This window comes from Dromiciops gliroides, chromosome 1, assembly GCF_019393635.1.
Source record: "Dromiciops gliroides isolate mDroGli1 chromosome 1, mDroGli1.pri, whole genome shotgun sequence".
NCBI lineage: Eukaryota > Metazoa > Chordata > Mammalia > Microbiotheria > Microbiotheriidae > Dromiciops > Dromiciops gliroides.
Window position 1 is genome coordinate 699,949,949 of NC_057861.1, and position 72,089 is coordinate 700,022,037.

The 72,089-nt window shown below is 40.7% G+C and overlaps 1 protein-coding gene and 1 long non-coding RNA gene across 2 annotated transcripts; both read right to left on the reverse strand.

Moving 5' to 3' along the window:
- Nucleotides 1–6,835: 6,835 nt before the first annotated feature.
- LOC122753737 (pre-mRNA-splicing factor ISY1 homolog) lies at nt 6,836–37,044 on the reverse strand. Its single transcript, XM_044001386.1, is given in 17 exon segments — nt 6,836–7,453; nt 7,455–7,502; nt 10,721–10,807; nt 11,916–12,020; nt 12,023–12,027; nt 17,203–17,325; nt 18,854–18,971; nt 21,737–21,849; nt 22,943–22,952; nt 23,142–23,183; nt 24,214–24,279; nt 24,869–24,920; nt 25,591–25,613; nt 30,328–30,442; nt 30,444–30,572; nt 30,574–30,659; nt 37,009–37,044. Coding segments are annotated over 17 exon segments (1,293 nt in total). The 3' UTR covers nt 6,836–7,318.
- A 9,230-nt stretch (nt 37,045–46,274) lies between these two features.
- LOC122736516 lies at nt 46,275–54,798 on the reverse strand. The gene is made up of 3 exons (XR_006354206.1): nt 54,705–54,798; nt 54,349–54,547; nt 46,275–47,308 (listed from the first exon to the last, which is right to left on the reverse strand). It is a non-coding gene; the product is annotated as an uncharacterized LOC122736516 (long non-coding RNA).
- Between the last annotated feature and the right edge of the window lie 17,291 nt (nt 54,799–72,089).

Genomic DNA, 72,089 nt, shown 5'->3' on the forward strand with positions numbered 1-72,089 from the left:
ATGTTTACTGAAGACCTGGGTTCAAATCCTACCTTTGACACTCTGTAATGCTAAGTGTATCATAGCCTCTCCCAGTCTCACTTTCTCTCCTTTATAAAATGGGATAATTGTAAACTTGACAATACCACATAAATGTCGAAAAAAGCAGCATGGCATGGCCTTGATTCAGGGAAACTGGGTTCAAGTCTTGTTTCTGACTATTAAGCGTGTGATCTTAGGTAAGTCACCTCGATTTTTGGTGCCTCCATGTTCTTGTGGTATCGAGAGGCTGTCAACGCTGTTGGTTCTACAAAAGGGATGACAGGAAGCCACCAATGAAGCCTTTATGGCCTTGAGAAGTCATCAATATAAAGAGGGCTATGGGAAAACAAGGCTACAACCCACCTGTGCAGGACTGACCAAAAAACAAAAAGCGGTAGCAACAATAACACCTCTTCTTTTGAGTTGTACATCCCTGTGATCTCCTTGCTAAAGGGAACACGCGTTGAGGAAATTCTCCACTAATACAGAGTAGTGCTCTCTGATCTATAGCTTATAGTCCTAGAGAGCTGTCTGGGGCATGGAGAAATTAAGCCAGGATGTGTCTGAGGTGGGACTTGAACCCAGATCTTCCTGACTCCAAAACCAGCTCTTTAGTGGCTATACTAATTTTATTTTTATTTATTTATTTATTTGGGGGGGGCAGGGCAATGAGGGTTGTGACTTGCCCAAGGTCACATGGCTAGTAAATGTCAAGTGTCTGAGGTCAGATTTGAACTCAGGTCCTCCCAAATCCATGGCCAGTGTTCTATCCACTGTGCCACTTAGGTGCCCCTATACTAATATTATTTAGATGAAGCACTGTCCCTTAAGACAGCTTAAGTGGCAAAGCAGAGAGAGCGCCAGGCCTGGAGTCAGGAAGACTCTTCCTGGGTTCAAATCCAGCCTCAAACACTTACTAGCTGTAGGACCCTGGGCAAGTCACTTAACCCTTTTGGCCTTAGTTTCCTTATCTGTAAAATGAGCTGGAGAAGGAAATGACAAATGCCAAGAAAACCCCAAATGGGGTCATGAAGAGTCAGACACAACTGAACAATACTGTCCCTTAGTATTTTGGTTGTTGTTCTTAGCAGGTCAGGGGTGGGATGAGGCAGGAGGGAGCAATTTTATAAGGAGCAGTGATACAACTGGATGGAGGGGAAATATAGCAAGAGTCTGAAATACAGTTCAATGGATCTGTCATCCCATTGATGTGAGTACACCCTTCAAAGATGCACGTAGCAGCCCATTCCCACCCTCTCAATCCTCTTGCTCACATCCTCCTATGAATCCCCCAGTGGGTCCTTTCACCAAGAGGTCTGCTGGGGGCAGACCTCTTGAGCCCTTGACACTCACTGTGTGAACAGTGCATGGGCTGCCCACCAATATATATTGTTCCTCTCTGTTGCACAGCCTTCTTTCCTTTCTGGTCAGAAGTCCCTCGGGTAATGTCCTGCCTTCTCTTACACAATTCCTTGGTCAGCTTTGTGGTCCAGCCTACTCATGCCCATCCTGCATTTCTCCACTGCCTGCTGGCTGACCCTCAACGTGGATTCATCTGCGACAATGGCATTCCCACTTGGAAAAATACAACAATCCAATTTTTAACTTGCTGACATGTTCTGTAAGTTTTATTTTTACAACTTTTTCCCAAAAATATCAAAAGAGAAGGTTCTTTGATAAAACCAAACGGTAAGAGCTGACCTATCTCTTTTTTCTTTGTTAACAATTTTGATCTGGCTCATCTCACTTTGTACTGGGGGCAGATATGCTTTTTTGGGGGGTGGGGGAGGGTGGGACAGTGAGGGTTAAGTGACTTGCCCAGGGTCACATAGCTAGTGTCAAGTGTCTGAGACCAGATTTGAACTCAGCTCCTTCTAAATCCAGGGCCAGGGCTTTATCTACTGGGGCACCTAACTGCCCCAGATACGTTTGTTTTTTTTTTAAAGTGAGGCAATTGGGGTTAAGTGACTTGCCCAGGGTCACACAGCTAGTAAGTGTTAAGTGTCTGAGGCCGGATTTGAACTCAGGTACTCCTGACTCCAGGGCCGGTGCTCTATCCACTGCACCACCTAGCTGCCCCTCCAAAATATGCTTTTTTTTTTTTTTAAATAGATTTTTTTTTATTTTTTTAGTGAGGCAATTGGGGTTAAGTGACTTGCCCAGGGTCACACAGCCAGTAAGTGTTAAGTGTCTGAGGTCAGATTTGAACTCAGGTACTCCTGAGTCCATGGCTGGTGCTCTATCCACTGCGCCACCTAGCTGCCCCCAGATATGCTTTTAATCTGAAAAACTCAATACAAAAGTTTCTGTAGAAAAAAGTCCAGCACAGGGATCCTGACCAGCTCCTTCTCCTCAGTAAATGAGTGTCCATGATATTGTTTCATATGTTAAAAACAGAATTGTTTCTGATTGTACAGTCTCAGCATTAACACAAGAATCAGAGGGGCAGCTAGGTGGCGCAGTGGATAGAGCATGGGTCCTAGAGTCAGGAGTACCTGAGTTCAAATCCGGCCTCAGACACTTAACACTTACTAGCTGTGTGACCCTGGGCAAGTCACTTAACCCCAATTGCCTCACTAAAAAAATAAAAAACACAAGAATCAGAAAGGGACACAAAACTTATAAATAAAGCAGTCTTCCAGATCTGCTCTAAGTTCTGGGAAAAGAGTTGAAAAGGAACAAGAGGTCAGAATAGCTGTCTGTTCAGTTCATGTCCCCCCCAAATTAGTTGGTAGTCAGATGAAAATCTATTGTGAATAGATTCTTCATGCATCTCTACCAATGAGTTTTGAGGATTTGGTCTTATGAGAATGGGCAACTTAGGAAAACTGTTCATGAAGCCCCCATGAGAAGAGCCCTCCAACAGGGAGACTGTTGATGTGCTATCCTTGGGGCAGAACGCTCACCCCAACAGGAAATGAGAAGCAACATGTAATCTTAGGAGGGGAAATCCAGCTCACAAGATTCACTTCAGTCATTAGTCATCCAGACAAGCCGGCATGAGCCAGTGGAATTCAGAGGACACTAAGGAAAGTTATAACCAGAGATTGGCAGACTCTCATAAAATAGCCAATGTAGATATAGCCCTCTGAGTTTTAAAGTGTTTTACATACAATCTCATTTAACCATAAGTTTATAGGGGCAGGGGGCAACTAGGTGGCGCAGTGGATAAAGCACCAGCCCTGATTCAGGAGGACCTGAGTTCAAATCTTGCCTCAGACACTTGACACTTACTAGCTGTGTGACCCTGGGCAAGTCACTTAACCCACATTGCCCTGCAAAAAAACAAAAAAAAGATTGTAGGGGCAGCTAGGTGGTTCAGCATATAGAGTGATGGACCTGGAATCTGGAAGATCTGAGTTCAATATGGCCTTGGACACTCACCAGCTTTGTGACCCTGGGTAAGTCACTTAACCTCTGTTTGCCTCAGTTTCCTGAACTGTGAAATGGAGATCATAACAACACCCATTTCCCAGGGTTGAAGTTTTTCATTTTGTCCCAATCTCAAACCTAAACTACCAGGGGCAATGGCCTTGGTTGGCCCTGGCTTGAGACATGCTGCATCATGCCCTCACAACTACCTTGTGAAAGACAATCGAGGTATCGCCACTCCATGTTTACAAATGGGGAAACTGAGGAACAGGGAGATTTATCTGGGATCAGACAGTTAAAGTGGAGAGACAGGATCCAAACCCAGATTTCCTGACTCTAAGCCCAGCCCTCTTTTTCCTGCTCCATGGTGAAGCTTCAGGATAAAGCAAGGAAGGGTGTTTAGTGGTCCAGGAAACCAGGACCAGTGAGGTGTATGATGCCTGTCCTCCAGGTTGGGGGATGGTCAGAGTGGGCACACGAGGTGGCAATACTGGGGCAAACTACTCAAGAATAAAAAAAGGAATGAAGAGACCATGCCCAGCATGCTCAGCACATATGTACTTTACAGTTCAGCTCTTTTATGTAAAAATGAAGGGAGTGAGGGGCAGCTAGGTTACACAGTGGATAGAGCACCAGCCCTGGAGTCAGGAGGACCTGAGTTCAAATCCAGCTTTAGACACTTACTAGCTATGCGACCCTGGGCGAGTCACTTAACCTAGATTTCTGCACACACCCCCTCCCAAAAAAAGGAATTGGTTACAATTTCTAAGGTGCCTTCTCACTCTACTAGTATATAATTCTATGAATGAATGGCAACTTGTAGAGCTCGTTCCAAATAAGGGAAATCAAGAAAATGTTTGTAAAAGCCTTATCTCAGACATGTTAAGGTTAAGTAACCTCATAATGTAAATATATATATTTTACATTATAAATATCCATATATTACATTATATAGACACATCTTGCATTATGTATTATATATAATATAGAAATATACACACTCATACACATACATATTACATAGCTGAGAAGAGAGAAAAATAGAACACTTTCCTCCAATAAAGCCCTTATCTCTGATGCATGTCGGAGTCTCCAAGAAGTTCAGATACCATTGCTCACTCAGGAACATACACTTAAAACCATAAGAGCTCAAATACTTGTTAAAGAGGATGGACTTGATTGAACAAAGAAAACGTTACACATTGCTGGGTCTCAGAATCACTGTGTGCACCAGGCCGGGAGATGTTGAATAGACTGAATAAAGGAAAAGTAGGAATTTGAAATGGATTCAAAGATGCCCAAGCCTCAGAATTTTATCCTGTGATTTAAAGCAAGTGAGGCTAGCAGTCAGAGCACCCATGTCTAGTGGGAAAAAGCCCCCCTCCCCCCCCAACAAGGAGGGAACATTGTCTCTGGGGACATGTTCACCATCTAGAGACAAATAGCTATGGAAATAGGCAATAATTTATTTAGCAAAGGGTCAAACGTACTCTGTTCCCATAGGAAGGTTAGATACCTACTGGCAGTCAGGGTTTCCTGGGGGGCAAACACCCTACTCATTACAGTGACCTTATAAGGCCCGATGTGGATAGGGTGGGGGCTTATGAGGTGGATGAAAGGCTAAGCTCCTTATGTAACTCCACAAAAGAACACAAATACACAATTCCCCCTGTTCTCAATTCTGATTGCTTGTGACACATCTTAACAACCCAGATGGTCATCACTTTAAATCACATAATCCCCAATTTACTTAATGTTCTGGCTGGTCTAACTAACAAGATACTTTGTTCTCTTTTCCACATTTGAAATAAACCTCAACATGGGGAGGGAATGAAATCCAAGAGTTGATGTCCACGCTGACTAAATTAAAGGGCACATCATACCTTTCTGTTAATAATAAACAAGCCCAACGTGGAAATTATTTGCATGAATTCACATGTACAATTGATGGGGGAGGGGCAGGGGGTGGTAAAGAATTTAGAAACTCAAAAAATTTTAAATGATTGTTAGAATTCTTTTATGCATGCACGTAATTGGGAAAAACTTAATATTTAAATATATAAACACATATTTAAATATATAAAAAATAAACAAGCTACTGGTCTGGGAATGTATTCCATAAGGGGGTTCCTGGGGCAGGATCTATTATGTCAAAACAAAACATTTCATTATGTTTAATTTTTTTAAATATTTTTATTATGTTTGAATTTTAAAGAATGTTTCCATATTTAAGAGAATTGGGATTTACAATCAGATTGATGAGAACTAATATACCCTGGTTTTTATTTTAAATAAAACTGGTAAGCATTTATAAAATGCTTGCCCGTGTAAGTCCGGGGAAGACCAAAGTGAACCAGCTCCTGTAATCAGGGATCTACACATTAAGTAGATACAATATTGGAAATGAAGACAAGGTAGCTTGAGGAGGAAGGACACCTGCAGCTGGGGGGCGGGTGGGCATCAGAAAATGCTTTATGTTGAAGGTTACAACTGAGTAGAATTTTGAAAGAAATGAGAGATTTTTTTTTTTTGGTGAAGCAATTGGGGTTAAGTGACTTGCCCAGGATCACACAGCTAGTAAGTGTTAAGTGTCTGAGGCCGGATATGAACTCAGGGCCTCCTGACTCCAGGGCCGGTGCTTTATCCACTGCGCCACCCAGCTGCCCCAGAAACGAGAGATTCTAAGAGGCAGATGTGAGGAGAAAGGCATGGATGGGGGGAAGCAGGTGCAAAGGTAAAGAAATTAAGAGATAGTCCATCATGTGTGAAGAACAGCAAGACCCACAGAGGGCATGGGTGGGAGTAATAAGCAGGAAGACCAGAAAGGTAGGAATGGGCCAGATTGAGAAGAGTTTTAAATGCCACACAATTTATCCTGGAGCTAATAAGAAACCATTGGAGTTTACTGAATAGGAGTGACATGCATGGTTAGAGCTACACTTCAGGGAAAAAAATCTCAAGCTGCATGGAGAATGGAGGGCAGTGGGACTAGCTGGATATGTGGGATGATTGAAAGAAGAGTTGAGGATGACCCTGAGGTTTCATAGCTGGGTGACTGGAAGGATGGTGACTCCCTCAACAGTAATGGGAAACTAAGAGGAGGGGTCAGTTCTGAGGAAAAGATAACCAGTTCTGATTTGGAGTGACAAGGCTGAGATGCCTACGTGACAACCAGTCTGAGATGTCCAACAGGCAGGGGGTGAGACAGGACTTGGGATCTGGAGGGGGATTACACAGATAATGAGAGTCAGCAACAGAGATCGTTTAGCCCATGGGCGCTTGGGAAGTTCACCAAGCAAGAATGTAGAGAGAAAAGAAAAAGGTCCAGCAGAAGAGACTGAGAAAGAGTAAATAAATATGTGAATCAAGAAATACCAATGTCAAGATACAAAGCTTCAATAAAATCAGACCAATGAAGACACAGCAAATTTTCTTTCCTACAAAAGTATTTAATAAAATATCTTCACAGTGATCAGATATTACAAACTTCAAAAGCAAAATCATTTATACAGTAATAAAAATATCTATACAAAATAAATTGCTGAAATGTTCAAGGCACGTGAACAACCCAACCAGGAAACATTCAGGGACAGCATACCCAAACAGTTGCAGACCATCTTTTGGGTTTTGTTGGGGTTTTTTTTGGTGAGGCAATTGGGGTTAAGTGACTTGCCCAGAGTCACACAGCTAGTGTCAAGTGTCTGAGGCCAGATTTGAACTCAGGTACTCTTGCTCCAGGGCTGGTGCTCTAGCCACTGTGCCACCTAGCTGCCCCTACAGACCACCTTTTGGATGAAAAAAAAAAAACATTTTTATGACTCAAGGATGGAACTACATGAAAAATACGAATACAGCAAATCCCCAAAGCTAACAGGAAAGTTACTGGCAAGGACCATCTTTAACCAGCTGTGATGGCTCATAGCTGTTAGTGAACAAAAACTGGGTGGATGATGAGTGTATTTTGAACCTCCGAGGAACTCAGTCCAGGCGATGCTGGGCTCCTAAATCCAAGAAGCCTCTTCGCCTCCTCGCTCTGGGCCAGGAGTGTTTCACTGGCATACCTTCTGCAGGAGTTCCATCTTCTTTATTCGTACAAGAGCCTCCTCGATCTACACATACAAATAAGAAGAGTCTCACTCTTTGTCCAATGGGCACCTCAAGGCCTCTTCTGCATAAGAGTTTAGTGCTAAAAGCTATGTCTACACAAAACCAAACATCCAAGTGGAAACTGGGAAATTACATCAATGGTCAAAATGGCCCCCTACTTCACCTTTCTGCCTCAATTTTCTCATCTGTAAAATGAGGGACTGGACGATCTCTAAGTTCCCTTCTAGCTCTGAAATCTTTTGATCTTTTTTTTTTTTGGTGAGGCAATTGGGGTTAAGTGACTTGCCCAGGGTCACACAGCTAGTGTCAAGTGTCTGAGGTTGAATTTGAACTCAGGTCCTCCTGAATCCAAGGCCCGTGCTATATCCACTGCACCACCTAGCTGCCCCCTAATTTTTTTAAATATAAATGAAAGTATTTTATTATTTCCAGTTACATATAAAGATAGTTTTCACATTTGTTTTCATAGGATTTTTAGTTCCAAATTTTTCTCCAACCCCTCCCTCCTCCCCAAAACGGAAAGCAGTCTGATATAGGTTATATATGTACAATCACATTAAACCATAATTCTGCATTAGTCTCTTGTGAAAGAAGAATCAGAGCACAACTCTTCGATCTATTATCTCTACTTAATAACAATAAGAGCTAACCTTTGTGTAGCATTTTAAGGTTTGCCAAAGTACTTTACAAATACCATCTCACTTGCTCCTCACAACCCCTGGAGGTAGGTGCTCATATTATTACCATTTTAGAGGAATGTGAGGCAGACAGGTTGATTTGCCCAGTATTACACACTAGTACATAACTGAAGCCACATTAGAACTGTCTTCCTGATGACATACAAGTCCAGCTATTTACCCGCTGTCCCACCTAGCTGTCTCAGAAATATGCGAATTATTAAATGCCAATTTTCATTCATAAGTTTAATGTCCTGTAGAATCCAATTTTCTGGGCCAGCCCATAATGCCCCCAAATGCCTAGAAATGACTGTGATGCACTTCCTTAGTTTGAATAGGAATTAAAATCTCAACCAACTGCCTCCATGGAACCCCGAGGATTAGGACTGGTTCCTTCCCTCAGCCAGTACTTGCCTCCGAGGTAGATATTCTCCTCCAGATGTTCTCAGGCCAGCTCTGCCTGAGTCCTTGAAGCCTCATCAATCCTTACTCAGAAATAAAGGCTTCCTCTTTCAGCCCTCTCCTTTCCCATGGGAAAAGCACCCCCTTTTACTGCCCAATTCTACCTGAAATGGTTCCTTCTCCATCACTCCAGCTATCTAGACGCCCTGCCTTGGGATGGGCTCATTTAGGGGTGTTGGCACAGGTAGGGGTCAGGAGGTTAAAAAGGACCCGAAACCACTCTTTGCTCTCCCTCATCCCCTCTGTCCAAGTGGTCGCCAAATCTTGTGATCCTACCTTTGCTACTCTCCTGCTCCTTCCTCTCCCTTTCTCTTCACTCACACAGTCCCCAAAGTATTTTAAGCCTTAAAATGGTCTGGTCTATACTCTCTTTAATTCATCTCCAAGGGGCAACCACAATAACCTTCCAGAGGCAGGTGACTTCTCTGCAGCCCTTCACTGATGCAGCATAAAGTCCCGACTTTATAAGAGTATCCTTCCACTCCTGCATTTAGTCAGTCCCCTGTACTCTCCATGTGATCTAGCCCCAACCCCATGAGGAGCATGAAAGGAGGGGCTAGCTTCTTCTTTGGCTTTGTAGTCCAGAGCCAGCACAAAGAAAGCCCTTAATAAAGGTTTGCTTAATTGAGTGAACTAGAATAAATCAGATTCTGTTCATTTGAACAAGGGAAAATATTTCTCTCCGAGTAATTTCCTAGTTACTTCTTAGTATTTCACAAGATAAAATGCTATCCTGACAAGAAACAAGCGCCCCCTATTATAGGAAGAAAATGAAAACCAGGCGAGCCAAATGAAAAAGGCAAGTCTGGATCCTCTGTGCAGAAATGCACCCCGAGAAAGGCTCACACCACAGGCTGCACGGAAACTTGGGCACTCACATTTCAACCCAGGCAAAGCACTTAGGATTCCCTAAGCAATCACTGCTGAGCATCTGAACACATTCTACACCAGAACCAAGGCAAACTGTCTTCTCTTTACAGCGAGCTTGGCAAAAGGACGGTGAAAAGAAGAAGGTTCTTCCTTGTTCTGATGGCAGCTGGGAAGACCCGAGTTCAAATGAACTTCAGACACTAGCTAAGCCGTTGTGACCCTGGGCAAGTCACTTCAACACTATTTACCTCCATTTTTCATCTGTAAATTGGGAATAACAGCAACACCTACCTCCTAGGTTGCTGTGAGGAAACAAATGAGAAAATAACTGTAAAATGTCCAGCACAAAGTAAGCACCATATAAATGTTAGCAGCAGCTGCTGTCACTACTACTGTTTGATGATTGCTTTCTGTAAAATCTGTATTTCGGGATATGTTTCTTTTTAAATAGGCCTCATTCAGTGGAGAGATGAATGATGTTGCTGACAGGTGACTCATTTGCAGGTTATCCCTGCTGAGAGCACCATGGAGTGAAAAGGGCACTGAATTCTGAGTCAGAGGCCCTTGTTCTTGGTCTTGCTCTGTCACTAGCCATGAAAACGGAGGCAAATCCCCTCCTCTGTGCTTCCTCATGTGTAAGATGAGGACAACAGTTATAATGAACACTACCTCCAGAATGATCATTTCTCACACTTCTATGGCATGGTACTTCTCTCATACCCACCCTATGAGGAAGACAGCTGACATATCATGATTTTACAGATGAGAAAACTGAGGTTGGAGGGGGGCAGCAACTTGCCCTTGGTCACCAATCGAGGAAGTGTCAGAGCCAGGACCTGCACCAAAAATCTCCCAACTCCCGGTCCAAAGGTCCTTCCACTACGCAGCAGAACCACTCACTTGTGGGCACCAAAGCAAGAAGGAAACCTGCTCTGGCTAAGCAGTGACTTAGCCACCCCCTCCTCTGAAGAGGGCCGGTGGGAGGAAAGCATAAACAGACGCCATCATCATCCTTAGAAAGTAGCTGATGATAAAGGGGCAGAAATCAGGGTCCTTGGAGCATATGGAAGAAAGGAAAACAGAGACTGAACTGTGTGCATTCGGGTGATAAACTTGGCTCCAGGGATTGGTGACAACGTTTTTAAAGAAAAATCCTCCCTCTGAGGCCCGTTATAAGCCTGCCACAAACATACATACAGGTCTGTTCTTACCTCTTGCTGGGAGGGCACTGGGACGTGAGCAATAAACTTCTGCTGCCCTTCTTCTCCTTCTTTCTCCTTGGCACTCTCCTCATCAGACTAGAAAAAAGAAATGCGCTTCACAAACCACCCAAAAGAACCTGTTTTCAAATCTGTTAGCTCCAGATAGCACACAGCACTGATGAACCACAATTCTCGTCTCACCATACAAATGCTGTGCCAAGAACTCAAGAAGCCCAAGTTTTGCTCGCTGTTGGGAACTATATTTCTTGATTCAATCCATCCTCTAGCAGGAGGACTGAATGTCAGTTTGCCCAGGCCTTTTGAGGCCTCCCACCTTCCTTGTATCAAGGCAGCCAATGGCAACAGAAGAGGCTTCCCTCCATAAAAGAGGCTTGAGCCAGAGCAGAGGTTGGTTGGGCTTGTTGTGTTCTCTGGCTGTTAATCTCTAGGTCTGCCGCTTCCTACCCTGGTTTAGGACTCTTTGCCTTCTGTTTCTACCGTGTGCCACCTATCCTGTGTAACATAAGTATGATATTCCTCAAAGACTTTATATGATCTCATTCTCCTTGTTTGGAAGAAATCTCAGTTTCCAATCTATGAGAGAGATGGACTGAATGACTTCCAAGGTTCTTTCCAGTTTAACATCTGGACTCATATCAACATCTTTGGTGATGAGCTGAGCTTGATATATATATATATATATATATATATTTTGCAGGGCAATGAGGGTTGACTTGCCCAGGGTCACACAGCTAGTAAGTGACAAGTGTCAGAGGCCAGATTTGAACTCAGGTCCTCCTGAATCCAGGGCCTGTGCCTTATCCACTGCTCCACCCAGCTGCACCCCCCCACACACACACCCCTTTTTTTTGCTGAGCTTGATTTAATAAAAAGGCTTCACGTCATACAGGGCCCAAATGTTCTCATGCAAAGAAAAAAAATGCAGCTTTTCTAAAATGATAGTGACCTCAAGAGGGCAGCTAGGTGGCGCAGTGGATAAAGCACAAGCCCTGGATTCAGGAGGGGACCTGAGTTCAAATCTGGTCTCAGACACTTGCCACTTACTAGCTGTGTGACCCTGGGCAAGTCACTTAACCCTCACTGCCTGGCCAAAAAAAAAAAAAAGATAGGGACCTCAAAGGGACCAAACAGAAGAAACTGAAGGAACTGAAGATGATCAGCTCATCCCCCAGCCATGAGATACCTCATCGTCGTTCACAGCATAGATGTTTATTTCTTCCTCCTCCTCTTCTTTGTCTCCTCGGGCAAGTCGGGCCTCCCTCTCAGCCTTCCACTTTTCTACTGCTCTGCTATGACTGATTTAACACAAGAAGAACAAGTGTTATTCACTCCCCTTTCTGGTTTAAGTTTATTCAAAATCAAAAGGAATGGCATTGTCTAGTGTGTAAGGAGGGAGAGAGAAGTGAATAAATGTTAGCTGCTGCTGCTACTACTGTTTCATGATTGCTTTCTTTAAAATCCATATTTCAGGATTTTTCCTTACCTAGGCCAATGACAACTTTTGTTCTGACCTACAAAAACATTGCAAAGCAATTTAATTCTACCTAGCTCAATGATGCAGTAACTATCAAATTGCTTGTGGGAAAACAGCCTTGAACAAGTGTATAAGGGAGCCCCAATCACTAAGTGAACTGGCACTTTTTTTCATCACCATTACTTATCTATGAAGTATGTATTACCACAGATCTTGAATGTCTGCCGAATGAATACAGAGGCTCCCAGTTTCTGTGACGTTTCAAATGTTTATGTTTCTAAGATAAAAATTTTAAAGATATGCTTAAGTTTACCTTTTTTTCTTGATTCACCCTTTATGTGAACAATTTGAACATATAAACAGATCTGGAAGCGAAGTGACTGATCACCTTTTTGTACTCTCAAAAAAATATCAGGTCCAGAATAAAAAAAAGTGCAGTCAGCACAGAGCTCAATTTCCTTTTGCTCATTTCATTCTAGGATCTGATTTTTTTTAACTACAAAGGGAGGTCATCTGATAGTCCAAGTTTCTTCACTTTATGTTTTTATAAATAGACAAAATGAAGCCTAGAGATATTTAGTGACTTGTTCAAGGTTTGATCTAGGATGCAAGCCCAGATCCCTTTGATTCCAAATCCAAGGCTGCCAAGTGAATTTGGTAAAACTGCCTCATGTACTGGATGGGGTAAATTCTGATGGGGACAGAAAAGGAGAATTAGGTACTAGTGGGTCACCCCAAATATCAGGGAGCAGAAAGAATGGCCTGGGTGCCAGAAGTGGAGAGGCATCTGAAACAAACCATGCAAGTAACAACATGGTAAAGACAAAGAGCTTTGAAGGATCTAAGCACTCTGAGGCAATGACCAAGTCTAACTCCAGCAACCAGTGATGAGCCATGCTCCCCACCTCCTGATACAGAGGTGATGGGGCCAGACACAGGTGAGCAAAGCATCTAACTTCTCTCTGAATGTCATTTTTGTCATTTAGATAATGAGCATGATACCTGTGGGACCCAGCTCATAGGACCTGTATTATAAAGTCAGATCAAATGAGCCAATATTTGGGAAACTCTTAGCAGAGTGCATGGCATATAGTAGGTACTTAATAAGTGCTTCTTCCAAAAGAAGTCATAGGGTTTGAATGCAGATTGAAACATACTTTTTCATCGTTTTTATTCTTCTGGTTTTTGCTCTGCATTTTCTTTTGCAACAAGGCTAATATGTAAATGTTCTGCAGATATAAAATGGCCTGCCTTCTGAAGGAGGGGGGAGAGAATATGTAACTCAATTTTTTTTTAAATGAACGTTAAAAATTTTTTTACATGTAATAGAGAAAATAAATGCTTATTCCCTTCCCCTGAAATGATTCATAAATTTTAAGATACTACATAAATATCAGTTATTAATATTACAATCAGTTATTATTAGAATTATAATCCTATCTTAATGAATCAGGTAAATCCTCTAACTCCTGGGTGGAGAAATATTTTTTGAAACAAAAGGCATCAGAAAACTGAGATGCTATTTGTAAAGGGCTCAGCACCATGCCTGACACATTAGGCACATAATAGATACTTGTTCCCCTTCTCTTCCCTTCCTTGATTTTAAACAAATACCTCTGGACCTCAATTTCCTTAATCTGTGCTTCTATGAGGATCAAATGGGAATATGAGCTAATGTATGTCAAAGAACTTTAAGAAGTACAGAGCGCTTGACAATGTAGGACACGATTTAGCCTACTATGGGTTTCCTTATCGGTAAAATGGGGATTAGCTAGCTAATTTACAGGCTTATTCTAAAGATCATAAGATTTTTTAAAAACCCTACTATCTTAGGAGGCATTAACAGAAGTACCATGTTATTGTAGGGTCTATTAAACCGTGACTGGCAAGACTGAGCTTTCTTATAATGAATGTGCATCAGGCTATGTAGGTTTTTTGGAACTTTAGAGCTAGATATTCCTTCCTTCTGGGAATGCAAATGAACTTATATTATTTGTTTAAGAATTGAGAAATGCGGGGCAGCTAGGTGGCACAGTGGATAGGGCACTGGCCCTGGATTCAGGAGTACCTGAGTTCAATCCAGCCTCAGACACTTGACACTTATAACTGTGTGACCCTGGGCAAGTCACTTAACCCTCATTGCCCCACCCAAAAAAAAAAAAAAACAGGAAGAAAAAAAAAGAATGAGAAATGCATACATGCCTTTATACAAAGCTATATTGATCAATGAGGGGGGCGGCTAGGTGGTGCAGTGGATAAAGCACCGGCCCTGGATTCAGGAGTATCTGAGTTCAAATCCAGTCTCAGACACTTGACACTTACTAGCTGTGTGACCCTGGGCAAGTCACTTAACCACCACTGCCCCACAACAAAACAAAACAAAACAAAACAAAATATTGATCAATGAGCACTGAAGTCTTCCTAGTCTTGTTAAGATCTCTGTCCCATTAGAAAGTTCTCTCTCCACCCTTGACAGAATATGAGTTAATACTCAGAAGTAAAATTTCAAAGGAAAAAGTTGAAAGAATCTCTCTGAGGGCCTTTGACACTCACTTGAGAGAATAAGCTATCATTATATGATTCCTGGCACTGGCCAAGCAACATAGAAGCTAAGAAGATGCACACCTAAAATAATAATAACTGTTCACTATGCTACACACCCATTTAGTTTGCATCATTTCTCACTTTCTTTTACCTTTATCCCTAAAACAAGTCAGGAAGGTATCTGACTCCCTACTCAATTATAACTTCATGGATAAGTATCCTACCTGTTTTCAATCTCCTCAATCTGATTTGGGAGCCTCAGATCCTTCCATGCCCCTTGTTAGCCAACATCAAGTAGATGGGAAACATATCCAATCCCCATCCATCGTCTCCTCAACACAATTACAGTAGATCTCAATTTCATAAGCTCTCTCCAAGGGGAGGTAACAGGTGATATCTGGCCTCCCCATCAATCACATTTTGGATCTCCTGAAACTGAAGGAGCATCCCAACCTATTTCAGAGATGGAACTTTTGCTGTACAAAAAGGGAAAACTGGGAAACCATTTTGTAAGTGCTGCCACATGTCCTGTTTCTATCACCTACCCCAATCTCCAGCCAGCTATAGAGAATCTCCTCTAATAAATCATGTTTGGATCTTGTGTGTGGGTATTCTTCCTTTTCTGTAAATATCAGGGCTACTAAGTGACCACCTAATCAGTTATTTGGAAAGGCCTTTACCCCTAACAGAGGAACTAAAATAAGTAAGGACAATTGACTAAATCCTTGAATTTACACAAAACCTTAACAAACCACGGTAGTGAATGGCCCTAATTCAAGTGTCCAGAAAGGGAGGGACAGCTAGTCTATGCTTTTGCTCAGACAACAGGTAGGTGGGTCACTATAGTAGGCTGTCTGGGACAAATTCAGGAGCCTCAATTGCCAAAGAAACTGAAAACCACTTCATACAAGGGGGAGTCAAAAGAAAAGCCCCAGATTTAGGATGAAGAAGACTAGATGGGCACAGGACAGGTGTCTTCACATACATGACTTGAAGTAATCCAGAGAAGGGATTAGATGTATTTATATTAGTCCCATGAAGTCAAGATTAAGTTACAGGGGCAGATTTCATCTCAACATAAAAAAGTACAGGCATGCAGTGTGTTCCCCATCACAGGAGATTTTCAGACACAGTCTGGTTAATGACGATGATGAAAACAACAACTAATATTTATGTAACATGGAGCATGCACTGGCTACTATGCGAGGCATTTTACAAATTTTATCTCAGCTGATTTTCACACCAACCCTTTTTTTTTGTTTTTGTTTTGTTTTTTTTAAGTGAGGCAATTGGGGTTAAGTGACTTCCCCAGGGTCACATAGCTAGTGAGTGTTAAGTGTCTGAGGCTGGATTTGAACTCAGGTCCTCCTGACTCCAGGGCTGGTGCTCTATCCACTGCGCCACCTAGCTGCCCCACACCAAGCCTTTTGAGGTAGGTGCTATCAGTATCCTCATTTTAGAGATGAGGAACCTGAGGCAAATGAAGGTGAAATAAATTGCCCAGGGTCAATTGTATGAACAGCTGGTAAGGGACTAAAGTCCTATTTATTATTTTTTTTTTCGGAGCAAGGAGGGTTAAGTGACTTGCCCAGGGTCACACAGCTAGTAAGTGTCAAGTGTCTAAGGCCAAATTTGAACTCAGGTGCTCCTGAATCCAGGGCCTGTGCCACCTAGCTGTCCTTTAAGTCCTATTTAAACTCAAGGCTTCCTATCTCCACTTATAGCTGCCATGGAAAGGGTCGGTCAAGATAACCACAGAAGGCATCTGCTATGATTTCATATGTATGCAAAATGTTTTTCAAGTGTCACATAAATAGAAATAATTATTAATATTTTGACTTCAAAAACAAGAAATTTATCCTAAGGTACAAGTAATATTTTATGATATGTTTCAGTTTGGAACGCAAATCAAACTCAGAAGCTATTCAGCTGGGGAATGGCTGAACAAGCTGTGGTGTATGAGTGGGATGGAATACTACTGTGTTATAAGAAATGATGAGGGAGATGGCTTCAGAAAAACTTGGGAAGACCTATATAAACTAATGCAAAGTAAAGCGATCATTGTCCACAGTAATAGCAATATTGCAGGGATGATCAACTGTGAAAGACTTAGCTGCTCTGATCAAGACAATTAAAAAGGACCCAAGATGAAAACTGCTATCCACCTGCAGAAAAAACTGATTAGCTCTGAATGCAGAATCAAACATTCTTTTCATTTACTTTATTTTTCTTGCTTTGGGGGGGGGGGGGCAACAAGGCTAATATGGAAATGTATTTTGTATGACTTCATGTGCATAACTGATCTCATACTGCTTATTTTCTCAATGGGTAAGGGGAGAGCTGGAGGGAGAAAATTTGGAACTCAAAAATTGTTTTAAATTAATGTTAAAATAAAGTACTTTTTTTTTAAAGAAAAGAAAGATGCCATTCAAATGGCCATCTAGCTATTTACCTTTCTTTTCATGCTCCTGCTCTAAAGGTTCCAAAATGCCATCATCTTCATCTCGGTAACCGTAGTATTCAGCATCAATAGCTTTCATGAGCTCAGCTCGAGTCTTTCTTGGAGGCGGAAGGGCTAAAAGAACCAATAGCCAAGAAGTCACCTTGTTATGCACAAAGAAAACCTTTAACTGGTAAGAAATACCAACCCTTCGTTCACACTGAATTTTTAGAATGGAATGGAATGTAAACTGGGTTCTTCCAGCGCCCGACTCTCTAACTGATCCTTAGGTAATTTCAGATAGATGTAGAAAGACAGTCCCCAACACAGGTCAAGGCCCACAGCAGGTACTTAATCAATGCTATACTGATTTTGAACTTCTCTTCAGTCAAAGCAGACACTGTAGTGGAAATTTCATACTGTGACAAATCCTTTAACTAATTTGGGATGAATTTTCCTCATCTGATACAAGAGGGCTTGGACCAGATAATATTCAAGGTCATTTCCAGTATGATCCACACTGCAGGAGAGAACTCAAGTATTTACCAACAAACTAAGATTCATCGCCATGCCCTTCCTTGGAGGCGCATGGTTTCTACAACAGCTTAATAGGAAGCCAGCACTCAGGCCTTCATCTCACACCCCCAGCATGGCAGGGAAGGAAAGCTGGCTTCTCAAAAGCTATGCCAGTAAAGCCCTTGCTCAGATCGTTTTACCAAAGCTGGAAAGGCAAATCCAGAGCTGATGATGGACCAGCTAGCAAGCTAGATCATCAAAGAGAAGCTTAACTTGGAAAGTCTCAACACTAGGTCAAGCGAAAGAGGAATGAATTTTTTTAGTTACAACTTTTGAAGGCCAACTGTTCAATGATTATGTTTCAGTAAGTAGGGCACTAGATCCATAAAATATCTGAGGCCCTGCTGGTCAATAAGCATTTAATCATCGACTACGATATGCCAGGCCTAAGGACTAAGCACTGGGGATACAATACAAGGAGCTGCTCTTGAGGAGCTCCCACCTAATGGAATATGAATTACACGAGGTTTAATTATCTCCCCACTGTTACACACACGCTCGCTTTCTCCTCTTCTCCCTCTCTCCAATAACCTATAGAAAAAAATTCAAAGCTATAAAAGGGAATTTAGGAAACGAGTAACCACAAAGTGACTTATAAGGTCCTGGCTCCATTATTTTTGTGGTTTGGTTTTTTTTTTTGGTGGGGCAACGAGGGTTAAGTGACATGTCCAGGGTCACACAGCTAGTATCCATTATTTTTCAGATGGAGACACTGTTGTCCAGAAAGAGAAAGAATGATGTTCTCCAAGTCACAGGGGAACGAGCCAGGCCTTCAGGCTTCTAAGTGCTAAGCCAGACTCCCAAGTTGGCCTCCCAAGCTCTTCCCATTACAGCAGGCTGCTTTCTCAATTCAATTCACAACTTAAAAACAATGATGTATCAAGATACGCCTATCCTTTTTTCCTTAATTTTTGCTTTTAAAGTCACATAACTCTACAAACTGCAGCACAAAGTACAGAAGCTAGATACACAATGCTGAGAAGGTAAAAGAAAACCAGACCCTATTTTAAGTCCTCTATTGGAACCAAAGAACTCCAAACATTGAGTTATCAATAAAATTGTATAAAGTACGTATGCAGTTACTTACGTTCTTTTTCAAAAAGCTCTCTGACACCAGGTAGATCTTTAGCTGCTCCAAAATATTTATAACCTCGATTTCCTGGAACCTCTTTCCCTTCATGGTCTAGCATTTTAGGGCCAACTTTCTTATATTAAAAAAGAAAAGAAAAAGTCTCATTTTTAAAAGTTCTTCTCCAAGAAGGCCCTTTTGCCCTAATTTTTATGAAGTACTCAAATGTATCATAACAGATAAACTTCTATACTGCCATGGCCAGACCATTCAGCAAAACTAATACATCTCCGTCTTTGTATCTTAAGCAGCCCACACAGGGTCAGTCATATAAAAAGTGATTAATGCAGGTTCATGAAACTTACAGTACCAGACTCCTAAAAAAACGAACAAACAAAAAAAAACAGCTGTATGCTAAGACAAAGATATTATTTATAGGGCCATAGCAAATTCTTTTCCACTTACTCTCCTTAAAATAATGGATAGTTACTTTTTCAAAACACCACATTTGTTCAAGAAAATGCCAAGACTTTGAAATGGCAAATTACTGTGTAAATCTCTTAGCCTTACAAATATCATGGAATAAAAACACTTTTAACTGCTGGCTTCTATGGGAGATAACGTGATAATTTCGTCCTTCAAAAGATGGAGGAACGAAAATGGGAGAATTCTATTCTCAACCTGATTTTTACCAACAAGAAGCTACTGGCTTGGGAGGAGGAGTGACTATTCCATTCTAGAGTTTGTGACAGAGGAAAGAAAATGTGGGCAGTGTGATGTGTATCTTAGATTTAGGGAAAGCAGATTTCAAAGAGTTCAAAAGAAAGATAGGCAAAATGCTTTGGTGAAGTTAGCACCAAGGGATGGCAGATGCTCAAGAATGAAATTCTGAAACTATTCATAAAGGGTATCAATTCTAATCAAAAGGAAAAATGGGATTTATCTGAAGAGCTCAATGTGGATACAAAGAGAACTAAACAGCCAACTTATGTTTAAAAAAGAAATATCCAGAGGATAAAAGCAAGGGCAAGGAACATAAGATGAATATAAGAACATGATATGGTCCTATAAAAATGGTGTCAGGTATTCTAAGGCTAAGAATGGGCCAAGGCTGGGAGGGAAGCTAATGATAGAAAAAAAGGGGAGGGAGGGTTGGATTTGGGGGTTTTTATCTATATGGGAGGAAAAAAGAGTCAAAGAAAGGATAGGACATTTGCTGGGAGTGATTGAGATGATGATGACTGATAACAAAGAAAAGGGAAAGGTACTTAATTTTCATTTTGTTTCTAAAATGTTCTCTTTCTTTACAATAGAAATAATAGAACCAAAAACAAACAAACAAAACCTAACAGGGAGCCACTGCCCAAAAATCAGTCAGGAGATAGTAGTAAGAGAATGCCCAACTGCCGTTAATGAATTCAGGTAATCTAGCCCAAATGGAAGATGTCTTCTGGTCCTCAAAGTTGAGTCAGTCAGTGATAACTGAAAGATCATGGAAAACACTAAGGTTGGAGATTGTTTTAAAATGAAAAGAGAGGGGCAGTTAAGTGGTGCAGTGGATAGAGCACCGGCCCTGGATTCAGGAGGACCTGAGTTCAAATCCTGCCTCAGACACTTGACACTTACTAGCTGTGTGACCCTAGGCGAGTCTCTTAACCCCAATTGCCTCACCCCCCCAAAAAAAATAATAATAATAAAATGAAAAAAGAACAGAATCGGCAAAGGATAGGACAGTAAATTTGACTTTGATTCCTGGGAAAATTCTGGAATGGATCATTGAAAAGATAGCTGGTAAATATCTACCTACAAAGGGTGACTGTGATTACAAAGAACCAATGAAGTTTTATCAAGAAGAGATCAGGTCAAAAAAAAAAAAAAAACAGAAGAGATCAGGTGAGACTAACCTCATTTCCTTTTTTGACAGGATTCTACTAAACCGAAGATGAGGGGAATGCCACATACTATAGTTTACCTAGATTTCCAGTAGACTTTTCAATAACATCTTAGGGAGAAGAAGGAGAGATATGGAATAGACAAAAGGCAAAAGATTTATTAGAAATGAAACAGAAACCTGAGACTGGATTAGAAAAGCATACAATCAGAGGGATTCAGAGCTCCCTGGATGGCCCAATTCAAAGAGTGATTGTTAATGGTTCAATGTCAACATGGCAGGATGTCTACAGTGCAATACCCCTAGAGAGCCGTGATGGCCTTATTGCCTGTTTTTAACATTTCTATCAATGACTAGACAAAGGCACAGATGGTGTCTTCACCAAATTTGCAGATGATCCAATCTGTGAAGAATAGCCAATACTGAATGGCCAGTTAGCTCCAAAATCTTGAGACGCTATAAAAGGGGGGTGAACCTAGTAAGCTAGCATTAAAAAACGAAAAATATAAAGATACTTGGGTACAAAAAAAAATCAGAGAGGGGAGGCCTGATAGACAGGAGGTATCCTGCAAAAGATCTTGGGGGTCTTTAATGGACCCTGCCAAGCTCAATGAATCAGCAGTTTGTACTGGCTGAGATACCTTTTGGCTGCCTTAGGAGAGGGATGGCTTCCAGAAACAATGGAGGGGACAGCTCCACTGTACTCTGCTTTTGTCAGGTCCTCTGACAACTCCTGTTGCCTTTTTGGGACAGGGAATAGGGAGAGGGCCCAGACCCTTGAAGTACTGAGCTTGGTAAGCATCCTGATGAAATATGGAAACCTGTCACTTTTCTTGGGTTGTGTGAATTCAGTGCATTTCAAACGCTGAATGGGGACTTTAAAAAATATTACATTCAAAGGTCAGTATATGTAACAATTTAAAAAGTTATTCTTTTCATCCTTTTTGTGAATTTCCTTTATCCAAGATATGCTTTTTCAACAAATTCTATTAAAGTTTCATTTCACTTACTCCATAATCAGGACCTCCCAGTTCCTTTATCCGAACCTCCCAGTGTCCTTTCTCTCTTAGGAGTTTATTTATTTCATCATTCAAGTCTCGAATTCTGAATTCACCTAAACCAGCTAAAAATAAAAACATTTAAGAATTTTAGTTCTATTATAAATAAGAAAAAAAAGTTTCCCCCATTTAGGTCTTACTAAGACGGAAAGAACACCTCTTATCTCAAAAATCTATAATCTCAAGAACTTTTCCCTAATGTTGCTTCCCCTTTAACTCTATCAACTACCAGAGTAAATCACTACAGTAAACACTGGGGGAACTGCCCAAAGGAAGGGAAGTGTATAAAACAAAGCTTCTTAAATTGTGGGTCGAGCTCCCATATGGGGACAAGTAACTGAATGTGGGGGTTGCTAGTAAGTGTCAAGTGTCTGAGGCTGGATTTGAACTCAGGTCTTCCTGAATCCAAGGTTGGTGCTTCATCCACTGCACCACCCAGCTGCCCCCTTTCTGTTCTTTTCTAACATTTGGGTACAGTGACAGGGGCAACACACTGAGTTGGCCAATTTTGGCATGACCGATCTGATTTCAAGCAGTAGGTCCATGATTGCTCCACCACCCCTTACTTTGCTAGCCCTGGTTATTAGGATATTCTGTGAGCTAGAGTTGCAGAAAACATTTAGCAATCAATGAAAAGGCAACATTCATTCTTCCATGAGCAAAAATCAGTTCTGCTAACAAAGGTCATCTGGGAGAAAACTTGTACATCAATCTGAACAGGTTAATAAAACCAACTACCTTCTCTAACACTCAGGAAACATGTGAAAACAAAACATATTATTTCATTAACTCCAAAAGAACAGGTCAAACAGGAAACACCTGAACCTGCAAGATGAGGAATAGTCTGGTAACCAAGTGATTCGATTTTTCAAAACAACCAGTAAGCTGAGATAAGACACAAAGGTATTCAGTTGGCAAGTTAGGCAACCTTGGGATCCGATCCTCCTATAACACAAACTGGATTTGATTCAAATTTATTTTGCTTCTCTTTGTGTCCCCAGCATTTAGCCCCATGCTCCGCACATAGAAGATGGTTACTATTTCTCCTCCCCAAACCAGGGAAGATGCATATTCCCCAGACAAATTTCTCCCACTGCTTTTTGCCATAGCCTCTACTCTGGGTCTGCACACCCATTTGTTTAAACCCAATGCATCAACCTGCAGCCCACTGTGAGGAAACAGTGAATAAAACACATGAACTTATAATTATAGTCCACACCATATCCCCGACTAAAACTGCAAGGTCTCTGGAGGTAGAAGCTGTTATGTTTTTCACCTTTACATTTCCCATGCCTAATACAGGCCCTTTGCTAGCTGCTAACTAAAAGTGTGGAATTAAGAATAAAATCTAGCTTACCATTATGAATTTGTGCCAATTTTTTGAGATCTCCCCAATAATATGCAACAAACAAAATATTTTTGTATAGATTTGAACTTTTCAGAAAAAACTATCTGTAGATTTAAAATACTGATATTTAAGACGCCAAAAATAATTTAAATAATGACAAGCAGGTCTATAATACTGCTAGGAAAGATAACTTTATAGGTAGTAATATAGGACTTAAAACGTTATGCTAACTGATCTTTAAGTTTTCATAAAGGAGTGAGAAAATTAATTAAATCACTTTCTCTCAAATTGTACCAATTTTCATGTCACTTTTTACTATGGTTAAATTGTGATTTTTTTTTTTAAAGCACCACCTAGAAAGGAAAAATCAAGAGTAATGAAATATAAATAATACTTTCAGGATTTCATTGGTATAGAGGTACACCCTTCCAGTGAGGGTACACATCATACTACTACTTCTCAGTACTCAGTGGCTTAGCCCAGTAGACAATTTTTAGGAGTTGCTATGACCTAAATAAATAGACAAATAAACAAACAAAATAATAAATAAATTATCCAGTTGGTAAGTCAGCCTTCTACTGATGAGTCTTCTTTCAATGGACAACCAACAGTTTGCCACTGGGCCATTGTGTAGTCCTTCCAGTTTAATAGGACCAGGCAAAATGTGTGCTCCAAGAGACACAACCTTTTAGAACTCAAGGTCACCTCAACACCGTAAGACAACGTTGGAATAAGATGTTAGTGGAGGAAAGAGGAACAATATTCCAGCATTAACTCATAGGTGACAGTGCTGTAAGCAGTGAAAAGAATAGCACATAAGACCACAGAGCTGAATAAAAACAAAGTTTCCCATCAACCTTTCTGGGTCTTGGGTTCCGCATCTGTAAAATGAGAGGGAATGCTAAAGCGCTTTCCTCTTCCAACAGTAGGCCAATCTTACAATGGGTGGCAACATCCACATGCCACTGAAATGGTATCATTGAGATACTAAACTGGAGTCGCATATCCATAACCTCCACATTCTTTTCTGATAGAACCACTAGTGCCTGAGTTATGTGACAAACACTCATACCACACATACCTGTCGTCGCCATTTCTCAGCTTTGGGTAGCTCATTACATTCAGAGGCAAGAAAAGGTCTCCGTTCCTGAATGGGAAGAAAATACAGATGTTGATGCTGCATTTATTCCAAAGCTCAAATGATCTTAATAAGTGGCTACAATTGTGGGGAGCCTCCACATTTGGCAATCCCAAACCTACAAATGAGTTTTAATTCAAGTAATAGGTCCTTGTCCTCAGTCTGGCTTACTGAGTTTACTTCAGATGCATCTGCTTTGGGTACTTCGGTTTATGTTTCTAAGCTTCTTCTCTGTCTTTAACAAGATTTCCCACCAGCTATAACTGGAGAAAGGAGGGATGTCTGGGGGTTTCTTTTAAAGTATATTTTAGGGGGCAGCTAGGTGGCGCAGTGGAAAAAGGACCGGACCTGGATTCAGGAGGACCTGAGTTCAAATCCAGCCTCAGACACTTGACACTTACTAGCTGTGTGACCCTGGGCAAGTCACTTAGCCCTCACTGCCCTCACACAGAAAAAGTCTATTTTGGTTGAAGCCCTCATAGCCACCTACTGTCACCACCAGAGAGAGGAATTCTGGGGCAGTGGATGTCAAACACGACCCAAAAGAGACTACTTGTAAAGCATTCGAATTTAAGAAATAAAAATAATGTAAACCAACCTTAACTTTCCCCTCTTCAAGTTGAGCTTGGCGAAATCTCGCCAAGGCCGTCCTAAAATTGGAAAAAGAAATCCCATGAGTTTACTTTCAAAGATTTCCCATTATGTTGACCAACTGTGAGTCAAGTGGATAACCCTAATTTAGCATCAGAGTCTAAACTACTCTTGCGCACAATGACTGAAAAATATACAGTGAGTAAGAAGTAAGGCATGCCACATCATCAGGATTTCCACGATGCTTATTCTGGGGCTTGGACAACCATCACTCCAGATACTAGTATCTTTATTTCAAGGGTCACAAATGTACACAACTAAGAGTTAGTTAAGGAACAGGGAAGCTTTATGGCATTTTGCTTGTTTTTACCTCTCTCTTTCTGATAATAAGAAGAGCCTTGAATAACTGGATCTTGAAAGCTACCCCAAAATTCTCTCTCTCTATAAATGCTTTCCCCTGAAAGTGTAATGCACTGCTACTCATGATAAGTTCTATCGGCTGTGTACTGAACAGTAAATAGAAATGGAGATGAAAAGGACACAGGACACACTGGTAAATTTGGAGGCAGGTTGGAGATTTTCCTAAAGCCTGCTTCTACGGCTGGTTTAACTAGTATACAAAGGGTGTACAAAGGCAATCATTCTCGAAGTTCTCATAATCTAAAGTGACAATTACAATACAAACAAGTTCCAGAAGGATATTTCAATTTGGAAAAAGTTGATACTCACATGGCCTTTTCTGCATTTCGAGCCTATGGAGAGAAGAAAGATTGTCCATGTTTATTTAACATATTGCTTAGCTGAGTGCAGTTTTGCATAAACACAAATAAAAACAGAAAATAGGGCTCATTAAACTTGTGAATCAAGACAAGACCAAAAATTCAGGAGTGATCTCCATCTAGTATCCTGACTGATTAATAGTAACAGAAAGGATTCTTAAATAATGAGATTCAGAATTATTACAAAATAGGGGCAGCTAGGTGGAGCAGTGGATAGAACACCGGCCCTGGAGTCAGGAGGACCTGAGTTCAAATCCAGCCTCAGACACTTAACACTTACTGGCTGTGTGACCCTGGGCAAGTCACTTAACCCCAATTGCCTCACCAAAAAACAAACAAAAAAACCCACCAAAAAAAAAAAAAAAGAATTATTACAAAATAGAAGAGTAGAATGGTATTCATGGGGCAGCTAGGTGGCGCAGTGGATAAAAGCACCGGCCCTGGAGTCAGGAGTACCTGAGTTCAAGTCCAGCCTCAGACACTTAACCCCAATTGCCTCACTTAAAAAAAAAAAAAAGAATGATATTCAAGTAATTTGTAATTTAATACTGTACTCTATTCCTCAAACAGAAGATTTCCAGATGGGCATCACGGTACCATAGAGAATGAACATACAGACCTGCCCAGTGGTGGCAACAGCGGAATAAGCTGCTGAGTGGGGCATTCAAGGTTTTTTTGCCTCTTGGATCTTTTGCTTTGCCTTTGTAAATCTTCCCTGCTACCACCTCTAGTTCACTTTCCTACTGAAGTTTTGGTCAATACCACAAAGTTTAGTATTTAAATTTAACTCTACAGGTTTTGTGTTTTTTAAATTTTGTTTCCCCAATAAAACTGTAAACTCCTTGAGGAAAAGAGTCATTCAGTAAGCTTGATTATGCATATAGTTAAGAGGATGCTTTTTTCTATTTCAATGATGAGGTAGGAAAAAGAGAAAATCAATTTTTGTCAAATGAATTTTAAAAATCTTAATTTTTAAAATCATGTGTTAAAATTTTATATATATACACACACACACACACCTACCTACCTACCTATCTGTTATTTGTTTATGTCTTGGATACCAAACCCTTATTAGAGAAGTCTGATACAAAGATTTTTTTTTCCCCATTTGACTGTTTCCCCGTCTTATCTTAGGCATATCAATTTTGTCTGTGTAAAATCGTTCAAGTTTCATGTAATCAAACTTATCTCTTTTACCTTTTTTAATTGCCTCTATCCCTGGTTTGGTTAAGAGTATATCTCATACCAGGGTAGCTAGGTGGCACAGTGGATAAAAGCACCAGCCCTGGATTCAGGAGGACCTGAGCTCAAATCCAGCCTTAGACCCTTGACACTAGCTGTGTGACCCTGGACAAGTCACTTAACCCCAACTGCCTCACCAAAAAGAAATAAGAAAAAAAAAAAAAAGAGTATATCTCCTACCCAAGACTGCAAGAGGTATATGATTTGCTTCTCTTCTAATTTTTTTATAGTATGAACTTTAATATTAGGGTCAAGCATCTATTTAGAATGTATTGTGGAATGTGGCATATGGTGTTGATCTGAACCTTACTCAGTTCATTCCATATCATTCCTGGGAAGACCATCTAACAAAATAGGTGCCCTCCATTTTCTTCCCTCTTTACTCTCTTCTTCTTAACTCTCTACAGTCTGGTTTCCAACCACATCATTCAAATAAAACTGCTTCTTCCAAAGTTACTAGTGATCTTTTAATTACCAAATCTAATGGCCTTTTCTCAATCCTCATCCTTCTTGACCTCTCTTCAGCCTCTGACACTGTTAGTCACCCTCTTCTCTTTCAAACTCTATTCTCTCTAGGCTTTTAGGACACCACTCTAGTCTGTTTCTCCATCTACCCATATGACCAATTCCTTCTCAACCTCCTTTGCTGGATCTTCATCCAGATGATGCCCATTAACTATGGGTGTCTTCTAAGACTCTATCCTGGGCTGCCTTTTGTTCCCCTCTATACTATTTCACTTGGTATCATCAGCTTCCATGGATTCAGTGATCATTTTTATGCTGCTGAATGGCAAATCAATTTATCCAGCTCTCTGCTGACCTCTAGTTTCTCATCTCCCACTACCTGTTGGATATCTCAAATTGGGTATTCTATAGACATATTAAACTCAACATGCACAAAATGGAATTCGTTATCCTTCTCTCACACTCTTCCCCTTCCATACTTCCCTGTTACTGTTGAGGGTACCACCATCCTCTCAGACCCCAAGACTGGCAACTTAGGTATCAGTTGTGACTCTTCATTTTCTTATACCCCAGATCCAATAATGCCAGGTCCAGTCAATTCTACTTTTGTAATATCTCCCACATCTCTAATATACAGACCCATTCTCTCCTCTGACACTGCCACCATCTTCATGTAGGCCCTCTTCATATCACACCTAGACTACCACTTAGCCTGCCTGCCACAAGTCTCCCCCCACTCATGTCCATACTCCACTTAGCTGTCAAACTGATCTTTCTAAAACATAGATCTGACCACGTCACCTTCCCTCCAAATCAATAAATCCCAGTGTCTCGCCCTACCATCTCCAGAATCAAATGTAAAATTCTATTTAGTATTCAAAGCCCTTTCAAACCTGCTTCTCCTCCTCCCCCAGACCCAACTCATCTTCCTAGTCTTTTTACACCTTACTCAACCCCCACATATTCTGCAATCCAGAGACACTGGTTTCTTTGCTCTTCCTCAAACAAAGCTCCCCATCTCCCAACTCTGGACATTTTCATGCCTGGAATTCTCTTTCTCATCCCTGTCTCTGGGCAAGACCCAGCCAAAATGCTACTTTCAGAACATGCCTTTCCAGGTTCCCCTTAATGGTTGTGCCATCTTTCTGATGATTATCTCCAAGTACCTTGTATATATCTTGTTTGTGCATAACTGTTTGCTTAATGTTTCCTCCATTAGGCTGTGAATTCCTAAAGTGAGGGGAGCCTTTTTTTTTGGGGGGGGGGCTTTCTTTGTATCGCCAGCACTTATTCCAGTGCCTGGTCCATTAATAAATGTACATTTTAACTTTAAAATACTTTTAAGTTAACATTTTTAAAATACTTTAAAAACAATAAACGTTTGCTGACTGAACGACAAAAAATTTTGGAGTATCCAGTAAGATGCAGTGGAGAGAATGCTGGATTTGGAATTAGAGGATTTGGGTTCAAGTCCTGGTTCTCTTACCACCTGTGTGAACTTGAGCACATCCTTTAATCTCTCTAGGCTTCAGTTTCCTCATTTTATAAAAGGGGGGGGGGGCAGCTAGGTGGCGCAGTGGATAGAGCACCGGCCCTGGATTCAGGAGGACCTGAGTTCAAATACGACCTCAGACACTTAACACTTACTAGCTTGTGTGACCCTGGGCAAGTCACTTAACCCCCAGTTGCCTTGCTTTTATTTTATTTTATTTTTTTTTTGGTGAGGCAACTGGGGGTTAAGTGACTTGCCCAGGGTCACACAAGCTAGTAAGTGTTAAGTGTCTGAGGTCGTATTTGAACTCAGGTCCTCCTGACTCCAGGGCCGGTGCTCTATCCACTGCGCCATTTAGCTGCCCCTGCCTTGCTTTAAAAAAAAAAAAAAGGAGGGGGTTGGATGAGATGAACTCTGAGGTCCCTTCAAACTCTAAATCTGTGACCCTACTTCTGATCAACCCCAGTAGACTGTAAGCTCCTACTTGGCTCCTCTCTCTTTTTACACATTCCCTAGGCTGCAACGTTATCAATAAATATTTGCTGAATGAATTAACTATAGTTGTACACAGCAGACCAACCACTAATGCTGTACACAGTAGCGACCAAGGAGGATACGGCTTCAAGGTACATTAAAAAACAAAAGAGGGGGCAGCTGGGTAACACAGTGGATAAGCACTGGCCCTGGATTCAGGAGGATCTGAGTTCAAATCTGGCCTCAGACACTTGACACTAGCTGTGTGACCTAACTCTCATTGACCCACAAAAACAAAAAAAAAAGAAAACGAAAGACTGTAAAGACTCATAATTTGGACAGTTTACAAAGCATTTCTGTTCACAATAATCCCCTGGGTCAGGGAGTATTAGCTGGGATTCAAATTCACTTCTTCAGACTCCAAACGCAGGGGCTCTGAGACCACTTACATTATGTGTAAACAGGCTCTCCGATCCCCAAAGCAACACTGATGGGTTAAATACAAATTCGATTCAGCAAAGGGTTACTTTGGCTGAAAGCACAGATTGGAGCATAATTGGCTTCTGCCCAGGTTCTTGACCGAATAATAGAACGGACTGTCCACAGGAAGATTCAGGGGAATAAGAGAGAGCTCCCCCCGCCCTTTTCTCACACCCAGCAGACCATGCAGGTGCCTTTTAAAGTCCATTTAACTGAAAAGGAAACTAAGGCTCAGAGAGGGGGAAGGGGCAGAACTTAAAGATGACAGGGCAGGAACAGAACTAACGCAGATTCTGACACGAGGTAGGCGTTTGATAAGTGCCTGTGGACTGCTGTCCCAAACATTAATCCATCAACATTTATTAAGCGCCTACTGAGTACCAGCGCAGGAGAGAAGTGACAGTCTCTGCCCTCAGGGAGCTTACAATCCATAGATTTTCCTGGGATGCTTTTTCTTATTGTCAGAGACCTTTCCACACGTACCCCAAGGGGGTTCGTGCCCTCAAGCCCCCGTGCTCCGTCCCCCTCACTTACCATGGTGCCTGCGCTTCCCCTGGGGCCGCCTCGGGCCCCAGCACTTCGACTCCACCGGAAGCTGAGGCTCCTCCAAACCTTCGCCTCCCACCCGAGCCAGGGAAAGGTTGCTATGCCCAATTGCCAGGTTGACCCGGAAGGAATGAAAGGAAGAACAGGAATTGAAAGGAGAATTGAAGAGAGAACGGAAGCTTGGAATAAGGCGCGTGCGCACTAAGAACACCCGGCCTCCGAGGAGCACTACACTTGCGCAACTCTTCTGCTATGGCGGAGGGTAGGGCGGAAGGGAGCACATGTTTTCCGGACTTCGTTGGCGCCTGCGCAGTAAAAAACTACGCAGGGCCAAAGTGTGTCTTAGGAGAGCCGACGCTCTTGCGTAGCCTAACAGGTGATGTCAGAGAGGAATGGCGGGGCGGGGCGCGGTGAGGTTTCCACAGCCGTTTTTCTGTGCTCAGTCCCAATTCCCTCATAACCTGGACAGAATCTTATCTTGGCCAATTAAATCAATTGATTCAGTTTGATAAACGTGGTTTGAGTGCCCACTGTGTGTAAGGACTCTGTACTAGATTAAAAAGGCTGTCCTCCCTTGCCCTCAGCTCATATTCTGGAGGCAGCGACGTACAAGCATTAGCTCTGGAGTCCTCTGGGACGTGAGTTCAAATCATACCTCTTATTAAGATTTATGCCGTGTGTGAATTTTGGAAAGACTTCCTTTTCGTGCCTCAGTTTCCTCATGAGTAATGAGTGAAGCAGTTGGACCTAGATGTTCACTGAGGTCTCTTTTTTTTGTTTTGTTTTAGTGAGGCAATTGGGGTTAAGTGACTTGCCCAGGGTCACACAGCTAGTAAGTGTTAAGTGTGTGAGGCCGGATTTGAACTCAGGTACTCCTGACTCCAGGGCCGGTGCTCTATCCACTGCGCCACCTAGCTGCCCCACTGAGGTCTCTTTTATCTTGAAAACTATGATCCTATAGGGACAAAAAGTTCCTTAAAGAAAAAAGGTGGCCCCTTTTCTAGGAGTCATTGGGCAATAGTTAAAGTTGCTTTTTGGTAGGTCACCTGCCCCCAGCTGGTCAAGTTATATTTTATACATGACACTTAGTTCAGCTCTCTTCCACCCTGACAGGCTTAGGGCTAACAGTTAAAACTGGAAGGGCCCTTTTCAGTGACCAGTTTCATTTTACAGATAAGGAAACCAAGGCTCAAGTTAAGCGACCTGTGGGCACAGAATCAAAATTTCAATTTAGGTACTGACTCTGAATCCAGTGTCCTTTCCAGTGTACTGCATATAATTATAATAAAATATCAAAAATAATTATTTAAGCTCAAAAATAATGATACATAGAAACTGAACCAAATGAACAGAACTAAGATGTGGTCCTCTTACAAACAGAGCATTAAGGCAAGGATGCAAAAGACGAGTATTGTATGGAGTAGCTGTTCCCTAAGTTTCCAGATGTTGGTTAGTGATGAGGCTCTAGTAGGGAGATTTGGGAGTCAGAAAATATAAGTTCTTTTGGTAGCTTTGGTATTTATCATCTTTGTGATTCTACAAGTTTTCTTATTTCTTTGGATCTGTTTCTTCATCTGCAAATGGAAAGATTGGAGTGGATAGTCCGTAATCACAGAATCTCTTCTTTGGAAGGGACCTGAATAAGAATCCACTCTACAACATAGATGATGTTGGTAAGTAAAGAATTTGGATGAATAGATGCTCTGAGATCATTACCATGAACCTTGCTGAAGAAAAAAAATATTTCCTCCTGGAGGAAGGAAATGTCACCTAAAGGGATGTCATCACCTGTATGAATATTTAACATAGGAAGATGTTAAAACTCAAGATTTTCCTTGGATTGATTCCATTTCAAAGCAGATGAAGTAGTTGTTTATAGGCAAATGGATAAACCACAGCAAATCAGGTAAGCAAAACTGAGTCAGAATACAACCAGCACATTTGTACCTTTTGTGCAGTACTCATTGTAACCATATAATGAATGCAATAATGATGACGGTATCAAGCAACTTAATCCTGAGAAGGGTAAATTCTAATCCTGTGACAACAGCCTCTTGTAGAATTGGACAGTATGAAAGTCTCTTAAGAACATTCATTTTAAAAAAAAAGAACTTTCATGTTGTCTTCTCCTACATCCATTTTGTGATCTTTTCATGAAGAGAAAAAGTTATCATTAGCATGATGACAAATGTAGTCTTCAGATTCAATCAGAAGCAAACTGCTGAATGTTTCTGTAAGGTGAAACAGAGATGGAATCATGGCATTTCCCAGGTTCCTTAGAAGCAATGGGGAAGATTGCAAGGAAGCAGATTTCATAAGACCATAGATTTTAGAACTGGAAAGTACTTCAGAGGTCATCTAGTCCAAACTTATTTTAAAGATGGGGAAGCTGAAGTCCAGAAAACACCTTCTCCAAGATTACACAGCTAATTAGGGTCATTGTAAAAAAAAAATAGAACTGTGGTCTCCTGACTTTCAACAGAGCACTATACCATGCAGACTGCACAATCTCCATTTTGTGAAATTTGGGGCATCTAGGTGGTACATTGAGTAGAGCCCTGGCCCCTAAAGTTGGGAGCACCTGAATTCAAATCTCACCTTGGACACTTACTAGCTGGGTGACCCTGGGTAAGTCACTTAATCCAATCACCTTAAAAAAAAAAATCTGAGGCCATCTCCATTTGTCCTAATGTATATCTTGTCACTGGATCCAGATGGCTCTAGAGGAGGAGTGAAGCTGGCAACTATGCCAACCCTTCCAGGTTTCTCTGAAATCTGCCTGCTCATCATTATTACAGCACAATAGTATTCCATTACATCATATACCACAACTTGTTCAGCCATTCCCAATTGACGGGGCATTCCCTCAACTTCCAATTCTTACCACCAGAGAAAGAGCAGCTATAAATCTTTTAGTACATGTGGGTCCTTTTCCCTTATTTATGACTCTTTGGGGAAAAGACCTAATAGTGCTATTGCTGGGTCAGAGGGTATGCACAGCTTTATAGCCCTTTGGCCATACTTCCAAATTGCTCTACCAGAATTGTTGGATCAGCAGAACATTCTCTTGAGAAAGAAATCAAGTTAAGCAAAACAAACCAATATGTTGGTCTTGACTAAAAATTTTTCCACACCTATAGTCTTCTATTTTCTAACAAAAAGGAGGTGTCCTTCATGTTTGGGATTCTGAAGTCATCATCATCAGAGTTCTAATGATTTTCATTGATTTCTTTTATATCACTATTATGTAGATTGTTCTGGTTTTGCCTCATTATGCATTTCATACGAGTCTTTCCAGGCTTCTTTAATTTTTTGTTTTCAGTATTTCTTGCAATAATGTCCTACTTTATTCATAAACCACAATTTATTCAGTTAGTCTTCAATTAATGGGCACAAAAAATACTAATATTCTGGTATATATGCCATTCCCTCCCCACCCAAACCCTCTCCCTCCCATCATTGACTTTCTTTTTTTTTTTTTGGTAAGGCATTTGGGGTTAAGTGACTTGCCCAGGGTCACACAGCTAGGAAGTGTCAAGTGTCTGAGGCCAGATTTGAACTCAGGTACTCCTGAATCCAAGGCTGTTGCTTTATCTACTATGCCACCTAGCTGACCCCCTATATTTCTTCTTTTGGAAAAATTATTTACATCCTTGGCCATTTATCTATTGGGGAATGGGTCTTATTCTTCTATACATAACTATCATTTTTCTATAATCTTGGATCAGACCTGTCAGAGATATTTGCTGTGAAGATTTTTGCCAACTACATTGCTTCTTGTTCTAGTTGCACTGATTAGCTTGTACAAAGTAATTTTTTTACTTATGTCCTTATGAAACCATCTATTTTATGTCTTATGATTACCTCTATTCCTTGTTTAGTTAAGAATTCTTCGCTTAGCAACATTTTCTACAAGGTATTTCCTTTAAAAAAAATTTTCTTTGGCAAGGTACTTCCTTTTTTAAAAATGTTAGGAGTGGGGGCAGCTAGGTGGCTGCAGTGGATAGAGCACCAGCCCTGGCAGGACCTGAGTTCAATTTGAGCTCAGACACTTGACACTTACCAGCTGTGTGACTGGTCAAAAAAAAAGTTAGGAAACTGAGGCAAACTTGTGTAAGTGACTTGCCCAGGGTCATACAGCTAATAAATGTTTGAGGCCAGATTGAATGAAGATGAGACTTCCTAACTTCATGCTGGGCACCACATAGCTGCCCAAACAAATGTATACAGACAAAACTATATTCAGGGTAAATTGGAAATAATTAACAGAGAGAAGGCAATAAAATTAAGAGGGGATTTGAAAAGGCTTCCTGTAGAAGATGGTATTTTATTTAGATTTAAAGGAAGCAAGAAGGCAGAGTTGACGAAGAAGTGTTCCAAGCATCGGAGATAGCCAAAGTATGTAGCACAGCAAGAAGGATTGTGTGATACACCTATAATACACAATAATATAATGGAGAATGCAAATAAGGTCATTATTGTACAAAACGTGCAAAATAATGTAAGGCCTAAGGGGGACAGTTGGAGACTATTCCATGTTTTAAGAATGGTAGAGAACAGGCTTGAGATTGTAGACAGAATCCCATAGTCAGGGAAAGGGATTTCAAAATTCAAGATTTTAGAGATGAACCACTTCATTGGGGGGGGGGGCAATGGAGGTTAAGTGACTTGCCCTAGGGTCACACAGCAGTAAGTGTCAAGTGTCTGAGGCCGGATTTGAACTCAGGTACTCCTGAATCAGGGCCGGTGCGTTAGCTACTGTGCCACCTAGCTGCCCCCAAATGGACCACTTCAAAAGCAGAACATCATGCCCCCAAGCTGGGTACTCTCTAGTATTACCTTTCATTTTCGTGTGTTGTCTCCCCCATTAGAGTGTAAGCTCTTTGAGAGCAGGGACTGTCTTTTCTTTTAGTTGTATCCCTGGTACATAGCACAGCGCCTGGCACATAGTTGTTGTTTGTCCTTTGTTCTCCAAGAGGACCATGACATCGGTCGTGACTTGCAGTTGAAATGATTTAAGGTAGGGGGTGCTGTGCAAAATCAACAAACACTCCTATCTCCAGAGCCATTGGGTACAGTGGCAAGATATATATATATCAAGACAACTGGAGATGGCCCTGGATGTTTTTTTAAGGCAATTGGGGTTGTGATTTGCCCAGGGTCACACAGCTAGTGGCTGAAGTGAGATTTGAACTCAGGTCCTCCTGATTCCAGGGCCGGTACTCTTATTCACTTTGCCACCTGGCACGTAGTAGGTGCTTAATAAATGTTTATTGTACTTTCAAGTAGAAGGGCTAAAGCATGACTGAGGCCAAATAGTGATAATGACTTGAGATGTCAGGTCAGAGCCACCACTAGGAATATTTGCAATAAAGGTAAATGCTACCAAACATACCTAGGTCATGTGGAAAGAAACTGTGTAGAGTTCATCCAAGGTCAGTATCCAGTAGCTTCCTATTTTAAAAAGGTATCCTTAACTAAACTCTGGTATTTTTACACTGCTCAAGGACTGCAAGTGTTCTCTGAATTCAGCACCCCATGACAAAGAGTCTGTGGTAAAAATGATTTGTGGTCATTCACCCCACCCTTAGTCCGGCTCTAGTCAGGGTACTAAGAAGGGCTCATCAGTGTTCAAATTTTCAAATATGATGGTAGGTGGAAGATTGAGTTCCTATGAAGCACGTCAGTAGTTATCCCACTTACAAGGGCAAAATAATAAGCAAAGTGGGCAGCTAGGTGGCGCAGTGGATAGAGCACCGCCCCTGGATTCAGGAAGTACCTGAGTTCAAATCGACCTCAGACACTTAACACTTCTTACTAGCTGTGTGACCCTGGGCAAGTCACCTTAACCCCCATTGCCCTACCAAAAAAATAATAATAATAAGCAAAGTATATGTAACACTTACATGAATCACCCTCGAAATTCAGCCACTGCTAGGACAAGAACACTTAGAAAATAATAGTGCAGGGTCATATGGCCATAACGTGTCACAGTTGAGGTAAAAACCCAGGATTTTCTGCCTCCAAGCCAGCTCTTTAGAGTAATGCTACTACAGGTTTAATTTTTTTTCAGTATTAACTCCTTGTATTAACATTATTCCCCATTAATAGACAGTAAATTCAATACCTAGTCCAGAGGGTGAGAAAATCCCCAATATAAGCTAGTTATATGTATGTATATTGCTACAAAAAATAATCATTTTTCTACCAATTTCACCATGTGAGGAATGAGAAACAATGTTACTTATGGCAAAACCCTACAAAAGTTAAAGCATACTTGACTGTTGTAGCATAGGATTTATATTCAGTAATCAGTAAATGCCCACCCACATTGCCTATTCAAAGTATACAAATTTATATACTAGATTCAGTTCATAGGCAATCAATTCATTAAGAAATTATCCATGGGGCAGCTAGGTGGGCGAAGTGGATAAAGCTCCAGCCCCAGATTCAGGAGGTACCTGAGTTCAAATCCAGCCTCAGACACTTGACACTGCTGTGTGACCCCTGGGCAAGTCACATTACCCCCCATTGCCCCGCAAAAAAAAAAAAAAAAAAGAAAAAAATTATCCTTCTGCACTACCTATTCAAGGTATACATACCATGCTTACAATACCTTGTCTAGTTTTCTAGGCACCACAGTTAGGAATACGATATTAAGTGGCCTACCTGGAGAGAAAGCAAGCAGGATGTTTTGGGGGCCATGATGACATTGTAACTGGAAGTTTATTTTGTCTAGGGAATAAAGAGATTTGGGGAAGCCAGGATAGCTGTGTTCAAGTATTTTAAGGGATGTCATTTGGAAGAGGGATTGACAATTGTTCTATTTGGCCCCAGAGAGTAGGACAAGGCACACACAACAGGCCTTTTCAGGCTTGATGTCACGAAATCTCCCTAATTCTTAACGCCCCAAGAGTTGAATGGTTTGACTGAAGAAGTGGTCAATTCCCACTCTTTGGAGTTTTCAGGCAGGGATGTACAAGAACTTATATTGTGGGAATTCCCTTTGTGAACAGGATGGACTAAATGGTCCTGAGGTCTTTTTCAATTTGCAAACTCTGTGATTGATGGAATAACTCTACAAAGCTGCCTGCCTATATATATGTCTTAGTCTGGGAAGTTTTTTTCTAAGTGTACTACCCTGGGCAGCTAGATGGCACAGTGGTAAAGCACCAGCCCTGTATTCAGGAGAACCCAAGTTCAAATCCGGCCTCAGACACTTGACACTTACTAGCTGTGTGACCCTGGGCAAGTCACTTAACCCCCATTGCCCTGCAAAAAAAAAAAAAACAAAACCTAAAAATAAAAAATAAAACTAAATGTACTACCCTGGCAGAGCCTGAAATTCAAGGGTAAGCCATGTAAGTATCCAATATGGCTGGAGATTAAAATTGTTCTTCTCTTTCCAAGAGAGACTGGAGAGCCCAGGCAAGAGATGGTGGTATGGGATAGCAAGGCTTCCTCCTCTCATCTTCCCTCCAGAGGCTAGAAATGTGGACACATGTTTTTAGGTCTTTATGTAGGGAGGAAGCAAAGACAAATAATGCACAGTGCCATCCCCCTCAGAACCCTTAAAAGTAGGTGAGACAGGGGCAGCTCGGTGGTGCAGTGGATAGAGCACCAGCCCTGGATTCAGGAAGACACCAAGTTCAAATCCAGCCTCAGACCTTGACACTAGCTGTGTGGCCCTGAGCAAGTCACTTAACCTTCAATTGCATCACCAAAAAAAAAAAAACAAGAGACAAAGCATGTATATTAATATAATTATAGGCAGTATTCTGATACGAGTCTTGAGAGAGATGTAGCAGGGCATTTCTAGTTGGGGACAATCACGAAGGCTTCAGGCGGTATAACATGGGACATATAGTTTCAGCTTTTGTCAGATAAAGGAAAAAGGCAAGATAATTCATATTTAGGTTAAAAACTCACTCTTGTGTGGGAAAATGCAAGTTGGGTTGGAAATTAGATGAGATAAAGTTGAAGCGGCTAAGGCCAAATCATGGAGGCTCTTGAGTGCCAGAGTGAGGTGTTTCAATTCTCTTTTCTGGGTGGTGGGAAAGGATGAAAGGGTTTTGAACTGGGCAGTGACATAATCAGAACAGTATTTTCAGAAGTAATCTGACAGTACAGCCAGAATGGACCAGAGAAGGGGGTGAGCAGCTGCAGATACGGCTGGGTAGGAAGCTGTTGAGATGGTTCACCAGGCAGATCAACACACTTGGTAAATACCAAGATAGGCTGTTCTAGGGGCAGCTAGGTGGCTCAGTGAATAGAGCACCGGCCCTGGAGTCAGGAGTACCTGAGTTCAAATCCAGTCTCAGACACTGAACACTTACTAGCTGTGTGACCCTAGGCAAGTCACTTAACCCCAATTGCCTCACTTAAAAAAAAAAATAGGCTGTTCTTCACCTAAGGTTCTATTTGTTCAGTTGTTTCAGTCCTGACCCCATTCAGGGTTTTCTTGGCAAAGTCACTGGAATGGTCTATCTTTTCCTTCTCCGGCTCATTTTTACAGATGAGGAAACTGAGGTAAACACGGTGAAATGACTTGCCCAAGGTCAGACAGCATCTCAGATCAGATTTTAACTCCGGTCTTCTTGACAGCCTCCCAGCACTGTGTCACCTAGCTACCCTAAGGGTTCTACTATTTACAATCAAATATTATAGTGATACTTGGCTGCTTTATATGCAAGGCTGCTGTATAAGAGATTGGTCTTGAGAACGGAAAAAAAAAATGCCCACATTATGAAAGTGTTATAATGGTAACACTAACTGCTATTATCTCCTAGGTCATGCATTAAAAAATACAGCCTCACACAACAGAGGCAGTTTCTAATGTCTCACACATTGATGTTAAATAGGAAGGCTGGCAGGTTCTCAAGGCGAACTGTGAATATAAGCAAGTTTTTAGGCTCTCTTTCTGAAAACTTTTTCCCCTTTCAAAACCCAGCTCCTGGGGGCAGCTAGGTGGTGCAGTGGATAAAAGCACTGGCCCAGGGATTCAGGACCACCCGAGTTCAAATCTGGCCTCACTTGACACTTACTAGCTGTGTAACCTGGGCAAGTCACTTAAACCCTCATTGCCCAGCAAAAAAAAAAGGAAAAAAAAGTATGCCATACAAAGGGGGCTTCTTTCTCCAGTCAGACATTGTTCCCTCTAAATAGGAAATGAACTTAATAGTCACACATACTTGTATTTGACTGATACACCCATCATGTAATGAGCTATGTGAACCAAGAATTTTATTTTAGGGCATTTTATCTCATCTATTTATGAAAAGCTTAGCTCCAGTAAAGGCAAATAGGGGATATATTTGCCGGGAAGACCAAAATCAGATAGTTTTGATTTACACAAAATCAATTATGGCTCAATGTAAGGGAAAAACATTCTAACAATTTAGAGCTAGCCAAGATGCAATGGGTTGCCTCCAAAGGCAGAGTTTTGTCTTTGGAGATCATCAGGAAGAATCTACCTGGCATTTGGGATCTTGTAGGACTAAAGATCATGGGAGGGCTTATTTACTTTTTTTGGTAAAGGAAAAGCCTGAAGTTAAACACAAAGAGCACTGGTTTTAGAGCCAGTGTTCTATTTCCTGTACTCCTTGTGTTATTTGGGTTCATATCACAGAACCACTCAGGCAATATGTCACCTATAAAATAAGGGTATTGCTCTATATGACCTTTGAGCCTCCTTCAAGCTCTAAACCTATGAAGGACCCAAATCACAAAGTTCAAAAGAGGGACAAAGAACTTAGAATCCTAGAAATTTGTACCATTTCTACACTTACTGGAATCCAATCTTCCTAGCCCTCTTCCTCCATTTTTCAGAGTAAAAGGGAGCATGTTTGGATTTCTCATGGAACATGTTTTTCTAGGACCTGAAACATATTATGCATTTATACAGCTTTTCCTAGGCAGTGCTCTACCAAACACATGTGCCCTCCCCTTCTCCCATCAAACATGTTTTCTAGCATTACATTTAGTTAGTATTAATGGTTTTTGTAGTTTTAACATCCTGGAGTGGACTTAATTTCTCACTCTGGCAATGAAATTTTCCAAAAAAGGATTTATATTGGAATACATCCTGTTCAAAATAAGAAAGGGATTACTAGAATGGCCAAGTATGTTGATGTCCTTGAGGACACAAAGTAAAAAACTCCCTCAAGGAGTTTGTATTTCAGTGGGGGAGTAAAATAGTATGTACCAGATAAAAACTTACATGATAAAGGTACCAGCAGCCTGGGAAAGGAGAAAGGGCCTCCTGTAGTTGACGTTTGAGCAGTCTTGAAGGAAACCAGAGATTGTAAGAAGTGGGGGCAAATTTGAGTGTTCCAGATATTGAACAACCAGCACGGTGGCACCCACTGTGCATAAAGGGGAACAATGTCCAAAGAGCCAAGTGGTGGTTTTCATTACCAGAGGATTTTGTATTTCATCCTTAATCTAAAAGACAGGCACTGGAATTTATTGAATAACCTAATGACTGAAAGTCACTTAGTAGCAACAAGAAAATTTGGGGGGGAAGGATGTGTTGTGTTTTATGTTGCATTTTAAATGCCTGCAGGGCATAAATATGAAATGTACATGAAACAGTTGACATTTGAGTAAAATTGAGGACTATGGTTGGAAACAAGTCATCTGTATAAAGATAACTGAGCCCATATTAAACGAGATCGTTAGAGAGGGGTCAGATCAGAGATTGAGGGGAACTCCTAGAATTGGGGGGTGTGACATGGATAAAAATGATGCAGCAAAGGAGACCTAGAGGCAGGTAAAAGAACCAAGAGAGATGAAATGGCAGAGTATCCGAATGGAAATAGTCAACCCATTCAAATATTTCACAAAGGTCACAGGATGAAGAGTAAAAAAATTAGATTTGGAACAAAGATATCGCTACAATTTGAGAGATGTTTTCAAATGAGATCAGAAGCATAAGTACAGTTTAGAAGAGACAAATACGATAAGTTATTCAAATTTAGTGGAGGATATGGCAATAGCAAGTAGAGCTTGAAGGATTTATTCAGGGTAGAAGCTAGTCTTCATATATAATAACTGGAAAGGCAGGTGAGTTTGAAAGTGGTGGGAGAAGGAAAGTGGTAGAGAATGAGAGGGGATTAACAGGGTTCCTAGGATTAAATGGGGAAAAAAAATTAATCATGAACTTTTCATAATACTGTAGGAAAAAAAATTCGAACTTAGGTTTTATTCAATCATTTGTGAGTATTTTGCAAACTTTTCAAACTAAATGTATTTTCTTCCAAAGTTATCCTTAATTAGCAGATTCTACACCAAATCTCTTATGGTCTAAACTTAAATTCTGAGAAGTTTTAAAGTTCTAATTTTGTTTGGCAAGTAACATTTTTTCATTGATATCACTCCGAAAAATGTTTTCTCATCACTGTGCTAGGATCCTTGGAGTCCAGTGGGATTGTTTGTTGCAAAGGGTTTGAGAATCCACAATACACCAAGCATTGTCACTTTTATCTTTATTTCCAACAAAATATGTGGGTGACCAGTATAAGCAGCCAAAGACATCTTCTTGTATAATGAACATATGATCTTTTACAAATATGAGTTACTATTATTTCTCAAACTGACAGATGTTATTGTTGATTAATAAAATGCCTAATTAATTTTGGAAGTGTTACTGGATTCAGAAACTTATGATCATGTATTTTCCCACTAAAATCCTACTGTGATGCCTCACAAAGCCACGAGGCAAACTCAAGTTCATAAGTAAGCTCTAGTAGGTTCTACCATGAAAAAATACAGAGACCTTTGATCCTTTGGCCCTTATTTGCTACTTCAGTGGCTTGAGTGATGGGAAAGGGAACAATGGTGTCAAGAACCCACAAAGGACCATCTATAGATACTGATTTAACTACTGATATTCTTAAAGTAGGACACGGGCCCAATTGTGGCAACAACATATTATGTGAAAAAACTGAACATCACAACAATACTGAAGCTCTTCCTATAAATAAAAATGAGGAGCTAAATCTAGAAGATCTAATGCATCCCAAAACAAAGAACAATTTCCTACTATATCAGGACATCTCACCAGGGAGACAAACAAGGAAAAGGCAACTTACACACACATTTGTTTAAGAGGAGATGACAGTAGAGAAAGTACATGGATTTAAGACTCCAAATTAAACACAAGTCTACATACTGATTTCAATGCAAAAGGGAGCCTAGGAGAGGCTGTCGAAAATTATAAAAATGGCAGCAAATTCGAATAAGAAGAAGATACTTACACAAACAAAAGGAACTCTAACCCCAATCTACTTACAAAAAGCTATTAATGCTGGAAAATGGGGTAAATAAGGAATTATATATCAACAGAGACCAGCACCATTTTCAAAGTGGAATAAGCAATCTGTTGCTGAGCTTACAAACTGCCTCAGCCAGCAAATAACCTGATCTCCTTGCCAATCGAAATATGGCAGCCAAAGGCCACACCAGTTTTTAAGTGCAAACCCCTCTACAAAACCTTGTGTGGTTGGGGACGGTGAAGAGTTTTACCACTTTATAAACCAGTAAGAGCAGTAGAGAAAAACTGGTTTACAGAAAGTCTGACAATACCCATTTGAATTGCATCATCCCACTAACCTTAAGGCAAAGACACTTGAAGGTTGATACATATAAAAATAATGTAACAAACCAATATACACAGAAGACATCTGTGCTGAAGGCACATGCACATTATTAGGGCACAAAAATTCTGATGTCTTAAGACATATCAAGAAGGGGAAAATACTGAATATTTTTTTAAAAATCACATGGAGCACGACTACCAAAAAGAGGTAATTGTGCAAATATCAATAATGACCCAAACTGTAGGCCATTCTTGTCTCTACAAACTCTTTTGAGATAATTTATACGTATTTCCAGGGTACTCTTCATGAAAATATTTTAACAAGCATGCTTTCATCTGCTATGCTCTAGCAGAGAACCACATCTTCAGTCATACTATAATTTACTATGGTGATGAGGATATGAGGAGACATTTTATGTGGCAGATCTCATAACCATCACCCAACGTGTTCTAGATGTATGTGCTAAGATTATACAAGATTCCTTGCCAGAGGTAACTTTTATGCTCCTGATTATCACAAGTCAGGCTAACATAGGGTAATGTATGCTCACCAAGTGCCAATCCCTCACCCCAGGATGCCTTTTCAGATAGCTAACACCTGGGCTTTGCTAAATGAGATTTACAACCACCCTCAAATTTGGCCTAACTATCCATGCAGGACAAAATATGTAGAAGATATATTCATCTTTGACATGCAATTAGATGGATGGTCCACAAGCTACTACTGACAGAAACTGCAGATGGACAATGAGAGGGGCTCAACTGGAGAAAAGAAGGCACTTGTTTCCCTTTGGGAAACAGGACAGTACTTTAAACAGCCCTTCTCTCCTTTATACAAATCTCCCTTTAAAAAACAAACGTAATATCTTTTTACTGGTGAAGCTATTTGAACGTAAATAATGGAATACCACAATCCTGAGGAATCAATTACTGGTCTCCCTGGCACTGGAGAAATGCTTGGTGGCCTTTCCTGTCCAGGCTGCAGTATGTGACCAAGGTCACATTGCACACCTAGAGATGTATGACAGAAAAGGGATGGGTCAGTGATAAGAGCATCAACAACCATGTGTAGTAATGAGGCCCAGAACATTGGGAGGGGGAGGGAAGGGGAGGAGAACCTCTTGGGAGGACTGGAAAGGAAGGCATGGACTAGTAGTGCACACAGGCTACATTTGGATTGTTCAAGCACATCTCACATCAAAGATAGCATAGGCCCATTGAGGATCGGTAGTGTCAGAATATTCTCTGAATCAATGGATACTAGAACTACCATCATGGAAACTCACATTTTTGGGGAAGGAGTCCTTTTGGTTGGGAATCTTTTAGAGCCTAAAACTTGTTGGTAATGTTATCTCATCATGAAAGAAGGAAATGCTTGGTTATAATCTATTGTTAGTAGATGTGAAGCAAAATTCACTTTACAAAAATCAATTTTTTTTTTACTACTAGGTTTTGACCAACTTCAGGCTTAATAGCCTAGTTTTCTAATTTGTAAATACCACATAGACACAGAATGCAAAATAGTGACAGCCAATCTTTTCTAGTCACATAGGGCTCTAACACCTTAAAGACCTTGATAAAATAACCAGTTAACCAAGCTGGGATTACTTCCCTATCAGTGAAATATAGGATTGGACTAGTTTTAGGATGGATGAAGTTGAGGCAGGAGGGCCGGGCTTTTGTTCTTGCTTCAAGAATTAACAGGACAAAAGCATTATCTGTATAGAATACAAAACACTTCGGCAGACTTCCTCTGAAAGCTCTTAAAGAGTTAGTCATAGCGAATAGCAGATCATGTAACAGCATCAGAATCAAAGAAATACTGGATCAGCTCTTTTTAAAAGTACTTTGTGGGGGGAAGCAGGTGGCAAAGTGGATAAAAGCACTGGCCCTGGATTCAACACTTACTAGCTGTGTGACTTGGGCAAGTCACTTAACCCCCACTGCCATGAGGCCACCCCAAATAAATTGTAGAATACCATCAAGAAATATTTAACAAGCAATTTGAAGTTAACTATTTAGTCAATGGAGTGATTTTCAATGATTCTATGAAAAGGCCATTCACATAGCGAAAAGCATCAGCTATGCAAGTAACTTTCAAAAGGATGTTCTGGGGGCAGCTAGGTGGCACAGTGGATAAAGCACCGGCACTGGAGTCAGGAGTACCTGAGTTCAAATCCAGCCTCAGACACTTAACACTTACTAGCTGTGTGACACCCTGGGCAAGTCACTTAACCCCCATTGCCCCCCCCCAAACACAAAAAACCACAAAAAAACAAAAACAAAAACAAAAGGACGTTCCAATTTCCAAAGGAAAACTAAATGTTAAACACTTATTAGAGGTAACATATTAAAGATGGCAACAGTGAATGAAGCATTGATGCATACTTAATCTCTATTAGATTCCCTAATCAATGTGGACCATGCTGGTCTCCATTCTTTAGGCACTGGGGCATATTACCATATTCAAATTATTAGAAAAGAATTGTTTCTAAATCTTTCTCAGGGTTTAGCAGTTACACTCTATAAAGCAGAGGTGTTTTTTGGATATAATGTTATTTCTATTTGTTGCCAAGTTCTTAAAAGTCAAGCACTAGTTCCATGGAAAAATAGGATCTTACAACAAACATTCCCCAAGAAATGTTCGGTAGCACAAAATAGGAATGGGCTAATCCACCCAGACTAAGAAGTGAACTTATTACACTAGTCTTCATGTGGCCAGATTTCAACGAATACAACTTGTTAATGTGTATTTTCTATTCAATCACAAAGCCTTACATGGTTCTCAAGCATTGATATAAAACAAAAATAAAGGAATTTTCTAGTCCTATAGGGGTGTTAGAAGGAAAAGTATTAACGGACCATTCTTTGATACCAGCACAAAACTGGAGTTAAACGGATTTTTCATTTCATCAAGACTATTATATGGGATTCCTCCCCACCCACCCCAACCCAAAAAAAAAACAAAACAAAACATTTTGAAACATGTTCTTGGGAGTACAATGTTTATATGAAATCTAACTACCTTCTGTCAACTCTGGTCTAATTATAAGGGCAATTCAAGGTACTCTTTTTTTTTTTTTTTAAGGCAATGGGGGTTAAGTGACTTGCCCATGGTCACACAGCTAGTAAGTGTCAAGTGTCTGAGGCCGGATTTGAACTGAGATCCTCCTGAATCCTGGGCCGGTGCTTTAACCAGTGCGCCATCTAGCTGCCCCCTCAAGGTACTCTTTTTTGTTTTTGTTTTTTATTTATTTTTTAGTGAGGCAATTGGGGTTAAGTGACTTGCCCAGGGTCACACAGCTAGTAAGTGTTAAGTGTCTGAGGCAGGATTTGAACTCAGGTACTCCTGACTCCAGGGCCAGTGCTCTATCCACTGCGCCACCTAGCTGCCCCTCAAGGTACTCTTAATACACATAGAAGGATATTCTGACTGTTAAAAGAAAATTTTAAATGCTAAATTTAAATTTGATTTCTATCCATAAACTTAGTCCTTAGCACAGGAGCATTTTGTAATCAGAAAGCTAACATTTACCATCACAAGCTTCGTTTTTCATTAATCATTTCTTTGGATAACTTTAGTTCCTGGAGCATTTTGTAATCAGAAAGCTAACATTTACCATCACAAGTTTCATTTTTCATTAATCAAGTCTGTGGATGACTTTAGTTCCTCAAACCAAGTGTACCAGGTTTTTGTTTCATCTTGGAAAAGATAATTTTCAGAACAGACACATCCTAAATGTAATGTGAAAAACCACTAGAGTGGGCAAGGCAATACCAGGGAAGGGCCATTTGCAAAGCACTCAGCTAAGAAGGGAACTCTATCAGATAGAACCAGGGTAGTAAATGGTAAAAGTGGATGGCTTATGGGATAGTTACAAAGCAGCCAGGAAGTCAAAAGGAAAAGGCAACCAGATATATTTCATACCTCATCCCCCAACAGGGAGAAGAGGCAGACAAAAATATGAAACTAGAGGTCATTTGGCTTCCCATTAGTTTCAAAACAAAAGCCCTTATGACATATCTGTGGTATTTTAATTTAGATTGCCAGCACACCTGAAAATTAAGATTTTCCCCCCAAGCCAAGTATTATTTCCACAAATTATTATATGATCCAACCCTTCTATTTTTAAACTTTAAGTGAATATGCTTTGAAAAGATGCCAAATTGAAGTACTCTGCTGATCAGAGAACAGAGTAAATTCTAATGCTGAGTTGGATTCCTGAAAGCACAAACCTATGAGTCTTGGTGTATTATTTGCCTTAGATGTAACCAATTCGTCAGTCAGTAAGTTAATTCCATCATCGAAGCCTTTCGTTGCTGAAGGTCACATTAATTCTTTGGGGCAGGAGTGGAGTTCTTGACCTACCACTAATACAGAGGAAGAGAAGGGGGAAACCTTTTCAATTAAAAAAAAAACTCAAAACAAGAATACACAGACTGATTAAATTAACAGGTCATTTTATTATTAAAATTTTATTTAAGAAAAAAATGCTGGCATCATGGTAGATGAATGGCACTTCATAGCAAAATGTTTACACAATGTAGCTTCCTTGCTGGGCATACCTGGGTTGAAAGTAATACTCAATTGGTCAAAAGCATGGTCAGAGGTTGACCTTTCCAGAACCCCTTAACTTCAAAGATATAGATAATCAGCATCTTTAACCCCCAGGCACCTCTCCCACTTGCATGCCTCCATTTCTAAGATCAGGTGACCCAACACAAGCCAACTCACCACTACCAGGAAAACAATTCCGAAGTGCCAGAAAACACAGAACTGCATCATGATGTCAGCTAATTAGCCTAACTGTAACAGATGCTGCTGACTACTTCCTTTCACCTCTTTGATGTTATCGGGCATGACTCTACTGGCTTTTCCCCCAAGAAGTGCCACACAAACAAGGAAAATGACTTACCACATTGAATGTTTCTATTAAACTCTTTTCCCCTCAAATTCTTCAGTAATGTTCAATACATTTTTATTCAGTAGTACTACAACACACCACTTAAGGTTGAATCTTTCCTCAAATATAGATAAACTTGCTAAGTTAGTGGAAGAACACTGCTCCACACCTCTAGCAAGCCCATACAAAGTGACAGCCAGGGAATGTGGGGCCACTTGCATTAAGGCATTGATGTGACAGATTAACTTCAACGAAGTTTAACTTAGCTCTATGAGTATTTGTCATCCAAAGAGTTTCTCTTCAGGCACTACACTGAGTAGCCACTTCCTTTCCAATTAACAAGCAAATAAATTGTTTACCAGGCAGGGCAGTGTTAAAGAATGATCAAACTCATTAATATGAAGAGAAACATTGAATCAAAAGGCCCAAAGAAGAAAATGGTGTAATAGAAAACATTAGTTATTTAGGGTTTTATATTCCTGGCTCTGGTTCCCTAAACAACCTATGACTCGGGTCTGATTTGATTTTTAATAATCCACACAAGGAGAAGAAAAAAATAAAGGGGATGAAATGGGGGGATGGAGGAGAAAAGAACATTTGATATTTTCCCAAACAAATATATTAAACTCCAGAAGGACCAAAAAAGGTACACTTAAAGTGCTTCGGAAAACTCCTTAGAACATGTCTTAAAGGTTAAATGTAAAGCATTGGCTTTCTTGTGTTTATGTCTCTCCTCTGATGTGAGGAATCAATTTCCAGTTAGATAACCCTGCTGATCCAAAGGGAAGTCACCTCTTCCCAACACAGGCCACACATTTATAAAACACCATTCATACATACATCAACAAAAATCTTAGATCTAACAGTAGTTCCTACACAAGCTGGACAGTGTCTTCATATGTTCCAATGGTATCATTCCACACTGCTCTTTGCACACCCAATTACTCAGGCATAGTATATTAATACTGTTTCACAGTAAAGTGTTTATACACACACACACACCAATCAATACATAAACAGTGCCATCAGCACCCTCAATTTAGATTCTTTCCAAAAGAAACATTTCCATGTTTAATGTGTTCAGGATACATGAAAGCAAGGTAAACTTAAAGCAAAGATGGAATGTATTAATAGAAGGGAACACTTTGTGCTCTGGTAAGAACAGGTTCTTGTTCCATGCCAGCTTCAAAAAGTTCTCCATACACAAAGTTCCCAGGCAACACCAATGTAAAGATGGATGGGTGAATGCAACCTCTTCTAAGACCAAATGAAAATCCCTTTTGCCTTCCCAATGTCCAGCTCACAAGGCCAGCCCACAGTCTTGGCATATGCCGCCTTTCTATCCTACATGTAAGCAGCATAGCTTCAGATTTCACCTGCCAAAGCTGGGCTTAAGCTGATGCATAAAGCTGTTTTACACTGAAAAACAACTAAGGCTTATTTATAACACCCCCCCCCCAAATGCTCAAGCTAATATATTTCTAGAGTAAAAGTTAACATTGCCCAGAGTGGGCCACAATTTTGTCACCTTGCATTTTACTGAGTGTTTTGTGTTTTGCTGGCAAGCAGTATCCTGTGATTCTACAAGATTGGGAAAATAATAATCTTTGATTTACTAAATAGCAGAACTGTCTTGAAGTGTCCACTAAACTTTTTGCATTGCTCCATACAAGTGTAAAAGATTTGTCATAGTTTTTCTTATCAGTGTTAATACCCCTAAGCTGACTAAGCCTGCAGTATTTTCACTAAAATAATTACGGCTTTTTATTTAAATATTACTTTAGAATCCATTCAACACACTGGAAAATGTAATATTTACCTGTTTTCCTTTCATTTTGGCCAAGTCATGGTGGCCTTAATTGTTTCTGAGAAACTCAATTAAATACACTAAGTTGGAATACCCACACTACTATTGACCCTAACGTGGTAACTTGTCAAAATCTGCGTGAATAACTAATAGAGGAAGCATATATTAAACCCCCAATCAAAAGGCAAAGGCAGATTAACTTTCTTGGGGGTTTATCTGTATCCAAGTGGCTAAGCAAAGTGCCTTGTCTATAGTAGGTAACTTCCCCAAATGAACCCCTAACTACATTCATAGTAGAGCTGCAATGTTGGTAGCTGACTTCATGGGAGTACCAGGAGACCTGGGCTTTAACTGCATTGCATGCAACTCTGCCCCTGCCCTCCCTCACTGGGCTGACCTAGGGGAAAATCACTAAGGGAGAATTTCTAAAGGTTCTTTCCAGCTCCAGTATCATGGAGGTACAACAGTTCAGATCTCCATAAAGACCAAGGAATAGATATGTCTAAATTGAAGCAACTGTGTTGATATCACTTAGAATTATGTAAAACCTAAAATTTTAAAAAAGGCTATTATGAATATGTAAATGGATGATAAGAGCCAAAGCTTTAAACATTCTCTAGTCTTTTGCAAAATAATCTGACACTTTTTTAACCCCATGCCTTTCCATGTTTTAATTGCTAACTTTAACCACTGAAGACATGATTTAGTTAGTACAAAAAGAAAAGTCCAAACTGTCAGCTTTTCAGTCCTCCACAGTCCCCTCTTTAATATGGCATTTTGCACTATGTACATTTATGAAAATTTGAAATAAACAAAAGGAACTTTAGTCAAACTCCCCTTCCTCCTCCAGCTTTATTGATCGTTTAAAATTACATTTCTATGTTCTAGGACTATCAGTTGCTTTTACCATCTGACTTTTAAAAACTGATTACAGCAAATGAACTCAACAGTTGTCTAAGTGATATAGTATACAAAAATAACATCTTGATTTCTGTGAAAATGCATTTCTCTGCACTCCTGAATAGCTCCAAATTATGCTTGCTCTGAGCATTGATGTTTACTCTGGGTTTTAGATTTAGTTTTTGAAAAATTTATTCGAAACCTGGCCTTCACCATCTGTATCTCCAGCATCACATTGCGACGGAGTTGTTACTGTTTAGGTTTTTATCCTGATTTCTCTCTCTCTCATGGCCATTAACAGGGCATATACATCTTTTTACTCCCACTCAGAACTAGATGCTCTATGTAGGGCCTGATACAGATGTTACTCGATGTTATTTAACAGCTACTGAGGTCAGACAATCCAAGGCCATCATTATACTACAATTAAAGTTACTTATGGAAGTCAAAGAACTTCCAGAATCTGTTTTCCCTCCTGCATGGGATCACATCCAAGCAACCCAGAAAGGGTTTCCTAGTCTGACTCAACTCTTCCCATTCGTTAATCCCTATTCACCAGTGCGCGGAAAGGGGGGTTCTTTAACAAAGCATTATACATAACACCTCTACCAAACTAAACATAAACATTTTTTTGTAGTTAAAATGCAGAAAGTCGATTTTTCCACCCCTTTCCTCCTTTTACACGGCAAGTAAAGCTCACTGGCCTGGAGTAGAGCCTCTATCTGCCAACCTTTGGCCAGTGAAGAGATTCAGAGAAAATAATACACCATCAATCAGAAAAGGAGGGGGCGACCAAAGGAAAATAATTAGCTGTAGCCTCAATTGTGCATTCCCGTGCAAGATGCCCTGACTCGCCACAGCGATAACAGTTGACTTCACTTGTCTTGCTGCAGTGATGGCTACATGACCAGTTTCACCACACCTAAAAAAAAGAAATTAAAGAGTTTTCACATTGGTGCTCAGAAAATGTGAAATTGTCTACCTAATAATTAGCCATTGCACAAAATTAAAAAGCTATGATGTTGAGTATCCCAGACAACACCTAGTAGTTCATTGAAACAAGAAAATATCACACTAATCAGCAACTATGGGGAAGAAATTGGTAAGGATGAGAATGATTTGTGCTATATTATTCTATCAAACTTTGCCATCTAGTTCATTAAGTTCACTCTGAGAGCAACCAAAGCAAATCCACACACTGGTCCAGATTTTCTCATCCTTCTGTGCCCATTTAATTCTAAACAAATACTGTGACAAGTAGAGGAAGAGTTTCTCTTCTGATACAGTTCTACAAAATAACAAGGTAACATTTGGTAGATTGATTTTTTTAAAAAAGTGAGCAAAACTTACACGTAATAGATTCATTAAGAATCAAGTCAGAACTGAGAAAAACCAGAAGTTTAAGAACTTGTAGCTAACAGTGTAGCAGCACAATCCCTTTATTAGACAAGGACTAACACCTCTGCTATAACCTGAAATTTGTTAGGTTTTCACCTACACAAAATACTGCATAAATGGGGGATTTTTTGTTAATTTGATACCTATGTAAAAAGTTAAATAGAGAAGTAGCTTTACTACTTCCTGCAAAAAACCTGCTTCAAAAAAAAACCGAGAACTGACTGTGAATAGAACTAAAACACACCACACAACACACACCACTTTCACTTTTACTACTTATCTAGTAAATCTAAGGTTTTATAGTCCAGATAGTTCTCACTCTTGGTATAATTTTATTAGTATCTAATAATCACCATCACTAGGTTTATTTTCTACCAGAGCTGTTAAAACAAACCAGACTCATATGATTCTTGAAGAACACACCTGAAGACCAATTCTCCTGGGTTTTACAAAATACTTCAATATAAAGCCCTGTGATCCCTAACTGCGTGTTACTATGCAGCCATCTAAACAAGATACTTTGGCCTTATACTGAAGTCAAAGTACCACCACATGATTTTAAAAGAACATACTGCTCGTCTCTCCTAAATACCTCAAACCAGGAATTTCCTATTATTTTACTAACCTATATAAAAACAAAACTCCAATTAAATGAAATCAAGTTCCACCTATTGACCCAACTTCACAAGGCAAAACTTATATCAGCAACTAAGTTTTTAAGAAGTATTTCCATAAACAACTTATTTGACAATGATCAAGAAAAGGCTTGCCTTTATCAAAGGCCGTATAGAGCCCAGCATTAAGCCCATGGCTTAAACATCCACATAATTAGGAGACACTAAAACTGGTTGAATTGGCAAAATTCCCCCTTGATTTAAGGTAGTTTTAACTGTTGACCTAAAATTTCTAGTGCTAGATACAAGAGGGACTTCAAAGATGTTAATTCTCCATTAATTACAAATACAATTAACCAAATGCACGAATTAGTAAAAATCCCTAAAATTCAATCAATAAAGTCTTCCTCACATCCACTGAAGGGACATATCATAGTCACAGCAAAAATAAGACTGGAATCAGAAGTCCATAGACTAGGGTGTGAACCAGGGCTCTCCAATGTCTGCTGGGTTGTATAACTGGACAAATACCAAACTGATCCTCAGTTTCTTCATTGCAAAATAGGAAACAATATCACTTGAGGGCAAGGCAGTACTGAATGTAGTAGACAGGACACTGACAGATTTGAAGTCAGAAAGATTAAGATGTTCAAGCCTACCTCAGACACTAGTTTATTGACCATAGATAAGCCCCATCTCTCTGGGGTGCTATGGATAGACTACTACTGGGCCTGGGAACCAGTTTGAGACCTGAGTTCAAATTTCATCTCAGAAACTTACTATGTGACCCAGGACAAGTCACTTCACTTCTGTCTCAAGCTTCCTCATCTGTAAAATGAGGTTGTAACACCATCTCCTTCCCAGGATTGTGAAGATAGCAATGAAAAATATCTGTAAATTGCTTTAATAAAACACCATAACTACGATTACACTCAAATTTTTCATCTGTAAAAATAAAGAGGTTGAACTTGATGGCCTATAAAGTCCCTTCCAGATCTAAATCAAGCATTCTATGCCTCCCTTGCCACCCCCCCACCCCCCATATTTATGGTATCCCAAAGTCTCAGTGCAGTTTAAGCTATTAAAAGCCTGAAACTACACTAGATTTTTGGGACACCCTAAATAAAGTAGATATTAGTGCATCTGTATGGTGGGGGTGGGGGTGGGAATGGGGGGAAGAGATAGGGAAAGAAAGATTTTGTGAGGCTAATGCTTAAGGTTAAGAGAAATGCAGCTATGGAGAAATTCCTAAAGAGGAATGAGAATCACTCTCAGAGTAAGCTTTCTAGGTGAAAAAAGGAAGAACGTAAAGAACAAGAGTCTGCACACAGCTAACTTGCCTCCACTACAACGATTCCATTTCACCACTTTTCTTCACTTTTAAAACCAGATGCTGATAAAAAGGTGCTGATGATCTTAAGGCAAACCTTGTGCCCGATATTTAAGGAACACAGCTAAGAATTTATCAAGTGCTTAGTAATTGGAGCCATCAAAATAAATCCAGTTAGAGATATTTTTATATTTGTCATCTTAAATGATCTTTCTACTTGTAAAAAGAGCAAATATTAAATGGTACAGAGCTGTAGAATTATTTTTTTTGGCCCCACAGTCCAGTTCACATGCCACAAGAAGACTCTTAGGACGTCAGCACCTCACCTGGTCACAAGACCCACAGTATATGAATTCTTCAAGATGCAGGAATTTACGCCTTAATTTAAGGACACTACTTATATTTAGGTGGTGGTATGCTTGATTTTTTCCTGTTTTAACACTACACAGCATCCTTACCCTATAGCATTTCACTTTGGGGCAATCTTTCTGAATGTGCCCAAACTCTCCACATGAATAGCACTTCTGCTCATCTGCGTGGTCGCAGTCACGAGCCAAGTGGCCAGGTTGCCACAGTTGTAGCAGCATTGCTCTCTCTCTCGCTTCGGTTCCTTGCAGTCCTTGGCAATGTGGCCACCTCTACCGCAGTTATAGCAGGCTTCACAATAAGAAAAGAAGCAGACCAAGACTATAAAACCTTTATAAACGGATGAACTTTACACAATGCACAACACACGTTTTAAGTCAGGCTTCTTTTCTAAGCTTACCACTCTGCAGAGAAGAGAAGGGGAAAAAAAGAAGTGTTAAATACTTACCATCTCCTGAAGATCACGATCCTTGGCAAGATGACCAGACTCACCACAACGGTAACAGATGTCTGGAAGAGATGAAGAAACAAACTGGAAAACCTATTACAGATGGGGAAACAAAGAGTTGGGAGATTAGACCAACCTTGGTAATTGTACAGTTTGAAATTTCAAAATTTTTCCAACAAAAATACCTCTCGCTGAGGGTAAAACCACCTCTTCCACGGGCTCCGCATTCCTCGGCCACGGCCTCCTCCAGTAGGGCATTCTCGTGGCCCAATGGCCAGAGCGTCCACACTTGAAACACTCGTTGCTGCTCATTGCTGGTACTTAGATCTTCTAAACATTAAAGAACAAAACCATTAGATCAGAAATAACTTTCACTGATTTATTTTCCATACTTAAGCATGCCATTGGAAACTGATGATGTCCGGGAAAGACAAGAGGGGGCCCGGCGCACAGACACAACATAGGACACCTTCACTTAAGTAATTTCTTACAAACTGTGCATATGTGGAACCATGTAATTTAGGAAACTACACAAAAAATTAAGTACTCAGCTTTTAAATTAGTAGTAAAAGAATCATTACTGTAATTCTTTTCAATCTGATTATACAGAAGTTTTTCTTCTTAAGACTTTATGGCTTCAGGGGCAGCTAGGTGGTGTAGTGGATAAAGCACCAGCCCTGGATTCAGGAGGACGAGTTCAAATCCAGCCTCAGATACTTGACACTTACTAGCTGTGTGACCCCTGGGCAAGGTCACTTAACCCTCATTGTCCCACCAAAACAAAACAAAAAAGACTGTATAGCTTCAATAAAATAATTACTTTATATTTAAAAGAGCATTTTGTAATTTATTTTCTTATTTAATGAGGGTATTTTCTATCTGTTTTACTGATTGATCAAAACTGCTTCCGGTTAAGTTGACCTACCTAGACTCATATTAAGTAGTTGGTAGTACTTACCAGTACTACCTACTGTACGGACAGTAACCCTAGTGAATTAGCATTCTGGTCTTGTGGTTCTTAAATTCAATGCTTTTTCTACTAGCTATTATATAAATTCATAACAATGTAGCTCTATTAGAAAAATTTGAAAAAATCACCTGTCTTCATTTGCATTGTGCACAGAAGTATTTTACTATAAAAAATTCAAAGTATGAGGCCTTGTGTATGACTGAAGCACTAATAAGGATTCAACTTAAAATTTATTGATATAAAATAGGCTTTGTAGTTAAATGTAGAAACTTAGAAAAACCAAAACAGGTCCATTCCAATCAAATAGGGGAAAAAGAACTGGCCCTGGATTCAGGAGGACCTGTGTTCAAATATGACCTCAAGGACACTTGACACTTACCAAGCTGTGTGACCCTGGGCAAGTCACTTAACCCTCATTGCCCTGCCCCCCCCAAAAAAACTAAAAACAAATAAGACAAACAAAAAAACACATTAAGAAAAGAATTCTCAAATTATAAAAGGAGACATGGATGGGTTTTTCAGTACTGACAAACACAGCTCTTACATAGTGTTGACATCACAACTGCCAAATATTTTTTATGTCTACAATTAGACTAAGAACTATCTTTAGCAAAGAAGATCTTATAACTCCCAGGAAGAGTGGATATTCTGTAATAATTAAAGGCCAGTACTTACCTATCATAAAGTTAACTATCATCTGATCTTAACAAGCTCACTAAAATGGAAATATGCACTAGAATGTATAATGTAATTCACAAGAGTTTGGACTGACTTTTATTTAGTCATCCTCCAGGACTCAGTTTCCTCATTTGAAAAATGAGTTGGACTAAATCCCCAGGATCCAAAATTTTGTGATTGTATAGGTCCATTAATTTTCAAAAGCCCTCAGTAGCTTACTTCTGAAATCAGTTATTCACATAGTTCTTCTATGACTAATCTATCACAGGAAATACCTCTGCATCACTCACACATGAACAAGTTTGTCAAGCCAGATATTTAAATCAGGCAAAGTTAAGTTTCTAACTGGTCTGACACTGCAGTGAATTGTGGAAGGGACCTGAACAAGTTCATTCCCAATAGTCGGTTTGTTTTTTGTTAGACCAAGATTTTCCTTGGAGACCCAGGGATGTGCTAGATGACTTCAAGGTCTCCATAGCCCTAAAATTATATCCTATCGGGGCAGCTAGGTGGCGCAGTGGATAGAGCACTGGCCTGGAGTCAGGAGTACCTGAGTTCAAATCCTGCCTCAGACACTTAACACTTACTAGCTGTGTGATCCTGGGCAAGTCACTTAACCCCAACTGCCTCACTAAAAAAAAAAAAAATTATATCCTATCATTAAAGCAAGGATACACTCAGGATAATACAGCAAATCATACCAGAAAGGAGAATGCCCTAAGGCTTTTAATTTGTAGGTCATTAGTTATTATTCCCAATACTAGAGATCATAACCTACTTAAAATTAGATTGCTTTATTAGACCCTCCCAAATTTATAAAACCCTTATAACTGTATTCCTTCAAAACATTTTTCTTAGGTTAACATGGTAACCTCATTTTGGACAACTTGAAAATCACTTACCTGTATAATAACTAAACCCACAAGTGCAAGGTAGTAATATGCATATTTAAATGGGAATTGATACCATTGAGTGAATTTGAAAGGTCTAGTTACCTTAAGTCATTCTCATCAAAGAATTAGCCACTGATTATTCACATTCTCATGGTTTCCTCTAATTTCTGCCAACAGTCATTTTCAGGGGGGGAAATTGTTTTAAAGTCTTTTTACCAACACTGCTAATACACAGCATGCTGGGCAGCTAGGTGGCATAGTGGATAGAGCACCAGGCCCTGATTCAGGAGGACCTGAGTTCAAAACCAGCCTCAGACACTTAACACTTACTAGCTGTGTAAACCTGGGCAAGTCACTTAACCCCGGGCAAGTCACTTAACCCCCAACTGCCCTGCAAAACAAACAAAAAACAAAAAAAACTACAGCACGCTAAAATCATGGAGGTTTTTCAAAAATAAGCATAGTGTGTTATAGCAATTATAATAATCATTAAGAGTATGTTTTTGGGGCAGCTAGGTGGCACAGTGGATAAAGCACCTGCCCTGGATTCAGGAGGACCCAAGTTCAAATCTGGCCTCAGACATTTTACACTTACTATCTGTGTGACCCTGGACAAGTCACTGAACCCTCATTGCCCCCACCAAAAAAAATGTTTTCACTAAAATACAATTCATTCAAGATTCAAGCTTCCTTGTAGCATCAACTCTGACAAGACATTGTTCTATAATGGGAGGTGCCCCCCCCCCAAGGAGACCAGGTAAAGCAAAAACTAAGTAACCTCTGTACCTGCTGGTTTCTGCAACCTACACATTAGTTAGTGTAGTTGAACACTTGTAATTTTGGTGCTGAGCCACAATGCAAAACACCTTTGAAAAGACACAATTATAGAATGTATAGAGTAAAATAAAAACACCAATACCAAAGCCAAGAAAAACAAGGATCTTAGTAAGAAAGTCACAAATATACTATGCCTGTCTATATCAGTCAAGCGAATTCATTTCGTCCTCAACAACCAACAGTTCAAGTCTCTTTACTTCAAGGAATAAAAAGCTATTACATTGGGGGGGGCAGCTAGGTGGCGCAGTAGATAGAGCACAGGCCATGGATTCAGGAGGACCTGAGTTCAAATCCAACCTCAGACACTTGACACTTACTAGCTGTGTGACCCTGGTCACTTAACCCCCATTGCCCCCATGCAAAAAAAAAAAGCTATTACGCCTGCCTGCTTTAATCTTACAATTTATTTGAAGCCCTACCAAACCCAGTTATAGATAAGACAAATAGAGGTGGGGCTATCTTCAATGTCACAGAAAACATACTAGTAGTTACAAAAAATGGTTCTGTTAAGAAGGCAAGTTTAAAATGTGCATAGGGTAGCTAGGTGGTGCAGTGGATAAAGCACTAGCCCTGGATTCAGTAGGACCTGAGTTCAAATTCATCCTTAGACACTTGACACTTAACTAGCTATGTGTGTGACCCTGGGCAAGTCACTCAACCCTCATTGCCCCAGCAAAAAAAAAAAGGGGGGGGGGGGCCCTAGGTGGTACAGTGGATAAAGCACTGGCCCTGAATTCAGGAGGACCTGAGTTCAAATCTGACCTCAGATACTTGACACTTACTAGCTGTGTGACCCTAGGCAAGTCACTTAAGCCTCATTGCCCGCCAAAAAATAAATAGTAAAATGTGCATAGAATACCAAGACTTACTACAAGGAATTATATGATCATACAAAAAAAAGAGCTGCTACCTAGTGGCTACTTTTCAGATACTATATACTGAGTGGAGTTCTTCCTATACAACAAAATAAGATTAGATTTTAACCTTTAAGTTGATCATTGATTTGTATGGTTTTATATTTAGATATATACCTTTGCTGGAAAAAAGATTTTACATCATGAACTTTCCACTGGGGGGGGCTATAAGAGGCAACACAAAGCTTCAAGTGCAAAGTTGGGACAAGAGGACAACAGCAAGTGAACTCTTCATTGTCTGTGGCTCTAGTTTCCAGTTTCCAAGGTCGAGTACTTGCACATATACCAAAAACTGAATTTGAGATCTCTGTAGGAACGCTCTACTAGCTTGTATAGAGCTAATTCAACAAGCATTCCCAGGAATAATCAAACTTGGGTTGGCTGGTTCTGCTGAATTGCTATTAAAAAATTTTTAAATCAATTTTTCTCTTTTAAAAATTATTACCAGGGATAATTTGCCAGGTTGGGGGAAAGATATGTGTAAAAGAGAGTAAAACAAGAGGTATCAGTAATTCTTTAAAAAGATTTCCAGTATCCTTTGGCCAAATTTTTTGATTTGTGATATCAGGGTAAGTAACCCCTGGCACAGAGAGCAACCTAGGCAGGACTCAAAACCTAGCTACTTGGCTATATGCTACTGAAACCTGGTTCATTTTTTCAATTTAAGATTATGAATATATATTTCACTAAGGAAAACAAAGTCCCTGACTTGGATTAGCATTAGCCCCATGTCAACTCAGGACTCTGGATTTAAAAATTTTAAATTCCTACTCAAATGTCCTATTCACAATGTATCATTATCCCTGAATGTTTATATTTAATTACAAAATTACCGGGGCAGCTAGGTGGTGCAGTGGATAAAGCACAGGCCCTGGATTCAGGAGGACCTGAGTTTAACTATGACCTCAGACACTTGACACTAGCTGTGTGACCCTGGGCAAGTCACTTAACCCTTATTGCCCTGCCAAAAAAACAAAACAAAATTACCTTTCTCAATAAAGTTGATTTAAAAAACAAGAGTTTCCGATAAGACTGGTTCCTTATTAATTTAATTCTTTTGATATATTAGTTGATCTTAGGAAGACCTACACTATTGGTCTAGAATGCATACAGATCTAGTTTTTCTTTGTAAAGGTAACAGACACCTTTAAAAACACGTTTTAGAAAGGCAATGAAATGTTATTTATTGATTACTGTAATTAAATTACAGTAATAGTAACAGTTATTAGTAATTAATTTTTTAAAAATTGTCCTAACCACCCACAGATTCCTAACCTATTTGGAGGTAATATCCTATCTTATTTGTATTTCAAGTCACACCCAGTCTAATATACTACCTTTTTCACACATGTAAATGTGCTTGAAATTGTTTTGAAGTTTCATGAGATTGAAAGCACTATAAAAACCAGGATTGGAAATCAAGTTCTAAACAAGCATGTTAAGTGGCCCAGATCCAATCTAAATCTAACTACGAATGTCAAATCCTAAGTGTTTGAGAGAAAACCAGGAAAGCTTCTTTTATGAAGGCACATATGCAATTATATATTTGCTAAGTACTAAATAAAGCCACTGTGGCAAAACTACCTCAAATACTGGCAAGTTCTGCTCACCCCCAATTTTTCCAACACCTACAGAATTCTTTACCTACTATTCAATGACTTCATGTTTGTTACTCTCCAAATAGGTCAACATACATATAATTTCCAGTGGCATCCAGCCAATGAACAAACTTAGAAAAAGGAACAGACAGGTCTACTTAGGCTCTATTACTTTCCTATATATATATCTAAGTGAGGTTGTCCACTGCTAGAATGGGCCAAGGATCAAAAGGGTGGTCTAGAAAAAGGATGGTCTAGAGCAGAAGTTTCTTAAACTTGCTCCAATTGTGACCCCTTTTCACCCAAGAAAGTTTTACGTGACCCCCTCATATATAGGTATATAAAGTAGGTATAACCTTTTACTGTTGCCAAATTTTTCACAACCCCCACAGTTTAAGAAGTTAGGGTCCAAAGAGCTCTTTGAAGAGCTGCACACCATTTTTTGCTCTAAGATTATGTATGCCATATTTTCTTCTAGTGTTAGGACAATTACTGCAGATTGATAGTTTAAAAGGAGTAAAAACAAAACAAAAACTTAAATTTCCCCTGGGGCTGAGCATGAAGACTATGTATCCTGGTGTTATCTCTTTCCATACAAAGAAATGCTCCAGAAAGCACATAATTAAAGAAATTAAGGGGGCAGCTAGGTGGCACAGTGAATAGAGCACCGGCCCTGGAGTCAGGAATACCTGGATTCAGATCCAGCCTCAGACACTTAACACTTACTAGCTGTGTGACCCTGGGCAAGTCACTTAACCCCAATTGCCTCGCTTTAAAAAAAAAAGGGGAAAGAAATTATGACATTTTGTCTTTCACATGTCACTGTAAAACACCTCTGAAGTGTCAGAGCAATTCAAATGAATCAGGCAACAGGTCCTTACCTTATGAATTAAATAATAATAATTTGACTTCCTGCTTTTACCAGATTTTTCACATAAATAATGGCAATTAGGAAAGAAATATTTGTAATCCTTTTCACCTAGGAGTCAATTGTCTCATTCAAATTTCAAATCCCGCTTCATTGAATCTGTATAGTGGAAGCACTCAATTTATTCATAGCTATTCCAAATTTTACAAGTTATGCAGTACTGGCCATTTTCTTTGAGTGGCATAAAAGATTAGTTTATGAACCTTCAATGTATTAGTTCCTTTCCCAGCTGAAAAAAAATTTATTAATTTCATTTTAAGAGGAAAAATTATTAAGTTTATTACATACTCTACCTTTTTAAAGATCCTTAGGAACATATTCCTTTCTATGGTCAATTCTGAATTACCAAGAATACCTATAAGGCTCCATTAGTACAGAGAAATATAAAGTAAAAATTATAAGATTTCTTTTTACCCAATAGTTTCAATCTTCTCCCCTTCAAATCTTACCAAACTTGCTGAAAATTTTCAAAACTGTCTTAAATTTCCTTTCATTGATTCATCCTCTGATGAAGGAGCCTAGGCAAAAGGCAACTGCTAAGAAGCCAATGACAAGGTAATCAGTCATGGAATTATCAAGATACTGTCTACTAGGAGCTTGCTCATACCCAAAGACTGATACCCCCCTCCCCCCCGCCCCTTATCTTATATAAAGTTACAAACTGGGTAGGCAGCTTTTATAAGAAAATTCTCTATATATAGGATAGGTTGAACAAATGAAGTAGTGTAACAGAAAAAGAACTGAGTACATAAGAAGACCAGGACCCAACAACTTCCACAAACAACTATGAACTGAATGGCCTGTGGAGGTGCTGCAGAAGTGCCCCTCATCTGAAAAAGGAGTGTTATCCAGAATTGAGATGAACAATTAAAAAAAAAAAATTGAATGAGTCATAGTGAGGTCCAATTTAAAAGACTATCTTAAGAGATAATCTATACCAGGGTTGTAGAACCTTTGATTCTAGTCACACCACATGAAATAAAGAAAAATGGGCAACAACCCAAATGTCCATAGAAATAAATCAGCTGCACATTACCATGACAATAGAGATGGGGGAGGGGGGACTGAAGATCTAGATTAAGATAGAACAAGGTACCACCTTTAGAGGTAAGAAACCAGGCTCCAGAGTTCAAATGTCTTACCCAAGGTTCCATAGCTTTGGGAGTGTGGGGAACAAGAGGTGCCAATATACTAAAGCCCTAGTTGTATCAACTGTCAAAAATGTAGAAACAAGGGGGCAGCTAGGTGGCGCAGTGGATAGAGCACCAGCCCTGGAGTCAGGAGTACCTGAGTTCAAAACTGGCCTCAAGACACTTAACACTTACTAGCTGTGTGACCCTGGGCAAGTCACTTAACCCCAATTGCCTCACTAAAAAAAAAAAAAAAAAAAAAAAAGGTAGAAATAAAAATAGGAAATATTATTAAGTGGGAAAGGCAGGACTACTTATATTCAAATTATAACATATACACTAATCAGTGTTTTTCTATGATAGAATCCCATAATTAATGTTGGGCATAACTGGCAATAACCTAGTCCAACCCCTCTAAGTTTATAAATTAAGAATATGAAATTCGATTATTTAACAAAGAAAAATAAAACCTAGAGTGGTACAGTTTAAAAAGAAAATCTCATGTTAAAATTGCTTTAAAGGTCCTAACATCTAAAAACAGCTTTCAGTAATATAGGGCTCTCATTGCTTTAATAGCTACTTACATCAAAATAGAACGCATAGTCATTCTGTTTCCCCATCTATAAAATTAGTGGTCCATTTCATAAAAGGAGACTTTTAAAATATATAGGCTTAATTATCTTTAAAATATTAGGATACAAGCAAAATTGTATTAGAATAAAATCTGTGTACCTTACTGAAATGGAATTTAGTTGTACTGGTTACATTAAACAAGTGGTCAAGTACACTGAGTTTTGAAAATTGTTCCAAGACTATGTAACTAAGGCTTTGGATGAAACGAAATAAATGTTGTGTCTTTACTTTTCCCCCCCAGTGTATTACACTCCTTGATTTTAAAAAGCAGGCTGTGTTTTGAATGGGGGGGACCCCCCACATTGAATTTTTCCCCATTACCAAATACCTGCAGGAATAGGGTTAAAATATGAAATCTATAAAAATAAATAAATATGGATCTGTAGTTAGGCATGAGTTAGACGAAATGTCACTCCTTAGAATAGATCAGCAACAATCAGTGATTCCACTACCACTGGTGAGAAATGTGACAATGGTCCTTTGCAGAACACTAAATATCACTTAAGAGGACACTCAATTTCTAAATAAAATACATAGTCATACACACTTTATACTGAAATAAAAAACATTCTCCCTCTTCCCAATTATCACATATGATAGTACATTTTTACAGATTTGACTCAATGTTTTACATAGTCTACATACCTTGCTGAAAATTGCATTAGTGCAAATTGTCAAAATGCAAAATATTACGAATGTAAAATACTGCAAAATAGTAACCTCAGGATGGAATTGTATACATTCAGTACTTCTGTATTTTCATGGAACACATTCTAAACTGAACAGCTTTAAACCTGCTTTCAAAAAAAAAAAAGATGACCTCATAAGAGCATAAATTACTATTTGAAGTGATGCAGATATTAGCCTCTTACCCCTCCCCCATTACATCACATAGGCCAAAGGCCAGTGATTTGGGGGGTGGGGGAAAAGGGAAAAGACAGAATGTGGTTTTAGGGAAATCCTATAGATAATATACTGATATTCTGACTTTTAATTTACATTTAATTGAGTTAGTAAATGAAAGTATACAGTCATACCTTAAAATAGGCTCTTTCAGCTTCCTTAATATTCTATATTATTCAGATCTTCCTCTTTGTGAGGAAAAAGCAGACATTACCTACCAACTGCCTCGGTCACAACCAATTTAAACTACAATTATTTAAGTCGGTTTTTAAGACCCTCAGGACCAGATGTAGCTATTTTACTTTAAAAGTGCCTTCCAGCTCAGGCCATGTGGTTAGCATGTGGAAACATGGCTATATTTTATACAAAATATAATCTCAAAACTTCAAATTGGGTGATCATCTAGTTCCAAAATCATGGTGATTGGATATAGAGAGAATAAAGTATTTTAAAATCCTTGCAAAATTCAAGCATAAAAAACAACTTACGTTAAAAATTAAAAAAAAAAACCAACTTAAATGCTCTGAATAGACCACAAGTCCAGAAAAAACTGGTTTTGTGGTTCACTTACTTGCTTAAAGAACTCGGATTATGATATAAAGAAGACAGCCATAAAATCCTCGCCTTACGTCAATAGACACAAGTAAATCATTTGCTTTTGATAACCTCAGGGCCCTAATGAAGTTCGCAGAAAGACTCCTGGGAGGCCAAACTTCCAAATGCACAGGCCTCACCAACCGGGCGCCCCCGACCCATCCAGGCACATGGCCCTCGCCCGGGGGCCCCTCCGCCCCGAGCACATGGTCGGCGCAGCGCTTCCACCCTTCCACCCCTCCCCCCTCCCGCACCCAGACACCTTCCGCCGCCACATGGTCCCCTTCCCGCAGGCTCCCCCGCGAGCTCCCCGCCACAGCAGCCGATCCGCCCTCCCCTCCTCCCCCCGGGGACGTGGCCGCGGCCGCACCGAGCACCAGGGAGGCTTCCCCGGGCCCAGCCTCTTTCCGTCGTCGGCGACCCCGCGCTGTGGCGGCCTAGAAGCGCGGGGCCTGCGGCCGGGCCCAACGGGCCGAAGGGCGAAGGGTCGCCCTTGCACCGCCGCCGCGGGGCCGAGGCGAGCGGCCGCGGCGGCTGCTGGGCTTCCCGCCTGACGCAGCGGCGGCGGCGGGCCAGAGCTTGGCCGCCATCGCAGCCGCCTCAGCGCACCCCCCCCTCCCCCCGCCACCCGCCTCAGCCGCTTCTCCTGCTGGCCTCGGGCCGCCCGCCCCGGCCCCGGTCCCGGCCCCGTCTCTGCCCGACCTCCGCCCCGCTCCCCGAAGCCAGGAGAACGATTACCTAAGACTTTGGAGAGGGCCTGCGACGGTAGCGGGGTCGGACGCTTCAGCTCCGAAGAGGGTAGGGAGACAGCGGCGGCAGCAGCGGCTGTTTATTTTCGGGGTCCTAGCCTGCGCCACACGCGGGTCTGCACACGGCCCCACACACGCCGTTGCGCACGGCCCCTCCGCCTCGCCCACGCGACCAATCAGCGTCCGGATCCTGGCGGCCCAATCAGCGCCGTCCGCAAGGAAAGGAGGGCCCCCCCCCCCCTCCTCAACGCCTTCTTCCACCTCGGCTCGGCCCCTCCCCTTTCTCTTTCCCGCCTTCCCCTCAGCCCCCTCCCCTCCGGCTCCAGCCTCCAGTCCCTCGCTCAGTCAGTTCCCATTTCAGGAGTAGCTGTGGCGTGGCCGTGTGTGGAGCTCCGGCCTCGCTCCGGGGGTCCGCTCTGCCCTGCGGACCGCCCCCCCTTCCCGGTGGTCGGTCCTTCCTCGCCAGGGCCCGGGAGGGAGCCCAAGCCCCTCGCTCCCCAGCCGGGTTTGGCGGTCGCTGTGGGGCGGGTCTGCGGAGGCGATGCGCACATCACCGCCTTGGTCATAGACTGCTCCGCTGGCCTCGGCTCCCTGCGCGCCGCAGGGCGCGCGGGCACGACAGGCCCCTGTCACAGTGCGGCTCTGTGAGCGCGCCCCCCCCACGTCCCCGCAACGACCTGAGGGGCCCCGCCCTCCTCCGCCCGCGACAGGCCCTGGGGCCTGGTGGTGAGAGCCAGCCCGGGACACGAGCCTCCCGCGGCTGAGAGGCGCTGCCCCGAGGCCTCGGGACCAGCCCGCTCCGTGGCCCTCTCCCAGAACCGTGCTTTAAACAATAATGACACAGATTCTGATGTGGGCTGGAATTTGGGGTCTGATTGATTGTGAGTCGTCCCAAAAGAATTACAAGAGTCCATGACACATCAATTCCAGCCGCCTGGAGGAGCAAATTAACTAGACCGTGAGCCCGCGGGCCACTACCCTAAGAGCCCGGGACAAGCGGGGCCTTTTCACGGAGGGGGAGGGGCCGGAGGAGAGAGGCCCCCTGCCGGAGAGGAGGATTGGGTGGAAAAGGCTCAGGGGGTGAAAGAGATTTCGTGTTTGATAAACTGTCCTTAAGTGAAATGTACTTGTAATAATGTCTCCAGCGTTACTCTGAAAAGCAATTACTGGGGGCGCAAAAAACTAGTTGTTAAACTATATTCCACACATACACCCCAAGGCATTCCTTTGGTGCTCACCTGTGCTCTGTACTTTGCTAGACCCCGGGGATACAAAGGCTGCCTGGGGGGAGAAGTTCTGGCCCTCAAGGTGCTTACACTCTAACCCAAGTGAAAAACAACACATAACGGAGTGGGGATGGTCATGGGGTATTTTAAGCACCATCTAATAAGAGCTAGGCAACGCGGTTGTGTTTGCCCTTCCTTTCTGAAGAGGGCCAAAGACCTTGCTGGTGATGTCTTGGCAGGACAAAGGCAAGAGAACTGGTGATGGCCTGGGGTACGGTGGCTTCCATGATTTCTGAACAAGCTCCAGGCGCTTCAGTTGGTTTCATGGCTGTTGGAACAAATTGTTCTCATCAGCCCTTTCCAACTGGAGAGGCCTTCACGTTTTTTGGAGTAGATGTTCCCTTAACTCACAGATGGGTTTGAGGCCTGTTGGTTACCCTCAACCTGGTTTAGCCCATCTGCAGAGACAGTTTTACCAGAGTGTGGCCAATGCACGTGCTCTGCCTTCCTGGAGTCACAGGTGAGAGCTGGGTGACAGGTGGACACCAAAGGTGGAAGAGCAGCCCTGGAAAACTCTCAATAGCCTCACACCAGAGATGCTAGTCCTCCTTGAACCACTCCATGTGTCCTGGAGGAGGGAGTGTTTTGGAGGAAAGTCAAAGAGAAGGTTGATTGGAGGCCATTGATTAAGATATCCTTACCCTGACATCTCCATGTCACTACCCATTACTGTTCTCAGAACTAGAATTAAAGTGGGGAAAGAAAAGACTCATATCATGGACATGACCTGGAAGTTTTGTGGTGGTGAGCCCAACACACAGTCTCAGCCCAGAGTTACAGAGGTGGGACCTTCAGTTCTCAATTAAGGTAGGTCTTGGAAAGAAACAGGCCAAAAGGCATTCAGATAACCTGGAACTCCAAATTCAGAAACTTCTCCCAATGCAGATTCACAACCACTTTATACTTTTGGTCCTAGACTTGCCCCAAGGTCTCTGCTGTCAAACATGTTTAATAGCTAAGTCTTGGGGAGGTCCTCACTAATAGGCTTAGACTCTACTCACTAAGTCATGCTGCTGCTTCTCCAAGGAAATACAACAAATTAATTTAGTTCCCATTTTTTAATCATATTGAATAAAGTCAAACATCACTTACTGTATATCTGATATTAACCCACTAATATATAACAAAATCTGAATAACAATACATTTTTTATTAATATAGGTTTATTTCCAGGGAACTTATACAGCTTTATAAATTTTTCCTCTAATCTTATTAATCTTATAACAATACCCTAAGATGGGTAGGAAATATTTTTTACTACTGTCTTTTCCAGACGAGGACTCAAAATAAAGTGAAGTTGTGAACTGCCTAGAATCTAACAATAACAACATAATAATTCACATTTAAATGGATCTTTGTAGTTTATGAAGCTCTTTCCTTCCAAAACCAAATGTAATTATCCACATTTCACAGGTGAGAAAACTGTGAGTTAAATCAGGGAAACCCCAGAAAATTAAGTGACTTGCCCCATACAACTAGAAAGTGCTGCCAAGAGAAACCCAAGTAGAGGAATTCAGGCAGAACATGGACAGGAGCTACAGGGCAGGAACTTGATCTGTATTGTTGGGGGGGGGGGGATTTCCAACACTGGAAATCACAATTGCAATTCATAGGATCAAAGTGAACATTATGTTATAAAGGCAATATTAGCCTGTTAATCCTTCCCTGACATAGTCCCTTGCACATACTACTAGGTAGTTAATAAACGGATATATATTGAATAGAATTGAACTGTCATCATTACATACACTTGGTTAGAGTATCAGCTCCTTGATGGTAAGAACTTCTCCACCAGTCAATGTTTGTATCCCTAGCTAGTAAGAGGCAGGTTAAGTCCTAGAACTAAGATCTTCAAGTTCCCCAAAATACTCTATCATTACAATGAGCCATGCCAGAAGAACCTTTATAATGTAGTTTGTTTTTGTTTTGTTTTTTTGTCAAGGCAATGAGTATTAAGTGACTTGCCCAGGGTCACACAGCTAGTGTCAAGTGTCTGAGGCTGGATTTGAACTCAGGTCCTCCTGAATCCAGGGCCGGTGCTTTATCCACTGTGCCACCTAGCTGCCTATGATGTTTGTAATGCTGAGTGGTTTTTTTAGTCCTTTCTCTACCAATAAGTAGAATTCAGCTTTATCAAGTAATAAATATTTTAAAATCACTTTTCTAGTATCCTGACACTGATGTTCAATGTTAAATTTTAATTGGGTCAAATGAAAAATATAAATCAAACAGTGAAATTGTTATGTGGGTCACTTAACCCTCATTGCCCCACCCAAAAAACAAAACAAAACAAAACAAAAAAGAAATTGTTATGTGGGCATTCTAGTTCTAAAAGTAAGATTATCCACATTTTACTGGAACTTCCATCAGGTTACCATTTAATCTACATATGGGTATAAAAATACATAGTGTGAACTAATTGGGGGGGGGGAGCTTGATTGTTTCTGGGTGAATTCACAAGATCAAGTTTCTGCCCTTTCAAAGCTGAGGACCAGGCCCTGGACCTAAAGCAGTCTCATCAGATACAAACTGTCTTTCTATTCCACTGCTACATGCTTCCGTGTGGCAAGTAATATTCTCCCAAATATCTTAATTGATCTCACTGAGTACTATTTTGGAAAGTTCAAATTACCTTTTGGGATTTTTGTTTTGCTTTGTTTTGGTTTGCTTTTTTTGAAGGGCAATGAGGGTTAAGTGACTTGCCCAGGGTCACACAGCTAGTAAGTGTCAAGTGTCTGAGGCCAAATTTGAACTCAGGTCCTTCTGAATCCAGGGCCAGTGCTTTATCCACTGCTCCACCTAGCTGCCCCACCTTTTGGGATTTTGAAGGTTGTTTTTAAGTTTAATTTAAAGTTTGAGAGGATTTCTCAAATTTGGATTTACATGATCAACAAATGGCCTGAGGATTGGCTTATTTCAGTGATGCTTTTCTTTAGTGAAAGAATGTCAAGCCAAGTAGCCCACTTGAAAACTCTGCAACCCCAAACCGACAGTGAAGGTGAATATAACACCCTTCAATGAGACTTCTTAGTGACCTATCATGTAAGTAAAATGTGCTATAGTTACTGGTTCCTATTCTGGAGGATCGAGGGCCATTTACCCATGAGTATTCTTTTAGAAAATGTTTCTGCCATTTAGTAGGACATCCAGATCCTGGATTTGTCTACTGAAACTGGCCTGTCATCCTGATGTAGACTACTTCACTGACCTTACGTTTCTAATGCACTGCTAAATGGCGTTTAAGGTATTATTTTTTTATCTGTCATCACTAAATTTCAGGGAAATTTGGTTATTTGGGTAGTGTCATGTTACCTTCAAAGAGGAAATAGTTTCTTGTTGGCCAAAGCCCCTGCTGCTTTCTGAGAATCTTCAGATTTTCCTTTACTTTTTCACCTGTTTCTTTTCCTATTTTTTTTCCTCTGGCTAGGGAGGAAACTGAATTTCCTCAGTCCTGAAGGAAAAAAAAAAGACGTTTAATGTATGAGCTGGCATTGGATGCTTAATGATTGCTACAGTCAACACCCTCCTTCAAAGGCTGAGTCATCTTTGCAAGATCTGCACTATGAGATTCCCTGATGTGGTGCAATATTTATGAAGAAAGAGTCTCTGTATTCACTAAAGCTGTGGCTAAAATAAAATATTTACCATTATTTTGATAAAGTATTTCATAAGATATTCACTCATCAAAATAGCCTGTGATGTAAATGAATATTTTTAACACCGAAGTGCTTGCTGTCAGGGTTACTTTATATCAGTATTATCTTTCTGTACCTAAAATTGTTAATCATTAGATTTAATGTAGCAAAGATTTATCCCAAGCCATAAGAAAAACCGAAGGCAAAGATGAAGACATATAAGGTACCTATAATATTAAAATAAATGCCAATTTAGGGGCAGCTAGGTAGTACAGTGGATAGAGCACAGGCCCTGGAGTCAGGAGCACCTGAATTCAAATTTGACCTCAGACACTTGACACTTATTAGCTGTGTGACCCTTAGGCAAGTCACTTAATCCCAATTGCCTCACACAAAAAACAAACAAAAAAACCTATACAAAATAAATGCCAATTTAAGATATCTTTATAGATCTTTTGTTTTTGTGTGTTTTTTTTTAAAGCTTTGTCAGACCCAGCAAACTAACAAGCCAAAAAAAAAAAGGCTAATGTTGAGGGACTATGGAAACACTGGCATACCGATACACTATTGGTGGAGCCATGCTAAGGAAACCATTTGGAATCATTCAAGAAAACTAACTAAACTGCCAAAAAGATATGAGAAAATGTGCCTACCTCCCTTCTCTTCAGAGGTGGGAGGACTCTGCATATGGAATAGGGCATTTACTGTCAGGATCCAGTAACAGAAGACTGGTCATTGGGGACACAGTCCTTGGAGCATGCTCAGATTTGCCCTTCCTGTTGAGTTATGCAGAGCATAAACGATATTCCCAGCCTGGCTTCAGTGCAGATTGGAGAGGCTTGGTGAACCCTTTCCTGGCTGTGAGTGACTGAGAGGGGCTGGTGCTGTGTGGCAGGCAACATAGAGGTTTTCCTTGGTTGGCAGAACTAAGTTTCCACATAAAAATGTTGAACATATGATCTCTCACTTTCTTCCTTGGGTTTCTGAAGGAGCTGCTGTGTGAGTGGGGAGGGGCATCTGACCCCTTTTTCTTCCTACCTAGCTAACCATAACATGTGTCTGCCTGTTTCTTTTGTATTTTTTCTTCTTCTCTCCTGGATATGAGGGTGAGTGGTGAGGGAATTGACCAAGTTGTGCCTTTTTGGCTTCAAAAGGTTAGAAGAGCCATCAGGGGTTCCCTTAACAGCTCAGTCAGTAGAAAAAATCCCTAGAGCCAGTGGCTTAGCAGCAGCCAAAGGCCCTGCTTAATTCAGCCCAACAAGCAGGAGTCAAGACGAGCACCTAGCAAGGAGCCAGTTCAGCTCAGCTCAGCTCAGCTAGGGAATGACTCATCATTGCCGATTCAAGGTCCCAAAGCAAACCTTGTAGGGAATCCAAAATGGGGGTGGGGTGGAGGGGAGGACTGCCAAGGCCAGAAGTCACAATGTATATGACAGCCTTGCACATTCTATACAAATCAGCCGGCCTGCCTTTTGTATTTAAAACGACTCCACTCTCCCTAGGTAGCTTCTATATGCAATGGTAGAATGCACCCCTACTTTGAAAAGATGTTTTTGTTATTTTTGATCTTTGTATACCCTCAAAGTACTCCTGTAAAAACTGAGGCAATCCCCTGCTGGTTGGTCTCCCCGCCACAA